The following is a 56,506-nucleotide window of genomic DNA, read 5'->3' as shown; positions in this document are numbered from 1 at the left end:
GGCAGAGAGGTTAAATGTGTCACACATGCACATTGCAAATCACTTAAAATGTCTTGGAATCGTTAAGAAGCTCAATATTTGAGTTCCACATAAATTGAAAGAGATTCACTTAACACAAAGAATCAATATTTACAGTATGCATCTCAAATGCAATGAGATCGACCTTTTTTTAAAACAAATCGTTACTGGTGATGAAAAATGGATTGTCTATAATAACATCCATCGAAAACGATCATGTTCCAAGCGTAATGAATCAACACAAACCACATCGAAAGCTGAATTGCATCAAAAAAAGGTCATGCTGTTAATTTGGTGGGTTTACAAAGGGGTTGTGTATTTTGAGCTGCTTCCAAGGAACCAAATGATCAATTCAGATGTTTACTGTCAACAACTAATGAAACTGGTAGAAGTAATAAAAGAAAAATGGCCAGAATTGGCAAATCGTAAAGGAATCATGCTCCACCATGACAACGCTAGACCACATGTCTTTGCTAACTCATGAAAAATTATTGGAGCTTAGTTGGGAAGTGATGTCCCATCTACCATATAACCCTGACCTTGCACCATCAGATTACCATTTATTTCAAAATTTGCAAAATTCTTTGGTAAAACTTTCAATAATGATGATGACCTGAAATCGCACTTGCCTTAGTTTTTGGCTGATAAAGACCAGAGGTTCTGTAGGTGTGGAATTATGAAGTTGCCAGAAAGATGGCAAAAGGTCATTGAACAAAATGGAAAAATATATAATTGATTAAAGTTCATCCTTTGTATTAAAAGAAATGACTTTTATGTCACACTAAAAAACGAAATTACTTTCTTGCCAACCTAATATATACTTATTTTACTCTTACAAGTAGGCAGTGACATTGTAGCATGTGTCTGTACACATATATATATATACATATATAATGGAGATGTACTTGCATAGCAAGTGACCTGATCTGAGATCGTGTACTGGAATGAAAACAATTGCAGCGTGGAAGGTGTTTTTGTATATATTTATATATAGGTGCAGGTGTGGCTGTGTGGTAAGAAGCTTACTTCCCAACCACATGCTTCCAGGTTCAGTCCTTCTGTGTGGCACCTTAGACAAGTGTCTTCTAGTATAGCCTCAGGCTGCCACAACCTTGTGAGTAGACAGAAACTGAAAGAATTACATCATATGTACACACAGACATCTCTGTATGTATTTTTGTGTCTGTGTTTGCCCCCCCCCCATCACCACTTGAGAACTGGTGTTGGTGTGTTCACATCTCCATAACTTAGCAGTTTGACAAAAAAGACTGATAGACTAAGTAGCAGGCTTTAAAATTAAGTACTGGGGTTGATTCATTTGGATAAAACCTCTTGAAGGCAGTACTCCAGCATGGCCTCAGTCTAGTGACTGAAATAATTAAAAGAATAAAAGATACCATCTTCATCATTTTAGCATCAACTTTGCCATGTCTGTTATGGATCAGATGAGAGTACATTGGAACTGAGATTTTTATGGTTGGATGCTCTTTCTGATGCCAACCTCTGCTGTTTCCAAGCTAGGTTATATTCTCCTCATCTATGGAACAACAAATATTCCAGACCTGTTTTACGCAGAAAACTGGAAACAAACACCAGTTGAACAAGCCTTTTAGTTACAAACCAACGACTGCAAAGGAAATATGAACTCACAAACACTCTGGGATTGCCTACCTCATGTAATCCTTGGTGCTCCTTACCACTGGATGCAGTTTGCCACAACTTGGATTATGAGTGCTCAAACGGTACCCACCTGTTCACTATATATGTGTATATATAAATGTATATAATGTGTATAATATATATGGTGAGATCCCCAGACTAACCAGCTCCTGTGAAACTCATGCAAGCATGGAAAACTGATGTGAGTGGGTATCTAAATGATCTTGACAATTAATTTGGTACCACTCCAATGTATAACAGGGTTCTCAATAAGACTACACAAATGCTTCCAGTAAATCAACTGGGAGATACATAATGCTTTTTATATATAGGTATATAGTGCTTTTATAATGATAGTAAGCATCTTATAAATCCATTTATATAGAAACAAAACACTGCACATATTATGCTGTGTATAATATACCAAAGGCACAAGAATGGGCAGCTCAAATTTTAGCATGCTTCCATAGTGTGGCCATTTATTCAGTAATGCATGGGATTACAAAATGTTACATAACTTTACATTTTACATAATCACACCATTTCATCAGGCAATAATTGAACATTTTCTATTATTGCCTGATGAAATGGTGTGAATAGCAAAGTCGAACCATAAAGAAATATTGAAATCAGGAAGTATTTTAGAATACAATATACAGGCACTACATCAAGGCAGCAAGCTGGCAGAAACATTAGCATGCCAGGCGTAATGCTTAGCAGTATTTCGTCTTTACATTCTGAGTTCAAATTCCGCCGAGGTCGACTTTGCCTTTCATCCTTCCGGGGTCAATAAATTAAGTACCAGTTGCGTACTGGAGTCAATTTAATCAACTGACCTCCTCCAAAAATTTCCGGCCTTGTGCCTAGAGTAGAAAAGAATATACAAGCACTACATCTATAACAGGAGGAGATAATTTAAATTATAGCCAATCAATCTGCTTTAATTTCAATGGCAGTAATAGTAATAATGACAGATATTGGACGTTGGTTGGTCAACTTGCCTCTACCACTTATTGGATAAAAATATTTACCAGCCATATGTTTATCTGACATTTACTACAGGGTGTCCACAAAGTCTGGGTACATGGAAAATATAAGAAATAATAATTTCTTAAAGTATGTGTTAATCCCCATGTACTCAGACTTTGTGGACACCCTGTACAATAAGTTATTCAACTGTCAATGTAATAGATTTTAAGAGGAAGATTGTATGATTAGGCAATATGATATTGTTACTGCTACACAGAGTCTAATTGTGTTAGAGACAAAGTAATAAAATAATAAAACGTTCTAATCATATACAATACATATTGTACATAAATACTTATATACATATGTCCATCTGCACAACACAAATGTGCTTGTAAGATCCGTTAAAAACTTATAGGGACAACAGCTGTGAAATATACAATAATTATTTGTTCATATCTTGAACAATCACCTCCTCACCACTCACATATTTATAGATTCAGATCAAACAAACAGCTGTATATGCCACATCATTGATTAGTCCTAGAACTTGTTTTGACCAATTCCCTAGATTCAAATAAAAAGAATATTTGAATTCTTCACATTCTTCCATAAATAGCTGACATTTCTTCACCACACACACACACAGTGAAATCCCTGTATACTGTAACGCACAAATTTTGAGAAGTTCTATGAAGAATAATATATAGTAAACAATATTTCACCAACTTCTGACCACTTTGTTCTTTTATATACATATAAACATACATAAATATATCTCTACATATATAAATATAGAATATGTGTGGATATCACCATCATCATCATCATACGTCTGTTTTCCATGTTGGCATGGGTTGGTCGGTTTGACAGGAGCTGACCAGCTGATGGGCTGTTCAGGCGCCATATTCAAAACTTCCATGTGCTCTGAAATCTGCCAACAGTACACCTGATGGTCATTTTTTTTCTTTTTAGTTGTAGTGGACCTACATCATTCCTTCATCATTATATATGTGTGTGTTTTTTCGTTTTTCTTGTTTCAGCTCAGAACTGCGGCCATGCTGATGCACCGCAGTTATAGTACAACAGGGGTCACCACCACCTTCTCCTGCCGGAGCTTCGTGGAGCTTTTAGGTATTTTCGTTCAATAAACACACACAACGCCCAGTCTGGGAATCGAAACTGCGATCCTCCGACCGCGAGTCCACTGCCCTAACCACTGGGCCATTGCGCAACGTTTTATTCCAGACCTATTTTACAGATTGAAATGCAATAGATCGATACTAGGGTGGTAATTATGGGTGACAATTTCATATGACACCGCTAGAAAAAAACTGCCGTTCAAATCGAAAAGATCCAACCTTAACACTAAACACCGGGTGTGCGCATTCTTTACCTTCGCTAAAAAAAAATATTAGAAAGGAAAAGAAAGAAAGGTAAAAAGAAAGCGTGTGTGTGTGTGTGTGTGGGGGGGGGGGTAAAGCAGCAGAAGATGCGGGGAGGGGTGATCGGCATGAATTGGAAAGGCCTACAAATAAAATAATTATCATATTGCATCACGTAACAAATTAATTGATGTAAATGATTTTAATGAAACGGTTTATCAAAAGATAAACCAACTCTGAAACAACAGAAACAATGGAAATATTTTTAAGAAGTTATAAATGTAAATTTGAAAATATTTAACCAAAGAGAAAAATGAAAATTAATACAGTTCCATTTTGTGATATTTTATAAGTGACTTTGAAATATCTATTTATTCGTTTCGCCTATTCGGAAAATCCAAGTCTATTTTTGAAATTTCCCCGATTGTTTTGGTTTCATTTTAGTCCCGCAGATAAAGTGGTGAGCTGGCAGAATCGTTAACGAGGTCGATAAAATGATTAGCGATATTTCTTCAGGCTCTTTACGTTCTGAGTTCAAATCCCACCGAGGTCGACTTTGCCTTTCATCCTTTCGAGATCGATTAAATAAGTACCTGTTGAGCATTTGAGGTCTATGTAATCAATTACCTTGTGTCTATAGCAGAAAAGATTAGTCCCGCAGATATATGTACTTAAAACTAAAAATCGTCAAAATTTCTGCAGATTAAAAAAAAAATAAAACTCTATAACCTCTGCCAATTAAAAATAAATGAAAAATATATACTCATGTTTTTAGTTCTTATGTATCCTGTTTGTAAATCAAACATAACACACACACACACCATATATATATAACGGACAAACACACACCCATATGTGTATGTGTTTACACGTGTTATATTTTCCCGCGAATTCTGAAACAACACTGTGGCTGTCTTTTAAAAGTCTAGTATGGCCACAAGCTCTATTTCTAAGGTAATTTATTATATTATCATCCTTATTCTCTCGCCAAATTATGAAATAAGGACAAGATAACCAATGAAATAATAATAATGATTATATATATTAAAGAAAGCCATAACAATATTTCGTGTAGTTAAAGTTATGAATGCTGATATGAACAATATACTGATTTTGTTTTCTTATAACTTTCTGAAAAAATACGTAATTTTTAACAAAATTTTCTAGAGATACATTTTTAGATGATGTAGATTTCGGTTATATCGGAATTTGTTGTGAACTTTTTTTGTTTGAGTGACTGTGGACAGGTTTTTAGGATAATACGTATATCGATTTGTTTCCCCATAACTTTCTGAAAAATATATATTTCGGTAAATTTTGTGGGGTTTTTTTCCACATCATATTGCGATATAATCGTAATGTACATCATCTGAAACGTAATCTTTGAATTTTTCATAAAATTAGGTAATTACGTCGTTGTGGTTACACATAATAGAATTTCCGTAGAATTTCTTTATCTTATGTATTTGTCATTTGTGTATAGCTACATTCATATTGGTTTCAAATTTTGGCACGAAGCCAGCAATTTTTGACCAGGGCGTAAGTCGATTATGGCATTCTTTCGATATAACTCGACAAAATCAAAACATTTCACTTCGGGTATTTCCATGGAAGCAAATGACAGTTTGGTTCTGTTTTCTGCTTCGAAATTTGCTTGTGACATTGCTGGCGTAATTTCGTTATATCTATACTCCACAACCCACGGAAATACCCGAAGTGAAATGTTTTGATTTTGTCGAGTTATATCGAAAGAATGCCTCGATTACATTGACTCCAGTGCTCCACTGGTACTTATTTTATCGATCTCCAAAAGTATGAAAAGCAAAGTCGACCGCAGCGGAATTTGAACTGCGAACGTAAAGAGCCAGAAGAAATATCGCTAAACATTTCGTTCAGTGCGATAACCATTCTCTCAGCTCGCCGCTGACAGAAAAATTTGGTCCGGTTAGGCCGGAGGTAAAGAATATGCACACCACCTGTTTTCGGCGTAACCCATTTTCGGCGTAACAAAAACCCTAAACACCAGGTGTGCGTATTCTTTACCTCCCCCCCCCCCGGTTTTTATCCTTGGATTAGTACTTTATGTAAATTTGGTTGACGGAAACTGTGTCGAAGTCCGTCGTATATGTGTGTGTTGGTTTGTTTATGATCCAATAATGTAGCGGTACGGCAAAAGAGACAGATAAGATAAGTACCAGACGGATCTGGTTCAATTTCTTCCAACCACTTCAGATTTATCAAATTTTCACCAGATAATTTTCAAAAACTGTACTTCTGATGTAGTTTTTCTTCTAGAAATTCATAGTAATAAAAATTTCTAGAAGACACCTATAATTCTTCTTGTATCTGTCATCGCTTTGTCTGTTACTTCTACCAGGATCTTTTCGGTTTGAACGGCATTTTTTAAAAATAATTTCCACGTAACTAAAAAATTTTAAACTTCGTATACTGGTAGGATGTGTTTATAAAACATATTTTTCTCTTGGCTTTATTGAGAAAATTCTATAGTTTGTAAGATATTTGTTGTTTTTTTTCTGCAATTTCAACCAATCAGTGACGTCTATTGAGGTAAAAATCACTCTGTGCCGTATGAATATGTCCCTCGTTTAAGAAACAGATTGGGTTTATTTACATTTGTGAAGAAAAAAAGATACCCTTCCCCTCACCCCAACCCTAAAACAGATTGAAATGCAATAGATCGATTCTAGGGTCATAATTCTGGGTGACAATTTCATATGACACCGCTAGAAAAAAACTGCTGTTCAAACCGAAAAGATCCATGTTACTTATACCAGAATTATGTCTTGGTCTATTATTAATTGTTTCAATATTAAATTTTTTATTTATTTTTAGGGATGCTTTGCCTTTAAAGGGAACAAAAAAAGACTAAATGCAAGTATGTAAATCCGTCTTGTATTTTTAAAATTTGTAATCTACCCTTGTACTATAGCTTCAGGCTGACCAAAGCCTTGTGAGTGGGTGGATTTGGTTCTTATTTCTAGCAATGTAGGTGTTTCTAACACCCTCAGTCATGTTTAATGACGGTTATAGTTTTCCTTTGCTGCTGCCTAAATCAATTATATATATATGTATATATAGCGGGGTGCAAAGAGCACCATACGAGGGTGATCGTTGACAGAGGCTAACCGGCTTCCTTGCCAGTGGCATGTAAAAGGGCACCATTTGAGTGTGATTGTTACCAGCATTGCCTTACTGGCACTTGTGCCTGTGCTAGTAAGGTGCCGAGTGTGATCGTTGCCAGAGCAGCTAACTGGCTCCGTGCCGGTGGCATGTAAAAGGGCACCATTTGAGCGTGATCGTTACCGTCACCTTACTGGCACCTGTGCCGGTGACATGTGTAAAAAGATTCGAGCGAGGTCATTGTCAGTATTGCCTGACTGGCCCCCTGCCGGTGGCACGTAAAAAGCACCCACTACACTCTTGGAGTGGTTGGCGTTAGGAAGGGCATCCAGCTGTAGAAACTCTGCCAGATCAAGACTGGAGCCTGGTGCAGCCCTCAGTCAAAATCGTCCAACCCATGCTAGCATGGAAAGCAGACGTTAAATGATGATGATATGTATGTATATGTGTGTGTTTGTATCTGTGTGTGTCTCTTTGCATCTGTGTTTGTCCCCAACTGGTGTTACTGTGTTTACATCCCTGTAACTTAGTGGATCAGCAAAAGATATTGATGAAATAAGTATTATGCTTTAAAAAAACTTCATTCATCTAAAAAATTTTCAAGGCGGTGCCTCAGCATGGCCACAGTCGGATGACTGAAACCAGTTAAAGAAAAGATAAAAAGATGATATTGGGGCTGTATATAGGTGTAGGTATATGTCTGTGTGGGTGAGAAATTGGTTTCCCAACTATGTGAATATGGGTTTAGTCCTACTGTGTGTCACCTTCGGTAACAACAACATCATCATTATCAAAAAATAGCTTAGGAATGAGAATCCAGGTTCGAAATTTCCCCAAGACACCTGATGACACAGCTGAAACGTGTTAACAACAAACAAGATGAGGACATATATCCAGCAAATGTAAATCATATAAATAATGTGCCTAAATTTATTATCATGAGTGGGGTTCGAACCCATGTGGACAGATGTCCATTGGAACGTAAGTCCAACTCCTTAACTACTCGGCCATCGTGCTGATCACAATTTTTTCGTACGTAATTCCTCATCTCTCAAATATAGAACTGTACTAGGGTTGATATAATTGATTTATTCCCTCCCTGAAACTGCTGGTCTTGTGCTAAAATATGAAACCCATATTTTAAGGCCGTGAGCTGGCAGAAAAGTTTGCATACCAGGCAAAATGCTTAGTGGCAGAAACGTTAGCACACCGGGCGAAATGCGTAGCCGTATTTCGTTTGCCATTACGTTCTGAGTTCAAATTCCACCGAGGTCGACTTTGCCTTTCATCCTTTCGGGGTTGATAAATTAAGTACCAGTTACACACTGGTGTTGATGTAATTGTCTTAAGCAGTTTGTCTATCCTTGTTTGTCCCCTCTGTGTTTAGCCCCTTGTGGGTAGTAAAGAAATAGGTATTTCATTAGTATTTATGTTCTGGGTTCAAATTTCTCTGGGGGGTTGACTTTGCCTTTCAACCTCTCGGACTCAATAAAATAAGTACCAGTTGAGCACTGGGTTCACTTTAATTAATTTAGCCCCTCCCCCGAAATTCTTGGTCTTGTGCCAGAATTTGAAACCAATATTTTGATATTGTCATAATCCTGCTTTTGAACTTTTTCTCTTTTGTTTTAGATGAAATTTTGAAATGTAACCGAAACGCCATTGTTAATTTAATCTATGAATCACATACAAATTCTTGGAATCAGATCAACCAGAAATTCCAGGTAGATATATTTTTATTTATTTATTTGTTTATTTATTTATTTCAGTCATTGAACTGTGGCCATGCTGGAGCACTGCCTTGAAGTGTGTAGTCGAACAAATTGACCCTGTTACTTATTTCAAGTCTGGTACTTATTCTATCGGCCACTAAATTACAGGGATGTAAACACACCAACACCGGTTGACAAGTGGTGGTGGAGCAAGCCTTAAGACACTCATACACTTAAATATACTGGGTTTCCTCCCAGTCCCCATCTACCAAATTCCACTCCTAAGGCATTGGTTGGCCTGGAGCTATAGTGCTTTGCAGTGGGACTGAACCCGGAACCACCTGAGTACAAAGCAAGCTTCTTAGCCACATGACCATGTCTACTTTCATCTTCATCATCATCATGTAATGCCTTTTGTCCATGCTGGCATGGATTGGATGGTTTGACTGGGTTGGCATGCTGGAAAGCTCCAGTCTGATTTGGCATGGTTTTCTACGGCTGGATACCCTTCCTAATGCCAACCACTCCAAGAGTGTAACGGGTGCTTTTATGTGTCACCGGTATGGGTGCCATTTGCATGACACCAGGGTACATTTTTGAGGGTGGCGAGCTGGCAGAATCATTAGCACGCTGGGCGAAATGCTTAGCAGTATATTGTCTGCTATTACATTCTGAGTTCAAATTCTGCCAAGGTCAACTTTGCCTTTCATCCTTTCGGGGCTGATTAAATAAGTACCTGTTACACACTGGGTTCAATGTAATCGACTTAATCCGTTTGTTTGTCCTCTGTGTGTTTAGCCCCTTGTGGGTAGTAAAGAAATAGGTATTTTGTCTGCCGTTACGTTCTCAGTTCAAATTCTGCCGAGGTCGACTTTGCCTTTCATCCTTTCGGGGTCAATAAATTAACTACCAGTTACGCACTGGGGTCGATGTAATCGCGTTAATCCATTTGTGTGTCCTTATCTGTCCCCTCTATGTTTAGCCCTTTGTGGGCAATAAAGAAATAGCTATTTCGTATGTCTTTAACATTCTGAGTTCAAATTCCGCCGAGGTCGACTTTGCCTTTCATCCTTTCGGGGTCGATAAATTAAGTACCAATTACGCACTGGGCTTGATGTAATCGACTTAATCCGTTTGTCTGTCCTTGTTTGTCCCCTCTATGTTTAGCCCCTTGTGGGTAATAAACAAACATATACTCGAGGATTTACAAACATATACTCGAGCTGAGAAGATGATAAAAATTGTAGTGGTGCACTGTCAGAGTGAATTCTCTAGGTACAAGAAGATGAGCTCAATCAATTAAATGCCTGTTTATTTTCCATTAGGATTTGCAGTTTCACATGACTGAGGACTTGTTCAACAGTTTATTGAAGTACATAAAATCATGCAATACCAACTTCAGCCTAAGCAACAACACAGGTGCAGCCTCAAGGCAAACAAGGACTCAAGAGATACCAACTGCGGTCTTGTTTACAGGTGAGCGTAACTCTTTTACTCTTTTACTTGTTTCAGTCATTTGACTGCGGCCATGCTGGAGCACCGCCTTTTAGTCGAGCAAATCGACCCCAGGACTTATTCTTTGTAAGCCTAGTACTTATTCTATCGGTCACTTTTGCCGAACCGCTAAGTTACGGGCACGTAAACACACCAGCATTGGTTGTCAAGCGATGTTGGGGGAACAAATACGGACACACAAATATATACATACACACACACACACATACATACATACATACATATATATATATATTATCTTTTATTAAACTTTTAATACTTTTGATATATATTTAAAATAATATAAATTAATTAATTTTATGTATTGGCTTAAGTTTTTCATTGTTTGATTTGCCTAATAGTGGTTTTATCTCTAATTTAATATAATATATATATATATATATATATATATATATATATATATATATACACATACATACATATATACATATACATACATACATATATACGATGGGCTTCTTTCAGTTTCCGTCTACCAAATCCACTCACAAAGCTTTGGTTGGCCTGAGGCTATACTAGAAGACACTTGCCCAAGGTGCCATGCAGTGGGACTGAACCTAGAACCATGTGGTTTGTAAGCAAGCTACTTACCACACAGCCACTCCTACCCCTGTATGAAACTTTTCTTTTTGATATATAACCTATGTTACCACAAACATGTATATCATTCTCCCTACCTCTCTCTCTCTCTCTTTCTCAACATCTAATATGCTCTCTTCTAGGTGTCAATACTCCTGACCATACAGTTATGTTCTCCAATCTACGCACCAATCTTCAACAGAAGATCAGTCCCCTGGTTGCATCATTAACCTCAAAGACCTGTACCACTATCAGGAATATTATCCAGCAAGTTCTTGGACAGATTATACATCAATCTTCTCAAATGGTAATTACACATTTTGGAGTGTGAGTCTCGGGGTCTATTTTTTTTGTATGTATTTTTGATGTTGGGGGGACAAACGTATACACACACGTACATATATATATATATATATATATATATATCATCATCATCATCATTTAGCGTCCGCTTTCCATGCTAGCAAGGGTTGGACAGTTCAACTGGGGTCTGGGAAGCCAGAAGGCTGCACCAGGCCCAGTCTGATCTGGCAATGTTTCTACGGCTGGATGCCCTTCCTAACACCAACCACTCCATGAGTGTAGTGGGTGCTTTTTACGTGCCAGACGGGGCTGGCAAACGGCCACGATCGGATGGTGCTTTTTACATGCCACCGGCACGGGTGCCAGGCGAGGCTGGCAACGGCTACGATCAGATGGTGCTTTTTACTTTCCACCGGCACGGAGGCCTGTTGGGGTGGCGCTGGCAACGGCCACGTTTAGATGGTTCGCTTACGTGCCAATATATATATATATATATATATATATATATATATCTATATTTATTATATAGAAGGAGCTTCTACAGGACTAGAACTGTTTCATTCAAGAGAAATCTTCAGGAAGCTAGTTAACAAGAATTGTATTGGCATTTATACATTTAGGCAGGTTTAACGGGGTGTTGGTGGGGAACTTTTTTGGGGGTAGGCATAGCGCAAAATATCATACTTGGGGGAGTGGTCAAGGAGTCAGTGTTAAATTAGATAGAAGAATAAATAAAAAAATAAAAAAACCTATATATAAAAAAACTATATATAAAAAAAAGGGGGAATAGAGTTTTAGGTAAATAAGGAGATTCTCACTTATACCTATGCACACATGTATACATACATACACACACATACAAACATATATACATATACATACACACATACATACACACACATATATATACATATATATACACTTACACGTACACATACATATACATATCTACACATACACATATATGTATACATACACACACTCACATGCATACACGTATACACACATGTATATATACACACACGACCTCACATACATATACGCACAGAAAAATATATATACACATACACACACATACTCACATACACGCATACACACACATATCCACACACACACATGCACACACAGCACACTATATATATATATATATATATATGTGTGTATATATATACACACACACACACACATATATACATATATACGACATTATCATCATAACCTCCTCTTTTCCATGCTTGCATGGGTTGGACAGATTTTATTGAGGTAGATATTTTTTATACCTGGGTGCTCCCCCTGTCACCAACACTTAGTCACCTCTAACTACATGCAGGGACACTTTGCCTATTTAAAACTGGATGATGATGATGATTATTGTCATGGTTTTAACATTCACTTTTCCATGCTTGCATGGGTCGGATGGAGTTTAAGGCTCATACCCTTCCTGTCACCACACCTCACCTGTTTCCAAGGAAGGTAAGTATTTCTCCATATCAGATATGGTTACACAGAACATTGAAATTGAATGGCAGTGGCACTCATTCACAAGTACCATGTGATGCCAAGACTAGAATGGACACACACACACACTCTGCACACATACATGCATACATACACATGTACATGTGGAGGCACATGGCCTAGTGGTTAGAGCAGCGGACTCGCGGTTGAGGGATTGTGAGTTCGAATCTCAGACCGGGCGATGTGTGTGTTTATGAGCGAAAACACCTAAGCTCCACACGGATCCGGCAGAAGGTCATGGCGGACTTCTGCTGACTCTTTCACCACAACTTTCTCTCACTCTTTCCTCCTGCATCTTGCAGCTCACCTGTGACGGACCGGCGTACCGTCCAGGTGGGGAACCTATACGCCAAGAAACCGGGAAACCGACCCTTGTGAGCCAGACATGGCTCGAGAAGGAACAAACAACACATGTACATGCACACACATATATACAATAGATTTCTCACAGTTTCCATCTACCAAATTCAATCTTAAGGCATTGGTTGGCCTGATGCTATAGTAGAAGACACTTGCTGAAGGTATCCTACAGGTGGTGAGCTGGCACAAACGTTAGGATGCCAGGCGAAATGCTTAGCGGTATTTCGTCTGCCGTTACATTCTGAGTTCAAATTCCGCCAAGGTCAACTTTGCCTTTCATCCTTTTGGGGTCGATTAAATAAGTACCAGTTACACACTGGGGTAAAAGTACTGAGGTCAAGTCATTCAACCAAAAATTCTTTGAGGTGGTGCCCCTGCATGGCCACAGTCTAATGACTGAAGCAAGTAAAAGATAAAAGATACCAACTACAACATTTTGTTGTTATCATCATCATCTTCGTCACCATTTTTACATCCCCTTTTCCATACTTGCACATATCAGATGGGATTTATTTGAAGCAGATTTTCTATGGTTGGATGCTCTTCCTGTCACCAACCCTCACCTGATTTCGAGCAAGGTAATATTTCCTCATGGAAGGCAGCGAGCTGGCAGAAACGTTAGCGTGCCAGGTGAAATGCTTTGCGGTATTTTGTCTGCCGTTATGTTCTGAGTTCAAATTCCGCTGAGGTCGACTTTGCCTTTCATCCTTTTGGGGTCGATTAAATAAGTACCAGTTACGCACTGGGGTCAATGTAATTGACTTAATCCCTTCGTCTGTTCTTGTTTGTCCCCTCTGTGTTTAGCCCCTTGCGGGTAGTAAAGAAATAAGTATCCTACAGTGGGACTGATTCTGAAACTTCTTAACTGCGCACCCTTTTTTATATGAAGGGGAAAAAGTGGTATCCACAACCTTTTCAAGTATTGACAGGCTCTCCTCTTTTCATCTCTATCACCATTTATTTCTTTTAGGATTTCATTTCATGCTGTCATTTCCAAATTCTTTATATATCTGATTTTTTTCTTCCCTCTTCTTCTCTGTTGTCTTTATTTTAGATTAACTTCTTACTTAGATTAACTTTGAATTTTTCAGTCCTTTTCAGATGACGAGGAAGATTTGAATCCAAAATCTGCCCCATGTACCCTGAACACATTAGCTGATTGGTATTATGATAAATACAAGGTCAGTAGTGATTTGTATTCACTCTTTTTTTGTACAAGATTAATTGTTCAATGTCTGTTAATCTCTATATATAAACGGCAAAATGTCTCTGTGTGTGTCCTTTATACAAATCCACAATTTTTCAGTTAGAGGGCTCGCACTTTCTATGGTCATTCAAAACCGTCCAAGGGTGGTTGTGCACATCTTTACATTTCCCCAGTCACCCCACAAAGCCATTAAAAAATCAATAGAAGTGACTTTTTTGTGAATTTTCTATCCAAAACCCAATCAAAATGCCTGCAACTTGATACGCCAATTGAATGCCAGCTAGTTGTATGTGATTGGTCGGAGATTTGGACAGTACTCGCGTGTATGTGCGCACGCACACAGCTGTATATGCATGCACTAGCACTATGACCCAGCGTTGCCAGGTCATAGCGCTAGTTAGAAACTAATTAAAAAGTTGATGAAAGTTGCTGAGACTGGCATATTGGACTTAACCCCTTGACAACGGTTCACGCTAATATGCGATCACACTTTTGCTTGCCTACCCGCAGTTAACGTAAATATACGATGTAGAGCTGCCCTACATCTATCACGGACTTTTTAGCGGCTGACGTATGTTTATGTTCACTATCATGTACTTTATCTCTAGACGTGTGCGTGCTCACCATCCTGTACATTATCTTAGCTATTTTCGGTTACGTTCAAGTCATGAGACTAGCAGTAGACCAATGACATGCAGATAATTTACATGCATAATACCGTGTTTTGAGTTCTACCACATGCAAGCTATTTTTTGAACTTGGGCAGAATAACTCATGCATATCATATCATGATAAATAGCTTCACATAGTTTCACATGTACGACGCTATGTTATTGTAACGATGAACGTAAATAGACGCGAGCTCATTGGCACTTGTGTGTTTGTGTGGCCTTATCATCATCATCGTTTGACATCTGTTTTCCATGCTAGCATGGGTTGGACGGTTCGACCGGGAAGCCAGGAGGCTGCACCAGGCTCCCATCTGATCTGGCAGTGTTTCTACAGCTGGATGCCCTTCCTAATGCCAACCACTCCGTGAGTGTTGTGGGTGCTTTTTATGTGCCAGGGGAGGCTGACAACGGCCACGATCAGTTGGTGCTTTTTACGTGCCACCAGCACAGAGGCCAGTCATTAGATAAAAAAAATCCGGAGCAGTGTCTTGCATGCTTCGGATAATACTGGCATCAAGGGGTTAATACCTTACCAGAATGGGATGATTGGGCACAGCTGTTTCGCTGCTGCTGATTTGACATGGCTGACTGGACAATCAGCAACTACTTTTTGATACTGCAGGCAAACGCACATACACACCTGTGTATAGGAGTACATAGAAAAGGTGAGAGTAAAAAGAGTGTGGTTGATGATTAGAGTTTGGGATTAAGGTGCATGTACTGTATATCAGCTGTGGAGGGGAGTAAAGGAAACAGGAAGGAGTTAATAATCTAGAACATTTAGGGTAAACACTTGTGTTTTGAAGGTACTGCTCTCCTTCATTTCTGAATGCAGGGCTCGATGTTTCATTTGGTCGTTAAGCAGCTTTAGAGGTGTTTCAACCCCTTCCTCCACAATACCAGAGCAGCCGCAATCCAGTTTAGACAACTGAACTTCTGCACAACAGCATGAGGCTTTGTTGAGTCAAATTTTGTGACTCTGGGCCAGATGTTTCTACCATCCTCAATGTTTGATCTTACTGCACCACTCTCTTGAGCCAAATGTAATGGGTTGCTTTCTCAGTGGCATCTGACAATTTTTTTGTCAATATCTTTTGTCTTTCCTTTGCAGCTAGTGCAAGACTTCTGAGTCTCGAGAAAACCCAGATTCCAATAAATTCTCTTACACCCATTTCTACAGAAAGGTATTCTTATAGCAGTAATTAAGTCATTGGTACTCCGTCGATCACAATGATGAGTGTTCCAGTTGATCCAATCAATGGAACGGCTTGCTTGTGAAATTAAAATGCAAGTGGCTGAGTATACCCTTAATGGGAGATTCAGTGTGGCACAGAATGTGACAAGGCTGGCCCTTTGAATTACACATACAACTCATTCTTGTGAGCTGAGTGAACTGGAACATTGTGAAATAAAGTGTCTTGCTCAAGGTCACAACGTACCACCAGGAATTGAACTCACAACCTTAAGATCACGAATCAAATACCCTCACCACTAAGCCATGCACCTTCAGTTGATTGATTTAGTAATGATTAATCTAAGAAATTTAAAGCTGCCATTTATTGAATTTAGTGTTTCTTGTTTGTTTTCATAGAAAGTTGGAAATTTTCCTTCACCTGCAAAAAAGAAACGGTCAGAAAATGAAGACACTGTAAATGCAGATTCTTCGCCAAATCTACCAAACATAGTTATTATATTTGAAGACCTGGAATCATTCACTTTGAAACCATTGCAAGATTTTATTATGATATGCAGGTTAGAACTAACATCTTTGTATCCTTATTGCATGTTTTTCTTCTTCTGATGAAGATTCTTATCTCTTGATGCTTATGAATTCAGTTTTTCAGTTAAAATCAAGTATAGGCACAGGAATGGCTGTGTGGTAAGTAGCTTGCTTACCAACCATATGGTTCTGGGTTCAGTCCTACTGTGTGGCACCTTGGGCAAGTGTCTTCTACTATAGCCTCAGGCCGACCAAAGCCTTGTGAGTGGATTTGGTAGACGGAAACTGGAAGAAACCTGTCGTGTATATGTATATATATGTGTGTGTGTGTGTGTCTGTTTGTACCCCAACATCGCTTGACAACTGATGCTGGTGTGTTTATGTCCCCCATAACTTAGCAGTTCGGCAAAAGAGACCGATAGAATAAGTACTAAGCTTACAAACAATAAGTCCTGGGGTCAATTTGCTCGACTAAAAGCTGTGCTCCAGTATGGCCACAGTCAAATGACTGAAACAAGTAAAAGAGTATGAAGCAATATGACTTATACATTAAGAAAATACAGTACCTTAGAAGAGAATTTGTAACATATACCCTTAATAAATGAAGTAGGGGCATTAATTACAATCTCCAGAGACTACAAACACAGATTATGGAAGAGAAAAATACATTTATTTAAATTTTACGTCTCTACAATTGTTTTGGCAGCAATAAAAGCCAATCTGTCTGGTGAATAAAACTTCGAAATAGCTACCATATTTATTCATATAAATTGCATCTAGAAACACTGCCAGATCAGACTGGAGCCTGGTGCTTCTCAGATCCTGGTCAAACCGTCCAACCCATGCTAGCTTGGAGAACGGACGTTAAATGATGATGATGATGAAATCGCACACCTTGGAATTTCCTTCATATTCAAATTTGATTTCAGCTTTGCTCTCTGTATAAGTCGTACCCAAGTTTTTTTCAGTTAAAAATCAAGAACGAATACGAATGATTTATTCACGAATAAAAACAGTTCCTTGGAAGAGAGTTTGTGATACACAAACGTGACCCTTTGAAGTAGATGCATTAGCTGCCATATCCATAAAGTACAAACGTAGATTATGGAAAAAGAGAAAGCTACAGTTATTCATAATTTCTCGTCTCTACAATTGGTTTGGTTGCAATAAATGCCAATCTCTCTGAATAAACATTCAAAATAACCACCACATTTACTCATGCATGAATCACATACTCTTTACTCTTTACTTGTTTCAGTCAATTGACTGCGGCCATGCTGGAGCACCGCCTTTAATCGAGCAACTCGACCCCGGGACTTATTCTTTTGTAAGCCCAGTACTTATTCTATCGGTCTCTTTTGCCGAACCGCTAAGTAATGGGGACATAAACACACCAGCATCGGTTGTCAAGCAATGCTAGGGGGACAAACACAGACACACAAACACACACACGCATATATATATATATACACATATATACGACAGGCTTCTTTCAGTTTCCGTCTACCAAATCCACTCACAAGGCTTTGGTCAGCCCAAGGCTATAGTAGAAGACACTTGCCCAAGGTGCCACGCAGTGGGACTGAACCCGGAACTATGTGGTTAGTAAACAAGCTACTTACCACACAGCCACTCCTGCGCCTAATTTAGTGTTAAATCTTGGTACAAAATTTGTTTCCCTTCATATTCCAACTTGGTATCAGCCTTGCTTCATATATGAGCTGCACCCTTGATTTTTCAGTTAAAAACAAAGAGAAATCAGAGTGGTTTATGCATAAGTTCCTTAGAATAGATTTCATGGTACATAAACGTAATCCTATGAAATCGATGCATTAGCTGTAATATCCATAAAATACAAATATAGATTATGAAAGAAGAGAAAGCTACTTTTATTCATAATTTCACGTCTCTACAATTATTTTAGCAGCAATAAATATCAATCCGTCTGTTAAATAAAAACTCAAAATAAATACCATATTTACTCACATATTAAGTTGCACCCTTAATTTAGTGTTAGATCAAAACTTATAAAAAAATTTTCCCTTCCTAGCTTTTAGCTGTACCCCATAATATAATTCTCACCAAAGTTTTAACAAGTTAAAATCAAGTATAACATGTTGCAATTTGTACATGAATAAATGCATTTCTTTTGCCAAAATTTAGAACCTTTTTCTTCCAGCTCCTACCAATGTCGTTTACCAATGGTCTTCATTTTCGGTGTAGCTACAACCATGAATTCTGTCCACAACTCCCTCCCCAAGCTGGTGTCATCTCAACTGTGCATGGAAAAGTTTCAAGTGCCACCACCGTCAGAATATATGACACGTCTTCTTGATGAGGTTTGTGTTTTTAATATTTATATTAACCCTTTCATTACTGTATTTATTTTGAGATGCTCTGTGTTTCTTACAATTACTTTAAATATAACAAAGAATTTAGTAAAATAACTTAGTTATCATTAAGCTAGTGTTAGGAACATAAATTGTGACTAAGGTTTGGTGGAGGATCTTAATTCAGAACTTATGAAAACAAGACATTTGTACTCAGAGCCAGAGCCGGTTGATTACATCGACCCAGTGCATAACTGGTACTTAATTTATCGACCCCGAAAGGATGAAAGGCAAAGTCGACCTCGGCAGAATTTAAACTCAGAACATAGCAGCATACGAAATACCACTAAGCATTTCACCTGGCATGCTAACGTTTCTGCCAGCTCGCTGCTTTAAGATCTGGCAGAGTTTCTACAGCTGGATGCCTTTCCTAACACCAACCACTCCGAGAGTGTAGTGGGTGCTTTTACATGCCACTGGCACGAGGGCCAGTCAAGCGGTACTGGCAATGGCCATGCTCAAATGATGTTTTTTACGTGCCACCTGGACAGGAGCCAGTCCAGCGGCACTGGCAATGACCTTGCTCGAATGTTTTTTCACGTGCCACTGGCACAAGTACCAGTAAGGCAACACTGGTAACATGGTAATATATATAAGTATTGTGTTTGACAGAGTAATCTGAGTGCTAAATGCCTAAAGGAAAACTATCTTTTTTTCTTTGCATTGAAGGTGGAAATTGAATAAAGGTGTCATTACCAGGATTGTGGTGCATATGCACATCATAACACCCAGTCTTCAGCAATGTGATGGTTCTAATAATAGGTTTTTTGCATTAATAGTCACTGTAGTATAGTAGTAGAAGTGATGTATAATAGTGTGGTAATGTGTAGTAAAGTAATCATCATTATCATCATCACCACTACCATTATTGTCATCGTTACAAATATTATCTTCATCATTGTTACTATCATCACATCAATACCATTATCATCATCACTATTATCATCTTGTCATCATCACCATTAATCATCATCATCACTATTATCATCTTGTCATCATCATCATCATCATTGTCATCACTACCACCACCACCACCATCATCATCATTTAACTTCGGTCTTCATAGCATTAGTTGAATGGTTTGGCAGGAACCAAGCTAAATTTTTTTTTTTACGACTGGACTTGCTTCCCAATGCCAACCACTTTACAGATTGTGTTTTCTAACAATTCCAACTAGTCTTTGTTGTAGAACTAATATTCTCTGAAAAACCATTTCAGACCCTGCTAAATGCCGATGTTCCTTTCAAGTTGGGACCAAAAGTCTTTGAGTACTTGCTTGATGTGTTCCTCTACCACAACTTCTCCATCTCCTATTTCATGAAAGGAATTAAGGTAATATTTCTTTAGTTTTTATTCTCCTTCTATATTTGCTCTTTTTCTTCCTGTTTTTATTTATTTGTTTTATTTGTGCGGTAAGAAACTTGCTTCCCAACCACGTGGTTCTGGTAGTACACACTAGGGATTTTGACCTTTAAATTTTGGGGAAAAAATGCGGATTATACTCGAGGATTTATGGTATATCGAGAAGCAATGGACGACTCAAGCCTGCCCTGGATGCATTTGCAGAGACAAATCTAAATGTCCTCAAGGGCAGAAATGCAACACATCCTCTGTTGTTTATGAAGCACAGGTTTCAGCAAATTATGGCAACAGTTAGACAGAAATCAAATTTTATATTGAAGCTGTGGAAGGAAAATTTAAATCCAGATATAACAATCATCTTTCGAATTTTAGGCACTGTGATAAAAGACATTCAACGGCCCTTTTAGCTTTAATCATGAAACTTAAAACTGAAAGGACCAACTACATGAAAGGGAAAATCCTCTTCAAAGCCAGACCCTATATTAATGGGTCCAAAATGTGTTCAGTATGTTCTCTTTAAAAACTATATCTCTTAACCCTTTAGTGTTCAGATAGGCGCAGGAGTGGCTGTGTGGTAAGTAGCTTGCTAACCAACCACATGGTTCCGGGTTCTGTCCCACTGTGTGGAATCTTGGGTAAGTGTCTTCTGCTATAGCCCCAGGCCGACCAATGCATTGTGAGTGGATTTGGTAGACGGAAACTGAAAGAAGCTTGTCGTATATATGTGTGTGTGTGTGTGTGTGTTTGTGTGTCTGTGTTTGTACCCCTAGCATTGCTTGACAACCGATGTTGGTGTGTTTACGTCCCCGTAACTTAGTGGTTCGGCAAAAGAGACCGATAGAATAAGTACTGGGCTTACAAAGAATAAGTCCTGGGGTCGATTTGCTCAATTAAAGGTGGTGCTCCAGCATGGCCACAGTCAAATGACTGAAACAAGTAAAAGAGTAAAAGAGTATTATTCAATCAAACATAATGCCTATTGATTCCCATTGATTTGAATTAATCATGCATTATCTCATATCTTCAAGAGCTTGATGGTGCAATTACTTAATGTAGAATAACATTGTAGGGTAGGTGTGAGAGCCTGGATCTGGTCGGTTTGAACATAAAACAGATTAGCTATTTTGGCCGGATATGGCTGGTTTAAGTGCTAAAGGGTTAAAGAACTTGAGAGCCTCCAACAACAACATAGCTTACAGAAACTAAATGTTTTTCTGTATGTTCACATTTAAAGAAATACATCTTGGCAGAATTTATAAAAAGGCCACCAGACACATAGTAAAACCATTAACATCTCGTTAGGTCTTTTGACATAAGTTTATTGCAATGTTAGTTACCCTTTTTACTCTTTTCACTTGTTTCAGTCATTTGACTGCGGCCATGCTGGAGCACTGCCTTTAGTCGAGCAAATCAACCCCAGGACTTATTCTTTGTAAGCCTAGTACTTATTCTATCGGTCTCTTTTGCCGAACCCCTAAGTTACAGGGACGTAAACACACCAGCATCGGTTGTCAAGCAATGTTGGTGGGGACATACACAGACACACAAACATATACACACACATACACACATATATATATATACATACATATATATATATATATATATATATATATATATATATATATATACGACGGGCTTCTTTCAGTTTCCGTCTACCAAATCCACTCACAAGGCTTTGGTCGGCCCGAGACTATAGTAGAAGACACTTGCCCAAGGTGCCACGCAGTGGGACTGAACCCAGAACCATGTGGTTGGTAAGCAAGCTACTTACCACACAGCCCATTCCTGTTTTTCTTTTTGTCCTCTTCCTTATCAGTATCCCTTAACCCTTTTGTTACTGTGTTTTTTTTTTAGATACTCTCTGTTTCTTTCAATTACTTTTAAATATAACAAAGAATTTAGTAAAATAAGTTATCATTAAGCTAGTGTTAGGAGCATAAATTGTGACTAAGGTTTGGTGGAAGATTTTAATTCAGAACTTATGAAAACAAGATATTTGTACTCAGAGCCAGAGCCGGTTTCAGCCGGGTTGGTAACGAAAGAGTTAAACAGTTCTCAGCTTAAAAAATGGTGAAATAAATTGTTTTGTCCAGGAAACCCTGGGCAGCTGTATTTAACAAGAATGTTTATATTACAACACTGATGATGTTTAATGAAATTTAACATTTTAATCAAGAAACCTTAAATCTTACATTACCAGGGTTTTATAGTGAATTGCTTAACTTTGACGTTCACAGTAATAATAGATTATTAATGGATTTCTGAGAATGGTTGCATTTTTAAAAGGACTTTGGAATCTTCTCGGTTTGAACGGCAGTTTTTTCTAGCGGTGTCATATGAAATTGTCACCCAGAATTATGATCCTAATATCGATCTATTGCATTTCAATCTGTTTTAGGGTTATGGTTAGGGGTGGGGGGAAGGGTATCTTTTTTCTTTTTTTCTTCACAAATGTAAATAAACCCAATCTGTTTCTTAAACGAGGGACATATTCATATGGCACAGAATGCTTTTTACCTCAATGGACGTCATTGATTGGTTGAAATTGCAGAAATTGAAGAAAACAAACAACAAATATCTTACAAACTATAGTTTTTTCTCAATAAAGCCAAGAGAAAAAGATGTTTTATAAACACATTCTACCAGTATACGAAGTTTAAAACTGTTTATTTATGTGGAAATTAATTTTAAAAACTGCTGTTCAAACCGAAAAGATCCGAATCATCTTTTGTCGTCCTATGACATATTACAATAAATAAATATGGCATCTAAACTCCCCATATCTGGCTAAAATAATCTACCTGTTTTATCTTCAAACTGGCCAGATCCAGTCTCTCACACTTACCCTACAATGTCATTCTGGAAATAAACATTGTTGAAATCTCACAGCTACAAACAAGATAATGAAGATGGTTGATTCAAATCAATGCAAATAGATAAAATAACTCTGCCAGATCAAGATTGGAGCCTGGTGCAGCTATTTCATTCGCCAGTCCGCAGTCAAATAGTCCAACCCATGCTAGCATGGAAAGCGGACGTTAAACGCTGCTGCTGCTGATGATTATGATGATGATCCTCCTCCTCCCCTTCTTTTTTTCTTCTTCTTCTTCTTCTCCTCCTCCTCCTCCTTCCCTTCCTTCTTCTATTAATTGTTAATCTAGCTCTTTACTTTTTTGCTATTGAATCTTTGATGCAATTTTTGCCATTGAATCTTTGATGTTCTCTTTTCTGAATTTTAGATCGCTATTCTTGACCACTTCTTTAGCTGCTCTTTGAGTTATTTAATTCTTCCCGAAAAGAACTCTGAGGTGATGACACAACACATCAAACAAACCGACCCTGACGCTGTTCGGCAACTTCCATCATTCATGAAGTAAGTCATCACTTGTGTAATCATGCTTTTTTTTAACTGCGATCATCATCGTTTAACGTCCGCTTTCCATGCTAGCATGGGTTGGACGGTTCGACCGGGGTCTGGGAAGCCAGAAAGCTGCGCCAAGCCCAGTCTGATCTGGCAGTGTTTCTACAGCTGGATGCCCTTCCTAACGCCAACCACTCTGTGAGTGTAGTGGGTGCTTTTTACGTGCCACCTGCACAGGTGCCAGACGAGGCTGGCAACGGCCACATTCGGATGGTGCTTTTTACGTGCCACAGGCACGGGGGCCAGACGAGGCTGGCAAATGGCCACATTCGGATGGTGCTTTTTACGTGCCACAGGCACAGAGGCCAGTCGGGGCGGCGCTGGCAATGGCCACATTCGGATGGTTCTCTTACATGCCACTGGCACTGGTATCACCGCTACAATTTCCATTGATGTTGATCGATTAATTTTCTCTCTTCGCCGTTTCCTAATTTATGCAGAATAAACTCATGTTCACACATGCACACGTGTATATGTGTGTGTTTGTGCTTGTGTGTGTATCCTTATCTTGACATCGTGTGATGGTTGTAAATGAATTTCACATCCAATGTTGGAAAACACATCTGACCATGAGGAAATATTACCTATTTCTTTACTACCCACGAGGGGCTAAACACAGAGAGGACAAACGGGATTAAGTCGATTATATTGACCCCAGTGCGTAACTGGTACTTATTTAATTGACCCCAAAAGGATGAAAGGCAAAGTCGACCTTGGCAGAATTTGAACTCAGAACGTAGCGGCAGACGAAATACCGCAAAGCATTTCGCCCGGCATGCTAGCGTTTCTGCCAGCTTGCCGCCTTCCATGAGGAAATATTACTTTGCTTGGAATCAGGTGAGGGTTGGTGACAGGAAGGGCATCCAACCATAGAAAATCTGCTTCAAATAAATCCCATCTGATATGTGCAAGTATGGAAAAGGGGATATAAAAATGATGATGATAACAATAAAATGTTGTAGCTGGTATCTTTTATCTTTTACTTGCTTCAGTCATTAGACTGTGGCCATGCTGGGGCACCACCTCAAAGAATTTTTAGTTGAATGACTTGACCCCAGTACTTTTCCTTTTAAAAAATTGGTACTTATTCTATCAGTCTTTTTACCGAACTGCTAAGTTACAGGAACATAAATACACCACTGGTTGTTAAGCAGTGGTGCAGCACAAACACAGTCACAAAGACACACATACACACACACACTACTGGCTTCTTTCAGTTTCCCTCTGCCAAATCCACTCATAAGATCTCACTAGGTTTTGTTTGGCCCGAGGCTATTGTAGAAAAAAACTTGTCCAAGGTGCCATGCAGTGGGACTGAACCCGGAACCATGTGGTTGGAAGCAAGCTTCTTACCACACTGCCACATGTTGTGCTTAGGAGTGGCTGTGTGGTAAGAAGCTTGCTTCCCAACCACATGGTTCCGGGTTCAGTCCCACTGCGTGGAACCTTGGGCAAGTTTCTTTTACTAAAGCCTCGGGTTGACCAAAGCCTTGTGAGTGGATTTCGTAGACGGAAACTAAAAGAAGCCCATCGTACATATATGTGTGTGTGTGTTTGTCTCCACCGCCATTGCTTGAAAACAGGTGTTGGTGTGTTTACATCCCCTTAACATAGCGATTCGGCAAAAAGGGACCGATAGAATAAGTACTAGACTTTCAAAAAGAATAAGTCCTGGGATCAATTTGTTCGACTAAAGGCAGTGCTCCAGCATGGCCGCAGTCAAACGACTGAAACAAGTAAAAGAATAAAAGAAGGGCGCCAAGAACACCATCCGAGCATGATCGTTGCCAGAGCAGCCAACTGGCTTCCGTACCTGTGGCACGTGAAAGGGCACCATTCGAGCGTGATCGTTACCAATGTCGCTTCACTGGCACCTGTGCTGGTGGTACATGTAAAAAGATTCGAGCGAGGTCATTGCCAGTACCGCCTGACTGGCCCCCGTGCTGGTGACACGTAAAAAGCACCCACTACACTCTTGGAGTGGTTGGCATTAGGAAGGGCATCAAGCTGTAGAAACTCTGCCAGATCAAGACTGGAGCCTGATGCAGCCATCTGGTTGCCAGCCCTCAGTCAAAATCGTACAACCCATGCTAGCATGGAAAACGGACGTTAAACGATGATGATGATGACAATGTTTTTTCTATTTTCTTCCTTTCCAGATATGTCGAGATATCTCCACACAGCAAGCAGAAGAGTTTACTCCTCAGCGATAAAGCATTAAAAGTAAGTACCTTATTTTGATGTAATTTTTTAGTGTATCCATGGAACACCAGGTTCATAAGAAAGAGATGTGGAAGTTGTGGCTTTAATCAGTGGTTCTCATCCATTTTTTGCCTATGGATCCCATTTATTCCTATTTTACTCAGATGGACTCTCATAGCCATTCAATGTTTAAATAAAACCCTACTACCATCATCATCATCAGCATCATCACCACCGCTACGTCTGCCTCTACGTTCTGAGTTCAAATTCTGCCAAGGTTGACTTTGCCTTTCATCCTTTCGGGGTTGATTAAATAAGTACCAGTTACGCACTGGAGTCAATGTAATCGACTTAATCCGTTTGTCTGTCCTTGTTTGTTCCCTCTGTATTATTATTATGCCAGTACCGCTGTCTGACTGGCCCTTGTGCCAGTGGCACATAAAACCACCCACTATACTCTCGGAGTGGTTGGCATTCAGCTGTAGAAACTCTGCTAGATCAGATTGGAGCCTGGTGCAGCCATCTGCTTCGCCAGACCTTAGTCAAATCGTCCAACCCATACTAGCATGGAAAGTGGCCGTTAAACGATGATGATGATATACATATATATATATATATACACTCACACACACCACACACATACATACATACTTAAGACTTCATAAAGAAGAATTTAGGTAATGTCTGGATTCCATTTCCCTATTTACGACAGGGTGCTGAAAAGCTTCTGGCTTTGGGTAAAAGCCAGGAGGACCAAAAAGTTATGATTTTATTGAACATATTCCCCTCTTAGATTCACACACTTATTGCAGCAGTCCTTCAGTTTTTCTAAGCCCTGTAAAAGAACTCGAAAGGTTGGGCCTCCAACCAGGCCTTTCACAATAACCTTAAAGCCAGGAACTTTTCAGTAACCCTTCTTTGTATGTATCTTTGTCTTGACATCATGTAATGGTTATATACAAACATCAGTCATGCAAGCCATGTTGTCTGTTTCCAGTCTTTGGTGAAAAACCTGTCAAACTACCAGAAGGCTGCACCAAGCCCAGTCTGATCTGGCAGTGTTTCTACAGCTGGACGCCCTTCCTAATGCCAACCACTCTGTGAGTGTAGTGGGTGCTTTTTACGTGCCACCGGCACAGGTGCCAGACGAGTCTGGCAAACGGCTACGATCGGATGGTGCTTTTTACATGCCACCGGAATGGGGGCCAGGCAAGGCTGGCAAACAGCCACGATCGGATGGTGCTTTTTACGTGCCACCGGCATGAGGCCAGTCGGGGCGACGCTGGCAACGGTCACATTCGGATGGTTCTCTTACGTACCACCGGCACTGGTATCACAGCTGCAATTTCCATTGATGTTGATCGATTTTGATTTTGATTTTGGATTTTGGATGATGTATTAATATATTTCGTTTTGTTATTTCCAGGAAGAATTAGCAAAACTTTTGGAAGATTTCCACCTCTATCACAAGAACTTCTTCATCATGCTCAACTGTCTTCATATCCTTGTTGGGAAATTACCAAAATATCCACTTGGAAAGCAAGTAAGATTTATTTTTTTCTATTTTTATACTTTTCCTTGTTTCAGTCATTGAATTGTGGCCATGCTGGGGCAATGCCTTAAAGAATTTCATCACAATTATCATCAACATGATTTAACCCTTTAGCATTTAAACCGGTCATATCTGGCCAAAAGTATTCTGCCTGTTCTATGTTCAAACTGGCCAGATCTGGTCTCTCACACCAACCCTACAATATCGTTTGAAAAATGAACAGCTACCTCATCAAAATCTCATAGCTACAAGATAATGCATGATTAGTTCAAAACAATGTGGATAAAAAAGCATTAATTTTGGCAGAATAATGCGAACACTAAAGGGTTAATATCCGTTGTCCATGCTGGCATGGGTTGGATGGTTTGACCAAAGCTGGAGAGCTGCACCAGGCTCTAGTCTGATTTGGCATGGTTTCTATGGTCTGAAGCCCTTCCTAATGCCAACCATTTTACAGTGTGTTCTGGGTGCTTTTACATGTTGCTACACAGAAGAGATGGATTGCACCTAGAAAGTTCCCCTCCGAGGCATGAGTCCAGGCAAGGTTATTTATGGATGACCAGCAGTCACCCATGCATACCAGTCTCCCCTCTCCATACCACTGATGTTATCCAGGGAAAGGGAAAGGCAAAGACTGATACTCCTTGGCACCAGTGATGTCACAACTCCTTTCTACAGCTGAACCATCCGAACTTGGCCATTGCCAGCGCTGCCTCGACTGGATTCCGTGTCGGTGGCACGTAAAAAGCCCCAACTGATCTTGGCCGTTGCCAGCCTCCCCTGGCACCTGTGTTGGTAGCACATAAAAAGCACCCACTACACTCACGGAGTGGTTGGCGTTAGGAAGGGCATCCAGCTGTAGAAACACTGCCAGATCAGACTGGGCCTGGTGCAGCCTCCTGGCTTCTCAGACCCCGGTCAAACCGTCCAACCTATGCTAGCATGGAAAGCAGACTTTAAACGATGATGATGAGGATGAGTGAAATAGAGCAACGTGAAATAAAGTGTCTTGCTCAACAACACAACACACAGCCCGGTCCAGGAATCGAACTCACTACCTCGGGTTTGTGAGCCCAATGCTCTAACCACTGATCTTGAAGTTTAGTAATTAATGTGTTGCCCCACCCCCCTTTTTTTTTGTAGGGCTGCTAATTTACAGGAGTATAAACAATCCAACAGACTGTGAGAGACAAAACTACATGCACATGCGTGTACATGCAAGCATGCCAAGTCTTGTGAGTGGATTTGGTGGACAGAAACTGAAAGAAGCCTTACAGGTGGCAAGCTGGCAGAAACGTTAGCATGCCAGGTAAATTACTTTAAATATAACAAAGACTTAGTAAAATAACTTATCACTAAGCTAGTGTTAGGAACATAAATTGTGACTAAGGTTTGGTGGAAGATTTTAATTCAAAACTTATGAAAACAAGACATTTGTACGCCAGAGCCAGTTTCAGCCGGGTTGGTAACGAAAGGGTTAAATGAAGTACAAGTACCTGTACATTATAAGAGGTTCTGGACCATCAGTGTCCAGAAAGCCAATTTTGTACCTGTACCAGATGTTTGATTTTATCTTTAGAATTAGAATTAACCAATCAGAAATAAGAAACATTGAAATAATTTCATTTTCTTTTACCAGAGACGAGAATTATATCTGCTGTGTTTGAAACAATTCATCTGTGATACGGAACAGTACCAAGAAGCCATGAATCTTTTGAGGTTTGTTCAAAATACAATTTTGTCATTGTGCCCCGCCATTGTTGACGTTGTTCTGTTAATGTTCAATTTCTGATGCTGTCATGAGTTGGAGGGGAATAAGGTTCCAATTTTTCTTCCATTCCACAAGTTTCTTAATTCTCTTCATCCCATTTCTATGTTTGTTCATCATCCACCTCACACCAGCATGGAAAACAGATCTTAAATGATGATGATACATGCACATATGACAGGCTTCTTTCAGTTTCTGACTACCAAGCTTTAGTTGGTCCAGAACCATAGTAGAAGACACTTGGGACTGAACCCAAGACCACATGGTTTGGATGCCAGCTTGATTGTCAGTTTTGAAATTCTCAGACTAAAACCAATGTTTATTTTATTGTATTTTTTTTTTTTTCAGATTTCTGTCAAAAGATGAATTGGAAAATATGCTGATAAGTTGCCAAGAGAGCTTACTCAAACAAACATTAACTGACCCCTGTATTCCTGTTTGTTCTAAATTGTGTGACTTTCTGAAAATGCTGGAGGACCTCGATGGTCAGTTTTTTTTTCCTTTTTCTTTAATTTTGTAATTACCATGTTTGCAAATGTATATGGCATGCTTTTTTTTTTTTATATTTTTAAATATATCAGGTATGGGCGTGTGCAAAAAAGTTTACTTTCCATCCCACTGCATGGCACCTTGGACAAGTGTCTTCTACAATAGCCCTGGGCTGACCAAAGCCTTGTAAGTGGATTTGGTGCACAGAAAGAAGCCCATTGCATCATCATCATTTAACATCCGCTTTCCATGCTGGCATGGTGCTTTTACATGTCACCGACGCGGACGCCAGTCAGGTGGTGCTGGCACTTGCCACGTTCGGACGGTGCTTTTTGCGTGTCACCAGCACGGGTATCTTAACTACAATTTCCATTTGATTCTTATTGGCTGTATGTATGTACATATGTATATATTGTGTGTGTGTGTATATCTATTATATAAAATCCGTTCTGTCTGTCTGTGTGTGTGTTTTCTAGGATCTCAGGCATCCTCCATCCGATTGTGCTCGAATTTGATTTGTAGATACCGACGGTATCAGGGTGTGTATAAGTCTTGAAAAAATTATAAAAGTCGATTCCAGGTGAGAATGTGATCGATAAAGCAGTGGGAATGTGCATATGTACGCACAAGTACATCAGCTGTTGTGATCGATACTATGCATACGCGAGAAAAATACAAGTGCAGCTTGCGCAAAAAAAAGCCGGCTGGCTTGAAATAATGCCACAAAATGGGACGATCGGACAAGTTGCTTTGAGAAAATTTGGTTCAAATGTTTGACAACTCAGTACCGTCCATTGGATGGTGGGGGGGGGGGATTTGCTTGTGTGTGTATATATATATATATATATATAAGGTGCTTTAAAGTGGAATTCATCATCATCATCATCATCATTTAGCGTCCGCTTTCCATGCTAGCATGGGTTGGACGGGTCAACTGGGGTCTGTGAAGCTGGAAGGCTTCGTCAGGCCCAGTCAGATCTGGCAGTGTTTCTACGGCTGGATGCCCTTCCTAACGCCAACCACTCCGCGAGTGTAGTGGGTGTTTTTTACGTGCCACCTGCACAGGTGCCAGACAGAGCTGGCGAACGGCCACGAACGGATGGTGCTTTTACGTGTCACCGGCACGGGGTCAGGCGATGCTGGCAACGGACACGAACGGATGGTGCTTTTACGTGCCACCGACACGGGGCCAGACAGAGCTAGCAAACGGCCACGAACGGATGGTGCTTTTACGTGCCACCGACACGGGGCCAGACAGAGCTGGCAAATGGCCACGAACAGATGGTGCTTTTACGTGTCACCGGCATGGGGCCAGGCGAGGCTGGCAACGAACACGAACGGATGGTGCTTTTACGTGCCACCGACACGGGGGCCAGGCAGAGCTGGCAAACGGCCACGAGCGAATGGTGCTTTTACGTATCACCAGCACGGGTGCCAGACGAGGCTGACAGCGGACACAAACGGATGGGTCACTTAACCCCTGCTTTCTGATATATGATTTGATTTTGATTGTTCTCACTGGTCTTCTCACGCACAGCATACTTCCATAGGTCTCGGTCTCTGGTCATTTCCTTGGTGAGACCTAGAGTTCGAAGGTTGTGCTTCACCACCTCGACCCAGGTTTTCCTGGGTCTACCTCTTCCACAGGTCCCCTCAACTGCCAGGGTGTGGCACTTTTTCACACACCTATCTTCATCCATTCTCACCACATGACCATACCAGCGCAATCGTCTCTCTTGCACACAACATCTGATTCCTCTTAGATCCAACTTTTCTCTCAAGGTACTTACACTCTGTCGACTATGAACACTGACATTACACATCCAACGGAGCATACTAGCTTCATTTCTCGCGAGCTTACGCATGTCCTCAGCAGTCACGCCCCATGTTTCACTGCCATGTAGCATGTATATATATATATATATATATATATATATAAGGTGCTTTAAAGTGGAACTGAGCCAAAGACCACATAGTTGGGAAAGCAAGCTTTTCAATAACACAGCCACACCTGCATCTTGACACAATCATCATCATCACTTAACGTCCACTTTCCATGCTAGCATGGGTTGGACGATTTGACTGAGGACTGGCGAACCAGATGGCTGCACCAGGCTCCAATCTAATCTGGCAATGTTTCTACAGCTGGATGCCCTTCCTAACACCAACCACTCCGAGAGTGTAGTGGGTGCTTTTTACATGCCACTGGCACGGGGGCCAGTGAGGCGGTACTGGCAACAGCCACACTCAAATGGTGTTTTTTATGTCCTACCTGCACAGGAGCCAGTCCAGTGAGACTGGCAACGACCTCTCTTGAATGTTTATTCATGTGCCACTGGCACAAGTGCCAGTGAGGTGATGCTGGTAACTATCATGCTTGAATGGTGCTTTTTACGTGCCACTGGCACGGAAGCCAGTCAGCTGCTCTGGCAACAATCATGCTTGGATGGTGCTCTTAGTGCTCCACTAGCACGGATGCCAGTCATCGAATTTGTTTTAAAGTCACCTTAAAACAAATATTTCTTTTTTCACTTTTAACATTTTTTTTTCTCCCCATTAGGTATGAAACTTGAAGAAGAGAACAAAGGCAATTCTGATGATGAAGAACTCGCACAGCTACCTAAACGAACAAATCTCCATAATCTACGAAAGGCAAGTTTGTGTCTATCTCTCACTTTTATAATGTACACACACAATGGGCGCAGGAGTGGCTGTGTGGTAAGTAGCTTGCTAACCAACCACATGGTTCCGGGTTCTGTCCCACTGTGTGGAATCTTGGGTAAGTGTCTTCTGCTATAGCCCCAGGCCGACCAATGCATTGTGAGTGGATTTGGTAGACGGAAACTGAAAGAAGCTTGTCGTATATATGTGTGTGTGTGTGTTTGTGTTTGTGTGTCTGTGTTTGTACCCCTAGCATTGCTTGACAACCGATGCTGGTGTGTTTACGTCCCCGTCACTTAGCGGTTCGGCAAAAGAGACCGATAGAATAAGTACTGGGCTTACAAAGAATAAGTCCCAGGGTCGATTTGCTCGACTAAAGGCGGTGCTCCAGCATGGCCGCAGTCAAATGACTGAAACAAATGAAAGAATAAAAGAGAGTAAAGCACAAGTTTTACATAACCTGGTGCTGCTTCAAATACCTCTTCCTTTATAAAAAAAGCACCTCCACATATTTTGTTTGGTTTTTTTCAACTTTAATATTTCGTCTTTCTTTCACTTCTCTCTGTCTTTTTTCATCTCAAGAAACTTAAAAGGAGCCAAGTTAGCACAGCACAGGCGTGGCTGTGTGGTAAGAAGCTTTCTTCCCAACCACATGGTTCTGGGTTCAGTCCCACTGCATGGCACCTTGGGCACACACACACACACACACATATATATATATTTATTTTTATATCAATAATAACAAAGGGTAAAATTAATTAATTAAGAAGTAATCAATAAATTTCACCAAGTAGAATTCGGTATGAAAACAGGACCGTTACACGGTAAATTTTAGTAATACTAATAAAAAGTATATTTTTTAATATTCTTTATGAAAAAACCTAATTCAGAAACGCGCGTCAATGGATGATCGAATATTAATTGATTTTCGTTACGTTACTCTCTGCCTGTGTGAATAACCTTCAAATATTTTGGTTTCTCTGGAAGACCCTTTTTAAAGTAGAAGAAATGGCTAAGATTTTTGGCTGCTATTTCTGAACTTCGGTGTGTGGTGAGGCAATTCTTTGCTGAACCCTTTTTATTAGTATTTATTTTTATATGTATAATTTTACCCTTATGGGCTATCTTTTACTGGAAAGCAATACATTCATCATCATCATCATCATCGTTTAACATCCGTTTTCCACGCTAGCACGGGTTGGACGGTTCGACCGGGGTCTGGGAAGCCAGGGGCTGCACCAGGCTCCAGTCTGATCTGGCAGAGTTTCTACAGCTGGATGCCCTTCCTAACGCCAACCACTTCGCGAGTGTAGTGGGTGCTTTTTACGTGCCACCTGCACAGGTGCCAGGGGGTCCGGCATTGGCCACGATCGGCTGGAGCTTTTAACGTGCCACCGGCACGGAAGCCAGCTGGCAACAGCCACGTTCGGATGGTGCTTTTTATGTGCCACCGGCACATTATTATTTTCATTGAAACTTCACTGTTATCGTTCTGTTAATGTTTTGGCGTTCAGACGAGTGTACTGGCATAGATATGGCAACATTTGAAATTTTGTCTAGGTAAATGCAGCTGATGAAGACTAATCAAATTTACGTTGTCAAACATATTTGAAGAGTCAGAAACCGGTCCTGCATTATCTGATTCTAGGTTGTCCATTTATCAGATGTCCTTCCTTGAGGTAAGACAAATTTTTTTCATGTTTGTTGGACACGCGTCTTTGCTAGTATATACGCAGTGAAGCTATACAATAGCGTCGTATTTATTTCGATTGCTATTTTCCAGTAAATATGTATATATATATATATATATATATATATGTATAGGAGTATGGGTATATGCACTCATATGTATGTGTATATTATATATTATGGGTATGTACCCACTCTTGTATGGGTGTACCTCCTCTGATATTCATATTTAATTTAGTTTGTATTTCATAATCTCTGAAGAGGCCTTGGGATATTTTTGTAAGTGTCTCATTTACAACTACATATTGACCTATCACACATGGCTAATATGAGCATAATGAGACACCCATATCTGCATGGCCGAAACAGCTGTAAGACGTAGTTTATATTTATATTTGTATTTATTTATATTCACTTATACATACTGTACTTATTGTATCATATTACTCTTTCATGTACATTGTTTTGTTCTATATTATTATGTTTGACCTAAATGTTCATATGTAGTGGTTTAATAAATTATGTGATTGGGTATTATCTGGTAGTTGATCATTGATTAAGATATGTTTCTCCATTTTCTTATTTTGTATATATATATATATATATATATATATATATATATATATACTCAGGTAATCTTATGTACTTATGATCTTTCGTTATTTTTCCCTCTATACCTGTGTGAGTTATTTTTTAGTATGCATTGTCTGGGAGGTTTTTCTTATAGTAGAAGAAATAGCTAAGATTTTTTGGCTGCTATTTCTAAAAGTTTGGTGTGTGGTTAAGTAAATTATTTTACTGAACCCTAATTATATAACGTAATGTTTTATATATATATATATATATATATATATATATAAACCAAAATCGTAGCTGTGCCTAGTGGCCCCTGACTGGCTCCTATACTGGTGGCACATAAAAAGCACCATGCTAACATGGTGATGCCAGTGCCCCCTTGCTGGCTCTAGTGCCAGTGACATGTAAAAAGCACTGTCCGAACGTGGTTGATGCCAGTGTCCCCTGACTAGCTCCAGTGCTGGTGGCACGTAAAGAGTACCATCTGAACATGGCTAGTGCCAGTGTGCACTGAGTGGTTCCTGTGCCAGTGGCATGTAAAAAGCACTGTCCAAACATGATCAATGCCAGGCCCGCCCGACTGGCTCCTGTAAAATGCACCCACTACACTCTGGGAGTGGTTGGCATTAGGAAGGGCATCCAGCTGTAGAAACTCTGCCAGATCAAGATTGGAGCCTGGTTCGCCAGCCCTCAGTCAAAATCGTCCAACCCATGCTAGCATGGAAAGTGGACGTTAAACGATGATGATGATTATTTATATATATATATATGCAGGTATGACTGTGTGGTAAGAAGCTGGCTTCCCAACCACATGGTTCCAGGTTCAGTCCCACTGCATGGCACTTTGGGCAAGTGTCTTCCACTATAGCCTTGGTCTGGCCAAAGCCTTTTGAATAGTATTAACTGCGGCCATGCTGGAGCACCGCCTTTAGTTGAGCATGTCGACCCCAGGACTTATTCTTTGTAAGCCCAGTACTTATTCTATTGGTCTCTTTTTGCCGAACCACTAAGTTACGGAACGTAAACACACCAGCATTGGTTGTCAAGCAATGTTGTGGGGAGAAACATAGACACAAAAACATACACACACATACACAAACACACATATACATATATACGACAGGCTTCTTTCAGTTTCCATCTACCAAATCCACTCACAAGACACTCACATAGGAATGTCAAACTTTGGAACTGATGATGATGAGAACCGCAGTTAAGAACTGCTTTCCTAGAAGGAACACTAAACAGAGAAGTGTGACGGCTAAGATGCCCTTACCGCATTCAACCCAGTGCTCCTCCGACCCTTCATCAGTTTCAGTCATCTCCTCCTCCTTGCAGCTTCTCACACATGAGATGCTGGCAATATATTCATCCTTTGCCTCTTGTTTTCTCCCCCACCCCCTCCTCTGACCTCTTTAATACTCTCCAGTCTCTCTTTCTCTCACTGTCCTCCCTGCTACATCATCCCCCCGCCCCGCTTGACTTTCTCATCTCTTTCCTGTCTGCCCCCTACCCTCTCTTCATAGCCCCTCTGGTTCCCTGTCCCTTTCTTTCTCGCTTTCATTTCATGCCCCCCTTTCCTCCCACACCTCCTGCCCACATTCTTATGCTGGCTAGAAGGCACATGGCTTAGCGGTTAGGGTATTCAGCTTACAATTGTAAGGTCGTGAGTTCGATTCCTGGCTGTGTGTTGTGTCCTTGAGCAAGACACTTTACTACATGTTGCTCCAGTCCACTCAGCTGGCAAAAGTGAGAAGTGGCTGCACTTCAAATGGACTGGCTTTATCACATTCTATGTCATGCTGAATTTCCCTGAGAACTACTTTAAGGATATGGACATCTATGGAGCACTCAACCACGTGTATGTTAATTCCATGAACATGCTGTTCTGTTGATTGGATCAACTGAAACACTATTGTAACTGATGAAGTGCCAGTTAATTAGTCATGTACGCTAGTTACTGGATCCCTTCCTGTTTAACTCGCCCCCCCCCCCCTTCTTATGTCCCTCTCTCTCTTTCTCATTAATATCCTCTTTCTTATTTCTTTATTGCTCACAAGGGGCTAAACATAGAGGGGACAAACTAAGACAGACAAAGGGATTACATCGACCCCAGTGTGTAACTGGTACTTCATTTATCGACCCCGAAAGGATGAAAGGCAAAGATAAATAATAATAATAATGAAATTATTGTATACAGTGCTCAGGTGCACCACGACTTGTCAAAAGTGTGTATAAAGCATATGCAGTAATGTACAAATGTCTGGAAAGCGAACAATGTATGAGTCAGATACATGCTTGCGTGTGTATGGAGGGGAGAAAATCAGGTGTAGTGTTGGAGAATCTCAGGAAGCATGGAAGTTTTGATGATAAAAGATTATATGTTGATCTATTTCAGACTTTGCAAGAAATGGATAAGAAAAAGAAGAAACTGTCGCCATTTGAGAAATTGCGTGAAGAAATCATATCATATATGGACAGCAATTTCAGGTAGGACTACATTGCCCTCCGTTGTTTCAAGAAAAGGAGATACAAATATCCACATGCACACACACACACACACACACGTGCACTACACACATGCGCACATACACACACACATGTGCACATACATGCACATACACACACATGCGTGTGCATGCATATACATACACGCACGCACATACACACACACTCTCTCACATCCGCACATACATAAATATGTGTGTGGGTGTGTGTATACACACTGGGCTTCTTTCAGTTTCCATCTGCCGAATCCACTCACAAGACTTTGGTCGGCCTGGGGGCTTTAGTAGAAGACACTTGCCCAAGGTGCCACTCAAAAGCCATGTGGTTGGGAAGCAGGCTTCTCAACCACCCAGCTACACCTGCGTCTATGCCATGCCTACACCTGTACCACACCTGCATTTATTGGATATCTCGTCAGAAAATTTGTAGTTTATATTACTAGTGCAGCACTTGGTTCTAAGTAGTTCTGCTCTTATGCATTCCGAGTTCAAATCTTGTTATGGACTTTATCTGTCTTGCTAACCAGGGTTAGAAAGTTAAGAATCATTAATTAACAACCAGTTCAAATGACAATATCATCATCATCATCATTTAACATCTGCTTTCCATGCTAGCATGGGTTGGACGATTTGACTGAGGTCTGGCAGAGTTTCTACAGCTGGATACCCTTCCTAATGCCAACCACTCCGAGAGTGTAGTGGGTACTTTTACGTGCCACCAGTACGAGAGCCGGTTTAGTGGTACTGGCAACGGCCACGCCCAAATGGTGTTTTTTATGTGCCACCTGCATAGGAGCCAGTCCAGTGGCACTGGCAACAACCTCGCTCGAATGTTTCACGTGCCACCAGGACAAGTGCTAGTAAGGCGACGCGGTAACGATCACGCTCGAATGGTGTGTTTAACATTTCATCAGCATGAAGGCTAGCTTGTTGCTCTGGCAATGATCTCACTCATATGGTACTCTTAGCACTCCACTAGCAATGGATGCCAGTCACCGAGTTTGATTTCGACTTTGATTTCATTTGCCTCATTTGATTTCAATTCTGGCCTCGTGTTGATCTGAGAAAATATTATTTTTCTGCTTTTTTGTTTTCTAGGATCTTCTTGAAATGTCCCTCAAGCATTCCACTTCATGAAGTCTTCTACTATGATTCGTTGCCAATATTACAGGATTATTTTACTGTGTGTCCTCGAGCAGCCATCCAGAAAGCTCTCTCTCAACCACATTCCTATCTCAAAGTACGTATTAAAGTTATCTTCTGTCTTTCTTATATGTCGACGTCATCATCGTTGTCATTGATTACAGGTAAGTTCACTGCCATCAATTCACCGCAGGGAAAGTTCACCACCATCGATTTACCATAAAGAAAGTTCACTGCAAAGTAATTTTTCCAAGAAAATATATCCATAGTGTAGTTGTATACTGTCAACTTAATGTGACAGTCCCATGAAGGAAATCATTCTACTGCTATTTAGCCCTAGGAAGCATCAGTGCTTCCTGTTGGTCTTGACACATTGCCTGTGTCCTTATGTTTACAAAGGGGAGATAAGCACCTTCACCCAGCTAAGCCTGCAACCAGAGACTAGTTTCTGAGTCTTGCTCGTCATCAGTCTGGAGTAGCATGGCTTGCTAGCTGCAGATGCTTGTCTAGGCCTCATCATCATCATTTAACGTCCGTTTTTCATGCTAGCATGGGTTGGACGGTTTTGACTGAGGGCTGGCAACCAAATGGCTGCACCAGGCTCCATTCTTGATCTGGCAGAGTTTCTACAGCTGGATGCCCTTCCTAACGCCAACCACTTCGCGAGTGTAGTGGGTGCTTTTTACCTGCCACCGGCACAGAGGCTAGTCAGGCAGTACTGGCAATGACCTCGCTCGAATTTTTTTACACGTGCCACCGACACAGGTGCCAGTGAAGCGACGTTGGTAACGATCATGCTCGAATGGTGCCCTTTTACGTGCCACGGGTACGGAAGCCTCGTAAACATATAATAATTCTAGTGAAATAAATCCACTGATTACAAAAGTAGAAATATTACATTTCTAAATATCTCAGAGAGATATCAGCAGTGGTGGTACGATAGAGTAGTTGTATACTGTCAACTTAATGTGACAGTCCCATGAAGGGAATCACACCACTGCTATTTAACCTTAGGAAGCATCAACGCTTCACTGCTTATATCTCTCTGAGATATTTAAAAATGTAATATTTCTATATCCATATTATCTCACCATTAATAATTAAAAACTTATTTTATTGGGGGGAAAAAAACAATTTTAAATAGAAAGGATTACATTCTCTTAACTTTGCCACATCTTTTCATTTTTATATAGTGTTCTTGCTGTGAAGCTGACCCCGGAGTGATTCTGTCTTCTTTCCCAGATGTTTGTGTTGCATATAAACTACATCTTGAATGTGGACGTTTAATCAATTTATATGATTGGTTACAAGTAAGTAAGATTTTTATTTCATGTTTCCACTTCTCTCTTTATTTTCTATTATTTATGAGCCCTTTTCAAGCCTAGCCAGGCACATGGGCCCGGTTTCTGTGACATATGTGTTCTCCCCCAGCTGGACAGGATGCCAGTCCATTGCAGTGTTACCCAAGAAACAGGAAGAAAGAGTGAGAGGAAGTTGAGGCAAAAGAGTACAACAGGGGTCGCCACCACCCCCTGCCGGAGCCTCGTGGAGCTTTAGGTGTTTTTGCTCAATAAACACTCACAACGCCCAGTCTGGGAGTCAAAACCACGATCCTCTGACCGCAATGCCGCTGCCCTAACCACTGCCATTGCGCCTCCAACTCTCTTTATATGGATTGGATTAAATATTACTAATGGTCTACTTTTTCTTGGTAAAATATGGAATCAAAAGCTATCATCATAAGTTGTAAGTTGGTGGAGTTGTATGGCGTTAAGAAATAAAGGTTCTACCCAAACAGAAATCATCATTGTCATTTAATGTTTTCCATGCATGCATGGGTTGGACGGTTTGATAGGAGCTGGCCAGCCTCTGTGTCTTTTCTGGCATGGATACTATTGCTGAATGCCCTTCCTAATGCCAACCATTTTGCAGAGTGTACAAGTAGAAGACATTTGCCCAAGGTGTCACGCAGTGGGACTGAACCCGGAACCATGTGGTTGGTAAGCAAGCTGCTTACCACACAGCCACTCCTGCGCCTATAAAACTACTTTCTGCAGTTAAGGGTAAGGAAATTTTCAGTGGATATATCTGATTTCCATAGTAAAACAGCAGCATGCAGTGACCGTCTAATTGAGACGCACTTACTCTCTACTCTTTATATTTCTCTTTCCATTGAAAAACATTTGCTTAAAATATCAAAGACATCTTCCAATTTTCCTGAGCATCAGCCAAATACCCTTTTTTTGTTTTTACTTTGTCGGTTTTTTTTTATATAATTTTTTTTTTTTTTTTGTGCCATCTTTATTAATTTGGCTATTTATTGCTTGTGTTTTACCAAACAACATAAAAACAATTCTGAAACATTTTTGATTAATTAATTCAGTGGTGTGTTTGTTTTAATTAAAGTTTATGATTATATTACAGTCATTTATTACTGTTCTTGAAGATTCTGAAAACAAACCGAAACGTAAAGACCAACACAAAGTATTACAGTATCCTTTATTTGAAGTTTGTGTGTGTGTATGTGTTGTTTAACCCCAGGTCGACTCCGATTGAGCTGACTTATGATCAGAACTTTTCCAGTCATGACCATCCTGTCTTTATATATAGTTGTTGTTTTGTTGTGAGTTCATGGGAGATTCAAGGGATGATCAGAGTCTGCAAAAACAGTTCCTCTCTGTATTCGTAAGCCACCATTCGAGCGTGATCGTTACCGTGTCGCCTTACTAGCACTTGTGCTGGTGGCATGTGAAATATTCGAGCGAGGTCGTTGCCAGTGCCGCTGGACTGGCTCCTGTGCAGGTGGCACGTAAAAAGCACCATTTGGGCGTGGCCGTTGCCAGTACCGCCTGACTGGCACGTAAAAGCACCCACTACACTCTCGGAGTGGTTGGCGTTAGGAAGGGCATTCAGCCGTGGAAACTCTGCCAGATCAGATTGGAGTCTGGTTCGCCAAACCTCAGTCAAATCATCCAACTCATGCTAGCATGGAAGGCGGACATTAAATGATGATGACCATACAGGTCATCCCTGTGTTGTGCCTTCTCACCACAGGATACCTGCAGACATGATCCTACACCACCAGGAAGCTGCTGGATTCTAGAACAGATGCTGCCTGGAATTCACCATTAGCCTCCAGTTAGCTGGGTTGTGGCCCTAGCACCACTGGTGTCAGACCTCTCTGCATTGGGTGACCCTAGTCCCTGCTGGTATTGCTCTGACACTCATTTAACCTTTCCTCCATGGTGAGGTCAAGGGTCGGACTTCGAGAATGGCTTCAACATGTTGCCGAATTGGCCACCGACAGACATGTTATGGATCACCTTGACCCAAGACAATGTGAATAAATAAGTAATTAGACAGGGTAATCTGAATGATAAAGGTTTAGGGTATGTAGCAGATAGGAATGAGTGGAGCATTGAACTTGGCTGTGGTCGAAATTTCTGACAACCTTGTCATCATGGTCTTTTTTGTTTATTAATCTCTTGGTTACTTTGTGATTTCTTTAACTTTATTTACCAGAGCTCGTTTTATTCAAGCCATTTCGGAATTACAGTTCCTAGGATTCATCAAGCCCACACGCCAGAAAACTGATCATGTGGCTCGGTTAACATGGGGCGGGTGTTGATTCTAAACATCTTTTCTTTCATGCTGGATAAACTCAGATATTTTATTTGTTTATATTTTATATAAAATAAGCTGTAATAAACTTTGAAATTCATTGGTTTTTATTATTCTGTTATCAAGGTTATCAAAATCATTTCGATGACTGGCATCCAAGCTAGTGGGGTGTCAAGAGCACCATATGAGCGTGATCATTGCCAGAGCAGCCAACTGGCTTCCATACCCGTGGTACGTAAAAGGGCACCATTCGAGCGTGATCGTTACCAATGTCGCTTCACTGGCACCTGTGTCGGTGGCATGTAAAAAGCACCCACTACACTCTCAGAGTGGTTGGCCTTAGGAAGGGCATCCAGCTGTAGAAACTCTGCCAGATCAAGATTGGAGCCTGGTGCAGCCATCTGGTTGCCAGCCCTCACTCAAAACCGTCCAACCCATGCTAGCATGGAAAACGGACATTAAACGATGATGATGATGATGATGATGAAGGTTGGTGAGCTGGCAGAATTGTTAGCACGCTAGACAAAGTACATAGCAGTATTTCACCCATCGCTACGTTCTGAGTTCAAATTTTACCAAGGCGGGCAGTTCTTGAGTATTGCATATCGCCATTCATCCCAGTCTTCGTCATCTCTGAGGTTCAAAGTCCTGGGATTAGCTTTTACCACTTCATCCCACGTCTTCTTGGGTCTCCCTCTTTCACATTGAGTGATCAGCGCTTCTTTATAAAACTAACCTCATCCACTTCTACTCACCTTGTATCTTGAGTATCCACCCTGACATCTCATCACCACTATTTCATCTCTTTCCAGCCCCACCCTACCAGTCACTCTCACATTCTCTTAATGTGAATAGCCATGCAGCTCCTCTTCAACAAGAAATTTGTTCTGTTCTGGTCCCCTGTCTCATACTTTTAAATTCTCTCTCTCAGTATAATGCCATCTCCCTATCTACTGTAGCCTCACAGCAGAGTCAAAGGGAAGCCTGGTCTTGCAAGCTGCATGGCAACCTCACTGGTGCTGGTGCCACATACAAAAAAAGAAAAACGCACCCATCACTCTCTGTTAAATGGTTGGAGTTAGGAAGGGCGTCCAGCCACAAAGACCATGTCTAAGTAGACACAGGTACATGATGCAGACCCTTGGCCCAGTTGCATCCTGTCAGATAATCTAACACATGCCATCATGGTACTTGGATATTAAAAGATGAGGACGATGGTGATGATGGCAAAGAATTTTCAAACCCTGCATATTGTAAGGCATTTGTTAGCATGATGTTCAGCCATATGTTTGACTTAAAATCATACAGGCGCAGGAGTGGCTGTGTGGGAAGTAGCTTGCTTACCAACCACATGGTTCCGGGTTCAGTCCCACTGCATGGCACCTTGGGCAAGTGTCTTCTACTATAGCCTCAGGCCGACCCAAGCCTTGTGAGTGGATTTGGTAGACGGAAACTGAAAGAAGCTGTCGCATATATATATATATATATATATATATATATGTATGTATGTATGTATGTGTGTGTGTGTGTGTGTGTATGTTTGTGGGTCTGTCCCCCCAACATCGCTTGACAACTGATGCTGGTGTGTTTACATCCCCGTAACTTAGCGGGTCAGCAAAAGAGACCGATGGAATAAGTACTAGGCTTACAAAGAGTAAGTCCTGGAGTCGATTTGCTCGACTAAAGGCGGTGCTCCAGCATGGCCACAGTCAAATGATTGAAACGGGTAAAAGAATAAAAGAGATTTAACAGAGTCAGGATTGTAGTTTAGTTATCTTTAAATTTTTCTTTAATAACTGAAAATTACAAAACAGTTTTGCCTCTGCTAAAAAAAAAAAAGTCTCAATGCAAGACACACACAATCTTCATATGTACCAATACAAAGATTACAAACAAAGATAATTTCACATTTTTTCACATTTTTTTTTTTATTTTAGACCCCCAGGTCAGCCCAGACCAATAGATCAAAGACATTCCAGCTGTGACCATCCCATTTCAATTATCAACAGCTAAATTATGCAATGTATCTTCCCTGCTATTTATTTATTTTTTTGATTAGTTAAGTTTATTTTTCTTTAGACAACAGTGTGATTTGAGGGGAAATTTGGTTGTTATTTTTAGCATGTAAAGCTATTTCTGCATATATAAGCCTCATTGTAGGCTTATAGCAGATTAATTACTATACTAATTAATGACTAGTTTTTCATTAACAGCCACACATGACTTGGTATCCAGATGGCTAGACGGTGAGAAATAAAGGGGTTTGCTAATCTTAGTCACCATCCACGCAGATGGTAAATAGAAAGGGTTTTTATACATTACAAGCAGTAACTTCTTGTTGGAAAAAGAATTCACAGTAAAAATCTCTTTTCACAAAATTATGTTAAACAATAAATCTTCCACTGTCTTCCAGCAAAAACCGAAGAAACAGGACAAGTGGAAGGGTTCTTCTTTTATTTATTTTGATCATTCCAAAAGTCAATATTATTAATTCCAACTCCATAGGAATCAAATTCTACATCGCCTCATTGATTGGCCGTTGCTAATCTTACCAATTATAACATTAGCAACATTTATTTGATTACTGAGCAAATATTATCTTTATCATAATATATAAATATGCGGTTTATATAGAACTTACAAATTATTGTTTGCAAATATAATATATATGTATACATATACACTTGTATATATAATTTAGGAAAAATGCATTATACCCATTTCCATATTTGGGAAAAAAAAAATTGTTACTTTTGTTTTAAATTCTTTCATTATGAATTTACCAATGTTTGTTTTCATTTAAAAAGGTTTTTTTGGTTTCAGAACAATTATGAAAAAAAAACAAAAACAATCTGACAAAAATAAAAACGGCATTTGACACAAAAATGTCGATTAGCAATCGTTAACTGACTCGTTATATAATCACGTTCTTTCAACTTGGTACAAAGCAAGTTATATGAAAAAGAATGTACGCAGTCAATCCTATAGTAATTACTTGTTTGTTGCATGATATTTGATACACCTGTATTTGTCAATATTGTTCAAATACATAACATTACTACGTAGCCTTTCTGAGTCATTTCTTGATCCTTGAAATTATCTCCCCTTTTCAAGGAGCTGGCCTTCAATTGCCAATTGGTAATTATGACACAGTCTCTAAAAGTGGAGATAATTTTAATACATCAAAAATTAATATTGTATAGTGTTTGATATACCTGTATTAGTCTATGTTGTTCATATACATGTCACTAGACTCTCTGAGTTATTTCTCTTGGATCTTTTTGTTTTTATTTAACTTACGCAAATTACCTAAGTGATTTTTTTTGTAAAATGTCTAAGCTATTTGGCTACTGGAGACAAGGTGTCCCCAGTCTGATGATGGTTATTGAGCCAGAAACATGCACCCACAACTGCCCTATTATCTCCAAACAATGTCCCTATTTTTAATAACATGTCAACTTTGGAGAATTCTTGATTTGTGAGATTATCTCATTCGAGTGGATTTGGTCTTCATTGCCATTTGGTGAAAATGACATATCCTCTAGGTGGAGATAATTCTAATAAAACAAAAATTTATGTTGTATGGTATTAGATATACCTGTATTTGTCTATATTACTAGTACTTATCTAATCCTTCCCTCTCTCCCCACCACACATTCTTCCAAACGGCATGATGAAAGACAAGGTCAACCTAAGCACGATTTGAAATAGCAATAAAGAAAAAGTACATAACTAAATATTATAGTAACAATAATAAATAATAATAATCCTTTCTTAATTTGGCACAAGGCCAGCCAGTTTGAGGGGAGGGGCAAGTCAACTGCATCAACCACAGTGCTCAAGTGGTACTTACTTTATCGACTCCGAAAGGTTGAAAGGCAAAGTAGACCTCAGTGGAATTTCAACTCTGAAGGTTAAAGCTGGGCAAAATTTTGTCCGGCGTCCGAACAATTTTGCCAGTTTGCTGCCTTGATAATAATAATAATAGTAATTATTTGAAATTTTGGCACAAGGCCATCAGTTTCTGGGGTGGGGGGTTAAGTTGATTACATCGACCCCAGTATATAACTGGTACTTATTTTATCGACCCCACCAAAAGGATGAAAGGCAAAGTCGACCACGGTGGAATTTGAACTCAGAATGTGAAGAAGGACAAAATGCTGGATTTAGCCTATCATACTTAACGATTCTGCCAGCTCACCTCATTATTATTAATAATAATGATTTCAAATTTTTGCCACAAGGGCAGCTTGGGAGAGGGAATTAAGTCAATTACGTTGACCCAGTGGATAACTGGTACTTATTCAATCGACCCCGAAAGGATGAAAAGTGAAGTCGACCGTGGCAGAATTTGAACTCAGAACGTGAAGGACAAAATGCTGGATTTAGCCCACCATGCTAACAATTCTGCCAGCTCACCTCATTATTATTATTATTATTATTAATAATAATAATAATAATTTTGGCACAAGGCCAGCAACTTTGGGGGAGGGGGTAAGTTGATTTCATCGACCCCAGTACTCAACTGGTACTTATTTTATCAACCTCGAAAGGATGAAAGGCAAAGTTGACCTCATTAGAATTTGAACTCAGAACGTAAAGACGAACAAATTGCCGCCTATCATTTTTCTCATCGTGATAACCATTGTTCCTTCTCGAGCCATGCTTTGCTTATAAGGACCGGTTTCCCGGTTTTCTTGGCGTATAGGTTTTTCTCAGAACGTAAAGACAGATGAAATACTGCTAAGCATTTTGCCCAGCATGCTAATGATTCTGCCAGCTCGCCACCTTAATAATAATAATAATAATAACAATGATAATAAGGACTCCTAAGCCAAACATAGCCAACCTGAAAATATCTGATTCTCTTAAGAACTCTTTAACAGAATCTTAGTTCTCAGATTCTCTTCTTCCCTTACAACACATCATTGCTAACACCCATTTGTTGTTACTTGAAGTCTCTGGGTGAGACTTGGAGCGGCTCGCACAAAACAAAGCAACAACAATAACATAAGTAATAATAATAATAATTACACCATTGGTTCTTCTTCTGCATCTTAAGGTCATTTATATAACAAAGAGAGCTTTGCATTTTCACAATCTTTTCTTCACACACAGAAACATGTATGGATGATGCGTCTATACAAACCCAAACAAAATTACTAACATTCATTTTTTTTTTATATGGTTTTGGAATGTTCTTGAGTCTTCTCGATATATTTTTTTTTATTATTATTTTCAAATTTATTCTGAAAGTCTTATTAAAGCAGTTAGTCAATTTAGGGAATATTTTTGGAAATAAACAATAAACAAACTGTTATTTTTCTACTTATTTTCCTATTGTACCATTCTTCTGTTGTTGCTATTACATAAGACAGTTTTTTTGGTTGGTTTTGTTTTTTGTTTTCTCTTATTCTTTTTTTTCTTTTTTTTTTCGTATACAATAACATGTTCCATGGTAAAAGTTTTAAAGAAAGAAAGAATTCGAAATATTTACAAGTCCAGGTTATAGACTGCATGGTTCACATGTAGTTGTGGGAGGAATTGGGGGAAATGAGCAGAGAAGAGAGAAAGGAAGAATATATAAAGTGGGGGTGGGGGTGGGATTTGGTAGGGGGTGTTTTTTTTTGTGTCTGTTAGTGCACTGTTGTCGTAATCAGTGGCAAAAATTCCTCCACAGGATTTGTCATGACTGGAATCAAAAGATCGTCCATATTTGGTAAAACAAGTAACCTCTGGAAATGAAAGAGAAAAAACTGAATCATTATACATATCTTTATATGTATATATATATATATAATATATATATATATATACACACACACACACACACACATACATATTGTTTACTGTTCTGTTATTGTAGGTTCAGCAAAAAAATATTTCATACACTGAGAGATAAATATTATTCAATATAAACAGTAATTAAATATGAGCTGCTAACAGTTTCATGCTCTGGAAACACAATAATCAAGCAGATTTATACACATACATACATACATAAATATATATACATAAATATATATATATATATATATAATATATATATATATATATATATACATAAATAATATATATATATATATACATAAACCGCCAACGTGTTGTTGAAAGGGCAGCTGCTGAACAAGAATCTTTTTTGTGCATGGCACAAAAGATTGTACAGCAGCTAACCTGGCTCCATCAAACTCAAGCTCGCAGATGGGACTACCCACAGTTCACAAGACCACCACAGCAAATAGACCCAAGGTGGACACCACCAGCAACAGCATACACCTCACCTCGATGCTCCTACTGAACATCAGAGGACTACTAACACACAGTAACAGGACAAAAGTCCCGTTCTTGAGAGACTTTGTTGCATGCAAGCACTTACGGAAACATACCTGAAACCGGACATAGCGGATGCGGAAGTACACATACCACAGTATGTTGTACTATGGACCGACAGAAAAAAAAAAGTCATGGAGGAGTTGCTATGTACATCCATGAGGACCTCACACCCCAGGTCCTTTTGTCATACTCAAACTCGGTGTGTGACACACTAATTGTACATGTAAGGCAACTTGGTGTAGTTGTGTGTGCTACATATCGCCCTCCAGATGCCCCAAGCCATATGGGCAAGTTTGAAGACTGCCTTATAAAAATAGAAGTTCTAGTCACACTAGAACAGCACATAAGTGTACTTCTCATGGGAGACTTCAACCTACCCAATGTCAGATGGCCCGAGGGCCTTTCTCTCCCAGGAATGACACGATGTGAACAGGGACAGGCGAGGTCCCTCCTGAACCTCATCAACACCCTGTACATGGAGCAAGTAATACTCCAACAAACCAGGGCAGGTAACACACTGGATCTCTGCTTCACAAATAATATGGATCTCATCCATAATGTGAAAGTGACACTGACACTACTCTCAGATCACAACATGGTAGAGCTGACCATGTACGGGCCAAAAGAGAGCACGGACATGCAGCCTACAAGAAACCCTCAGAATCTTTCCAGCTTGAACTTCAATAAGGCAAACTGGAAACAAATTGAGAAAGAGATCCTCAAACAAAACTGGCCTGAATGTCTCTCCTCGCCAGACATCGACATGAAACTTCAACAATTCATGTCTGTAATGCAAGCCATATGCTACAAATGTGTCCCAGAGAGAAAGACCACTGTACACAAGAACAAAATCCCCAGAGAGAGGAAAATTCTAATGAGACGGCGTACAAAAATTTCAAATCGCCTAAACAAACAAATTGAAAGCAGTGAAAAGTCCCACCTAAAAATAAAACTGTTGGAAATCGAAAAATGTCTACAACTCTCCCATGAAAAAGAAAGAGCAGACAAAGAAGCCTGGGCTATAGACAACATAAAATCTAACCCCAGAGCTTTCTACAGGTATGCCAAAGGAACAGCTACGGTGCACTGTAGAATAGGGCCACTCCTCGAAAAGGATGGCACACTTACAGGAAAACCAATGAGGGTAAGTGAAATACTGAATGAGCAATTCAAGAGTGTTTTCACTCCACCCCTTGGGCATCTCCAAATCACCAATCCAACTGACTTTTTTACCACTGCAGATATAAAATCAGAGGCGGCGACGATAGATTACATCGATATAAAGGAAGACGATGTAATAAAGGCTATAGATGAAATGAAAACAGACTCAGCTACTGGCCCCGATGGATTCCCGGCAATCCTCCTAAAAGCATGTAAGAGAGTAATAGCAAGACCACTGCAGTTCCTCTTTCAGAGCTTCCTTGCAGCTGGCAAACTTCCAAGAAAACTGAAGGAAGGTAAAATATGCCCCATTCATAAAGGAGGTAGCAGAGCGGAAGCCAAGAACTATAGACCTATCTCTCTCACCTCACACATCAGTAAGGTCATGGAACGAATAGTCAGAAGGAAGCTGATCACCTTCCTTGAAGAGAATGACTTGCTGCCCGACACCCAACCATATATATATGTATATACATGTATATGTATATATATATATATATATGTATATACATGTACATGTATATATATATATATGTATATATATATATATATGTATATATATATATATATATATGTATATATATGTATATATATGATATATATATGTATATATATATATATATATGTATATATATATATATATATATGTATATATATGTATATATTGTATATATGTATATATATGTATATATATGTATATATATGTATATATGTAATATATATATATATATATGTATATATATGTATAATATATATATATATGTATATATATGTATATATATGTATATATATATAATATATATATATATATATATTATTATATATATATATGTATCTCTCTCTATATAAACGGCAGTTTGTCTGTGCATTTTGTGTGTGTCTGTTTTCTCGTACCCTCACTCTGACCACGGCTTTCAACCGATTCTGATGAAACTTGACACACACATAGCCCAATGTCATAATTCAAAACTAATGCAGCGAAAATTTTGAAAAGTTCCCCCAGTTCTGAAAAAAATCGATAAATTCGACATGGGGTCGAGAATGAGAAACCCAAACCACAGACCGTCTAGGGGACGCAACTCCACCTGTTTTAACTCTCAAAAAAAATTTACCATCATTTTTTTCCCATTTTTTTGCTATTTTTTGACTATAACTCTCTAAAAATGCTTTATAGTTATTTCCCTTACAAACCTGAGCAACGCCGGGCGATACTGCTAGCATATATATATATATGTATATATATGTATATATAGTATATATATATATATATATGTATATATATATATATATGTATATATATATATATATAATGATGCGAATAGTCTTATGATCTGCAACACTAACTTCAGGAAACCAACAAGCCACCTGGTCACCTACCGATCGGGCCGGCATACTAGCCAAATCGACTACATCCTTGCCAGAAAAAGGGAAAGATGGCTGCTTATAAATGCCAAAACCTTCCCAGGCGAAGAATGCACCCCACAACATAGACTGGTAGTTAGTGACTTTAGGATCAGGACTAAGAGGGCGACTAGAAGACGACCAACATGGAGAAGAAGGGTCTGGAAGCTTAAAGACCTGCGAAATGGACAGAGATTTAGATATGTTACTTGAAGCCTTTGACGAAGTGGAAGGAGGTATAGCTATACATGGGGTAGAAGACAACTGGACGTTTCTGAGGGACAACCTGCTGAAAGCCGCTGACCAGATCTGTGGCTGGTGCAAAGTCCCCTTAAGACCCAAAATAACGTGGTGGTGGAACAATATTGTTGACAGGGCTATTAGACAAAAGAAACAGGCTTGGAAGGCCTGGAAGAACGGTGGTAGCAGGGAAGTGTATCAGACTGCCAGAAGGAAGCTAGGAGACAGGTCTATCTAGCCAGAGGGGAAGCAGATAAAAGAAAATTTGCCAATGTCCTGCGCCGTGAGGATGAAAGACTGAGGTATTTCGTGTTGCAAGACAGTGTGTGAGAGAGAATCGTGATGTGGTAGGAGAGAAATGTTCGCATGGAGGATGGTTCACTTGCGCTAAATGAGGATGCAAAGAGAGAAGCTTGGAGACGCCACTATGAAAGGTTGCTGAATGAGGAAAATGAATGGGATAAAGAGAGTCTGCCGAATGTTGACCCAACAGAGAGACCAGCTATCCGAGTTGATAGTTCCGTGGTAGCTAAGGCAATTAGAAGCATGAAGACAGGGAAAGCCCCAGGCCCATCAGGAATTACTGCAGAGATGCTCAAGTTATCTGGTAGTGTCGGCTATAGCATAGTCACCCGTATAGTTAACCAGGTGATACACGAAGGAGTCATACCCAATGACTGGTGTAGCAGCATAATAGTCAACTGCTACAAAGGTAAAGGCGACGCCCTAGATACAAATAACTAGGGGCATCAAGCTGTTGGATCAGGTAATGAAGGTTACGGAGAGGGTTATAGCCAGTTAATTAGAGAGAGAGTAGCTTAGATGATATGCAGTTTGGGTTCGTGCCAGGAAAAGTACTACTGATGCTATATTCCTGGTAAGACAGCTGCAGGAGAAATACCTAGCCAAAGGTAAGCCCTTGTACCTGGCTTTTGTTGACTTAGAGAAAGCCTTTGACAGGGTCCCCCGATCCCTTATCTGGTGGTCAATGAGGAAACTAGGGATAGATGAATGGTTAGTGAGAGCTGTGCGAGCCATGTACAGAGACGCAGCTAGTAAGGTGAGGGTTGGCAACGAGTACAGTGAAGAATTCCGGGTAGAGGTTGGGGTCCACCAAGGTTCAGTCCTCAGCCCCCTCCTATTTATCATAGTCCTCCAGGCAATAACGGAAGAATTAAGACAGGATGCCCCTGGGAGCTCCTATATGCTGATGAACTTGCTCTAATTGCTGAGTCACTATCAGAACTGGAGGGAAGTTTCAGGTGTGGAAACAAGGATTAGAATCGAAGGGCCTTAGAATCAACCTAGCCAAACCAAAGTCCTAATAAGTAGGAAGGTGGACCAACCACAAACGACTTCAGGTAGATGGCCTGCTCGATCTGTAGAAAAGGTGTAGGTAGAAACTCTATAAGGTGCACCAAGTGTAAGCTATGGACACATAAGAGGTGCAGCAATGTCAAAGGTAGGCTAACTGGGAAGATAGCTTTCGTATGTGGCAGATGCTCAGGAGAAATAACACTGGAAATGTGCAGGGACCAACTTCTACCACGTTCCAGGGAGACAAACTAGAAGTAGTTGATAGCTTCCGCTACCTTGGAGACCAAGTTAGTAGCGGGGGTGGGTGTGCTGAAAGTGTAACTGCTAGAGTAAGAATAGCCTGGGCAAAGTTTAGAGAGCTCTTACCCCTGCTGGTGGCAAAAGGCATCTCGCTCAGAGTAAAAGGCAGACTTTATGATGCATGTGTACGTACAGCCATGCTACATGGTAGTGAAACATGGGCCATGACTGCTGAGGATATGCGTAAGCTCGCAAGAATGAAGCCAGTATGCTCCGATGGATGTGTAATGTCAGTGTTCATAATCGTCAGAGTGTAAGTACCTTGAGAAAAGTTGAACCTAAGAAGCGTCAGTTGTGGTGTGCAAGAGAGACGGCTGCGCTGGTATGGTCATATGACGAGAATGGCTGAAGATAGTTGTGTGCAAAAGTGCTACACCCTAGCAGTTGAGGGAACCTGTGGAAGAGGTAGACCCAGGAAAACCTGGGACGAAGTGGTGAAGCACGACCTACGAACTTTAGGTCTCACCAAGGAAATGACTACAGACCGAGACCTATGGAAGTATGCTGTGCGTGAGAAGACCCGGCAAGACTAGTCAGGCCATAACCCGTGGCCCCTACCTAGGACGTAGTCAGTCCACCTGTGCATACCTTCCTTCTTGTGACACTTGTGAAGACCTGTTGAGGCAAGTGAAAATCAAACAAAATCAAAATAGATGAACATCAATGGAATTTGTATCTTTGTGGTACCAGTGCCGGTGGCACACAAGAATACCATCCGAACGTGGGCGTAGCCAGTACCGCACCGACTGGCCGCCATGCTGTGGGCACGTAACAATCACCATCCAATCGTGGCCGATCGCCAGCCTAATCTGGCTCCTGTGTCGGTGGCACATAAAAAAACACCATCCGAGCGCGGTCGTCTGCTAGCCTTGTCTGGCACCTGTGTCGGTGGCACATAAAAACACCATCCGAGCGTGGCCGTTTGCCAGCTTCGTCTGGCACCTGTGTCGGTGGCACATAAAAAAAAACACCATCCGAGCGTGGTCGTCTGCTAGCCTTGTCTGGCACCTGTGTCGGTGGCACATAAAAACACCATCCGAGCGTGGCCGTTCGCCAGCCTCGTCTGGCACCTGTGTCGGTGGCACATAAAAACACCATCCGAGCGTGGTCATCTGCTAGCCTATGTCTGGCACCTGTGTCGGTGGCACATAAAAACACCATCCGAGCGTGGCCGTTCGCCAGCCTCGTGTGGCACCTGTGTCGGTGGCACATGAAAAACACCATCCGAGCGTGGCCGTTCGCCAGCCTCGTCTGGCACCTGTGTCGGTGGCACATGAAAAACACCATCCGAGCGTGGTCGTCTGCTAGCCTTGTCTGGCACCTGTGTCGGTGGCACATAAAAACACCATCCGAGCGTGGCCTTCGCCAGCCTTGTCTGGCACCTGTGTCGGTGGCACATAAAAACACACCATCCGAGCGTGGCCGTTCGCCAGCCTCGTCTGGCACCTGTGTCGGTGGCACATAAAAACACCATCCGAGCGTGGTCGTCTGCCAGCCTTGTCTGGCACTGTGTCGGTGGCACATAAAACAAACATCCGAGCGTGGCCGTTCGCCAGCCTCGTCTGGTACCGTGTCGGTGGCACATAAAATCACCCACTACACTCTCGGAGTGGTTGGCGTTAGGAAGGGCATCCAGCTGTAGAAACACAGCCAGATCTGACTGGCCTGGTGCAGCCTTCGGGCTCCCCAGACACCAGTTGAACCGTCCGACCCATGCTAGCATGGAAAGCGGACGTTAAATGATGATGATGAATATATATTGTAATATATATATATATATATATATATATGTATATATGTTATATATATATATATATATATATATATATATATATATATATTGTATATATATATATATATGTTGTTTATATTGTTAATATTATTGTTAATTAGCCTTAAGATTAATTAAATAACGTTTAATATTGTTTTAATATTGTTAATAATTCTTCAGATACTCTATCTTCTAATTAGCCTTAAGATTAAATTAAATAACGTTTAATATTACCCACACTCTAATATAATATTAACATTGCTAATATATTTTCGATACTCTATCTCCTGATTAGCCTAAGATAATAACGTTTTTATCACACTCTAATATAATATTAATATTGCTAATATATTTTCAGATACTCTATCTTCTAATTAGCCTTAAGATTAAATTAAATAACGTTTATATTAATAACGTCTAATTAGCCTTAAGATTAAATTAAATAACGGTTAATATGCTTAATATTGTATATATAATTTTTCAGATACTCTGTCTTCTAAATAGCCTTAAGATTAAATAAATAACGTTTAATATTACCCACACTCTAATATAATATTAATATTGCTAATATATTTTCAGATACTCTATCTCCTAATTAGCCTTAAGATTAAATAACGTTTTTACCCAAATAACGTTTTTACACAAACTTTAATATTGTTAATATTTCTTTTTCAAGTACTCTATCTTCTAATTAGCCTTAATATCTTCCTGTCTTCTCTCGAACATAATTAGATAGATAAACGGATAGACGGATTATCCAGCATGTCCAGAGCATGGAGACGTGACGAGCTGGATTTATTCGTACGAGCATGGGAGTGCGCCGGCGGAGATAGCCCTAGCGAGGTGATTGTGGCTGCGCTGAAGAGCAGAGGCTACAAGAGGACAGCGGCTCAGATGGAGCGAAAGAGACAGGAATTCGTGCGCTCATATGCGTTTGTACGGTCGCACATTGGCGCACTGATGCCATCTTTGAGAACGAGCGGGGCAAGATGGCAAGAATGGAGACGATGAAGAAGAAGTCACCCCCACCTGGGGACGCCCAGGAGGAGGTTTTGAATGAGAAACCTGCCCGGGAAGTGAACCCAGGTGCAAGTTCTCCAACCGGCAGCAAGGGCCATGGAGACGGATAAACCCAGTGAAGAGGTAGAGGGAGGAAAGAACTAAAAGAAGGACTGGAAGAGCTAAGGAAAAGAAAAAGCTCAAGCAGGACCAAAGAGAGAAACAACCAGGAGTAGAAGTGGAACCGCAAAGGATGGAACCAAACAGCGCACACGGGTGGTGTATGTTCTACCTGAGAGGTTCCTGCTGGCACGGAAAGGAAGGTGCAGGCTGCCGCTTTGCACATCGGGGACCCTGTCACGAGACACGAGGCAGATAGACAAACCATCAACACAAAGAAAGGGATGGACTACGCACCACCTGCCCCAAAGCGGAGGTACGCAGATGTTGTGCGCCCACAAACAGCCAACATGATGTCGCAAAGAGCAGCTGCTGAGCAACAATCTTTTTTGTGCATGGCACAAAAGATTGTCCAGCAGCTGACCTGGCTTCATCAAACCCAAGCCCGCAGGTGGGACTACCCACTATATACCAGACCACCACAGCAAACAGACACGGATGGACACCGCCGGCAACAACGTACACCTCACCTCGATACTCCTACTGAACATCAGAGGACTGCAAACACTCAGTAACAGGACAAAGATCCCGTTCCTGAGAGACTTTGTTGCATGCAATCAAGCCTTATGCATAGCACTTACAGAAACGCACCTGAAACCGGACATAGCAGATGCGGAGTTACACATACCACAGTATGCTGTACTACGGACCGACAGGAAAGAA

The 56,506-nt window shown here is 40.3% G+C and overlaps 1 protein-coding gene across 2 annotated transcripts; it reads left to right on the top strand.

Moving 5' to 3' along the window:
- Nucleotides 1-4,674: 4,674 nt before the first annotated feature.
- On the top strand, nucleotides 4,675-42,241 carry LOC115230312 (origin recognition complex subunit 3). Of its 2 annotated transcripts, XM_029800517.2 has the most exons (20): nucleotides 4,675-4,985; nucleotides 6,885-6,927; nucleotides 8,805-8,896; nucleotides 10,210-10,360; nucleotides 11,122-11,285; nucleotides 14,251-14,340; nucleotides 16,629-16,789; nucleotides 18,937-19,096; nucleotides 20,366-20,479; nucleotides 23,752-23,885; nucleotides 26,093-26,156; nucleotides 27,562-27,678; nucleotides 29,327-29,406; nucleotides 29,804-29,940; nucleotides 32,505-32,596; nucleotides 37,269-37,360; nucleotides 38,476-38,617; nucleotides 39,714-39,830; nucleotides 40,945-41,012; nucleotides 42,043-42,241. In XM_029800517.2, exons 1-20 carry the CDS (start codon nucleotides 4,962-4,964, stop codon nucleotides 42,146-42,148), a joined length of 2,148 nt encoding a protein of 715 aa, XP_029656377.1. In that variant the 5' UTR covers nucleotides 4,675-4,961; the 3' UTR covers nucleotides 42,149-42,241. The 2 variants fall into 2 exon arrangements, with proteins under 2 accessions (XP_029656377.1, XP_029656378.1); XM_029800518.2 differs by lacking the exon at nucleotides 6,885-6,927 and having other exon boundaries at nucleotides 4,678-4,985.
- Nucleotides 42,242-56,506: the final 14,265 nt, after the last annotated feature.

The sequence above is a fragment of the Octopus sinensis genome, unplaced genomic scaffold (genome assembly GCF_006345805.1).
Source record: "Octopus sinensis unplaced genomic scaffold, ASM634580v1 Contig15279, whole genome shotgun sequence".
Classification (NCBI taxonomy): domain Eukaryota; kingdom Metazoa; phylum Mollusca; class Cephalopoda; order Octopoda; family Octopodidae; genus Octopus; species Octopus sinensis.
The sequence above is the reverse complement of the archived record's forward strand: the minus strand, read 5'-3'. Positions and strand labels throughout refer to the sequence as shown.

Coding starts and splice junctions, on each gene's coding strand:
- LOC115230312 (XM_029800517.2), top strand. CDS start 4,962: ATGGCCACAAGCTCTATTTCTAAG. Junction 26,157..27,561: donor TCAGCGATAAAGCATTAAAA/GTAAGTACCTTA, acceptor TGTTATTTCCAG/GAAGAATTAGCAAAACTTTT. Junction 41,013..42,042: donor GACCAACACAAAGTATTACA/GTATCCTTTATT, acceptor TTTATTTACCAG/AGCTCGTTTTATTCAAGCCA.